Source organism: Pinus tabuliformis, chromosome X (genome assembly GCF_031772625.1).
Source record: "Pinus tabuliformis cultivar Carrire ecotype Pingquan chromosome X, CPIR1, whole genome shotgun sequence".
NCBI classification, from domain to species: domain Eukaryota; kingdom Viridiplantae; phylum Streptophyta; class Pinopsida; order Pinales; family Pinaceae; genus Pinus; species Pinus tabuliformis.
This window is the reverse complement of record NC_142308.1, coordinates 1,175,027,811-1,175,099,899: the sequence shown is the minus strand read 5'-3', so window position 1 is coordinate 1,175,099,899 and position 72,089 is coordinate 1,175,027,811.

The following is a 72,089-nucleotide window of genomic DNA, read 5'->3' as shown; positions in this document are numbered from 1 at the left end:
TCTATTAAAATCTCACACAATTATATTTTTACCTCATCCAATAGTAAGAACACTGCTCATGCAACAAGAGCTGGGTGGGAAGAAGGCTAACTAGATGACCTGTATTCAAGAATATGACCTAGAGTTCAAACCTGTTAATACCATAAAAGGTCATGGCCTATGTAATATATCCACTGAAGCAAGAGAAGCTCCTAAAAAATAACTTCTAGTATGGGAGCAGGAGATTGAAATGTATAACATTGAACATCTTCCTCAGTCCATGTCTACAATGCCATGGTATGCATATCTTTGAAAATATTTGGAGCATGGAACCTTTCCCTCGTACTTATTGAATAAACAGAAGAGGGCCATTCATTTAAAATATCTATCTTACCAATTATTTCATGGAGTGCTTTTACGGAAGCACCATAATGGTGTCTTGTTGAGGTGCCTTGAGCTACAGGATACAAAGAAGATCCTAAAATATTTACACGATGGAACAACAAAGGCCCATTATGTGGGAGATACTAGAACACATAAGGTTATGAGGGATAGATATTATTGGCCCACTCTATTTAAGGATGCTCACGCTTATGTACACAAGTGTCAAGCATGTCAGAGATGTGTCAGCCACAATCAGAGGTTAGTCGCCCCAATACTACTAGTAGAAGTTGAAGAACCATTCCAATAGTGGGGCCTTGATGTTATTGGAGATATTTTTCCTCACTCATCAAAGCAACACTAAAATATCCTAACAACTCTAGATTACTTCGCTTGGTGGCTAGATTCAATTCCTCTCAAACAAGTAAATGATGAGCAAGTCATTCACTTTTTACAACAGAATATTATAACAAGGTTTATCGTTCCCATGTCACTCGTCTTTGATAATGTGACATATTTATCATCATGAAATATTTATGAATTCACATTAGAAAACAAATTTATATTGAAACATGCATCTAATTATTATCCACAGGGAAATGGTTTGGCTGAATCCATGAATAAGAATCTTATTCACATAATAAAGAAAACCATTTTCTCTGAACAAAGGAACTAGCATAAATCTTTGACCAATTCACTCTGGGCTGACCATGTAACTCCAAATCCTTCCCTAAGAACCTCAACATACTTCCTAGTTTATGGTAAATAATATATCTTACCTCTAAACGTATATCTTCCAGCCTTGCAACTCTCTCAAGAGTCACAATGTAAATCTTGCCTTCTGGTTCAAAGCAAGATAGATATGTTACTTAAACTCAAGGAGTAAATATGCAAGGCCAAATATATATTTGGTGTACATCATAACCATGTAAAGCATCAGTTTCATAAAAAGTCTTCATGGGCAAAGAGCTTTGACGTGTGTGGCATAGTCATGAAGTGGGATAAACCCCACAAAGAATAGGGAAAACACACAAAGTTCCAGCCCTTTTGGATTGGACCATTTATTGTTGATGAAAATATATGCTACAACACTTTCAAGATGGATTCATTAGACGGGAGGATTGACCCCCTTCCTGTAAATGACCAAGATCTAAAGCATTACTTGCGATAACAGCTACAAGCTACACTTCCTGTACAATTGTCTTGTTTCTCTTTCCTTTGTTTTTGTCTATTTTTCGTTTGTTATGTAAGACGTGTCTTGTCATGTTTCATTTTTCAAGAAGTGTACATAAATAAGACCCTTGTATAAAGTGCATGGCTCAAAAGGCTTTGTAGTGTAATAAAAGAGAAGTGTGACAACCACAATGCTTGGCTTTCTGTTGTTCTCCTTCTTTGTTTGAGAAAATTCCATGGGTTGATGTAAGTCCAAATGGAAAACACAATTTTTCCAATAGGAGAACCTTGAGGGAACCTATTAGATCCATGCCTATGATTCTATCTAAACTGCTCAACTTGGTGTAAACCTACTTATGCGTTAACACTTTTCCAATCTAGTAGAGAAGGGATAAGGGGAAAATCTAAAGTGAGAAAACCAATATCAAAGGTCTTAGAATAATTCTCTAAAGGGGTAACCTCCTCTACTCTCAATATGTCAGGATCCCTCTTCCACCCATTGAAAATAATAAGTTCCAATGCACAATTCTATTAAAAGAAATAAATAAAGGGTGAAAGAACAAAAAGTATTCTTGTGCAGGGAAGTGAAGCAAGTGACATTATTGAGTTACTATCTAGGCTCACTGGAAGTGAAGCAATGTTTGTGCTCTTGAGGTGACTCCGTCAAGGCACTATCTAGGCCTACTGGTAGCAGAGCAACACAAGATATGAAAAATCATACTCTGAATATCATAAACTTGTCGTGCACATTACCCTTTCCTATATTGAAACAATTATGATATGGAATATCTTCTATGTGTGTTTAGACCAAGTAAAGAAAAGTGAGATGCTAGGTATAAAACCAGGTTGAAAATATGAAATACATCCAATGTGTCGCCTAGTGTTGTTACTACTACAACACCCTCCAAAATTTCGCTACATTTGAATTTTGGATCCTACTATCACTATCGAATCTAGAGTCGCTTTGATCACCTGATGTCACTTCATGTTATTCTATGCGTTTCAAGTGTCTTTGAATGGTCCCAAGTGTCATCACATTGATAAAAAAAAATTGTGATGCATTTCATGGTCATAACATATTTGTTGTCATAAAACGACACTTTTGGGTCGCAATCGCACACACTACACTCGTTGCACTTGGGGAATGTGTATAAAGTGGCATTTTGACATATATTAATTATTTTTTAGCTTTTTCTAAGTTTTCTTGATGGGTTGGTATGTGTCGTGCACTGTTCTATGTCTAAACTCATCCTGTTCACCCCTCGCCTTATATTCCAGACTTAGACAAATATTTGGTTTCAAAGTGGACTCATTAAGGAAAGAGAACATGAGTGCACTCTAAATCCTTTATGTTGAGTATTTCATTGTTCGGAAGTGCATTGTTCACCCTCCAAGGGCTCAAAGTGCACTCCTTAACCCACTTCCCCTTCCTTACTCTGAACCGCACCCTCCTAGAGACTACGTATTCCTTGAGCGTACTCCTTCGATTCAAAGGATTGCACCATCCTTGAGCACATAGGTGCACCCTAAAGGCCTTAAGCTTCACCGTTTAGCCTTCCTAATGCACCATGTACCCTATTGGACCCTTTGAGCACATGATCACACTCTGAAGGCATGAAGAATCAACCTTTAGCCTTCAGGAGTGCATCATGTACCCTCCTGGACCTCATGAGCACATGAGCACACACCGAAGGCTTGAGGCCTTCAACCTTCACCCTTCAGGAGTGCACCTTGCACCCTCCATCTCTCCCTTCAGCACACAACAGACATGAGAAGCCCAAAGCATCCCCCTTCATCCTTCGAACTTGTGTCATCCGCCCTACCTTAACTGTCCTCTTCTTTTGAGCGCATGAAGAAGCCCCAAATCCTTCCCTCTTTATCCCTTCAACCTTTTAAAGTGCGTCCATGCACCCTGAAGCCCCATTTGTACCTGGTAAGCGCATCAAAAAGTCATGAACAGAAAATATGCATGAAACATGGTAGAATAGAATATTTTCATGGTAATGGTTGCTTGTCATGAGTGATTTGAAGATAGAGGTATTCCATAAACATCATTGAAAGCACACATGAAGAAGATCGGGAAAAGAGAATAAACAAAGGAAGCTCAGAAAGAACAAAGAACCCACTTGAATCTTGATGATCAAAGAATCTTGAAGACTCCATTTGATGAGAGACCCTTTGGAGGGTAGAGGACATCAATGATTGAAGCTATATGAATAATAAAGATGCAATTTGCAACCATGCCACCACTAGATAAATTCCATGTCATCAGTCACTATTAGTCTCAGTCATCAAAGATAGTGACATGTCAAGTCTCATCACACGATGATGTGGAAGTCATGGTGTATTGTTGTACTCATTGTAAAAGAAAAATAAGTGGAAGACCAAGAGTCATGTATGAACTAAAGAGTTATGGAAGTCCAAAACACATGTAATACCAAAAGTCATATGTAATTCCAAAAGTCATTCAAAATTCCAAAGATTGTAGAATTCCAAAGGTCACTAGAAGTTAGAAAGTCAAGAGTCACGAGGATGTGAAAAGTCATCCCTCAAGCTATAAATAGATCCTCATTTCTCATGTAAAGGAATTTTAACCTTGACTTCTCTCACAAGGCATTAGAGAGACAAAGTTAGTACTTTTGGGGTGAAAGTAGTGGCTCTAAGACTCCACTATTGGAGCTAGTGGGGTTCATTGTAATTATGTATCTTGGAGATTTTTCTTAATAGTGAAGCCTTCTAGACCAGCACGTTTTCACACATGGATTGTGAATGTTTCTAAGACAATTCTTTGTATGTTTATGATTCATGTTTTCTTTCATTAGTGCTAGAGTAATTGAACTATTCAGTGACTTCGGTGCCTCTTGTTGGAAATGTGTTGTTATGTTTATAATGATTATTGCATCCTTGTGAACTATTTCATTTGATGTTAGAAAAACCTTTCTCTTTTACGTGTGTCTCCATTAGGGTAGTAATATTACTTCTCTCTTATATGTTCACTTCACTTTCCCCTCCATAGTAAGAGAACCTTGATACATATGCAATCAAAAATTCACCAGGCGCACTAGCTTGCTCATTCAAACTTGACATTTGCACTTCTCTCTCATGATAAGAGCTAAAGCAAAGGAATATCTTTAAGTAAATGAGAGTAAGGCCATATTTTAGATGGGACTCCTACACCAAATAGTGTAAGGTCTAATTGGGACCTTATATCAGAGAGATCCCCTATATCTTGGTAGTTTCTAGTGCTGTTAGCAAGTCCCCATTACATTGAGTGTCTCCATGAGATGGGGAAACTTCTGCTGAACTTGGTTCCTAGTGAGCCACTTTCCCTATTTCAAGAGTTGGCCAACTTTGACAACTCGATTAAGTTGGATCCTCTATTTGCGAGTGCTCTTCATCTGTGTCTCCATGATCCAATCAGTTGTGGCCTATTCAATGCAGTCTGAGTTGACCTATGTTGGTGTCAACTGCTCAACAATGTATGATGTGTCCAACAATGGTGAAAGTATGGCTGAAGGTGGTCCACATTGAATACGGGGTGCACACCAAGGAATGGGGGGATACTGAGTGTTATGTCAGTTTAATCACTGTTTAATTTGACTGAACCACAAGCATTTAATTGTCAACCAGGGTAAGTATGTTTATTTCAAAGGTGTTTGCACTATTTGTGTCAATACATAACAACCAAGGAAAGAAATGAAAGAAAATGTCATTGAACACAATTGAAAAACTTAAAGCACTCGTGCAGAAATTAAAAAGACATTCTATAGGAATTAAATTCACTCATCACACTTCATGTTTTTCTCAAAGAATAGGCGCACCACACATCATTAATAAAACTACATCAACTGATTAAATATTATAGTTCTAACCAATCCTGTGTAACAACATATAATGAATCTAAAAATAGAAGTGCATCAGTACTACAATTCATACAACATTAATGAATCCGCACTTAAAGAAAAAAAAAAGACAAACAAAACAACTAATCTACTACTACTGCAATCCTTGCTAAAGAGGAGGGCCCTTCCTCCCTTGCAGGGCACAAGGATGAAATGGAAACTAGTTAAAAACTCAACACGAGATCTGTATGAACATCACCATAAGTGTTTTGTATCCAAAATGACTAGGAATTGCAAGATCAAAATGTTGATGTTCTTCCTGTGTTGTCATTACCTTTTCATGGAACTGAACCTTTTTATAAAGTTTACAAGCCCCAAAAATTAGGGAACATATCGGTCATGAGAATCTCACGATTCTCATGCTGATCAATATTAAGATAAAAATAGAAAGCGTTAAAAATAGTTTCCCAATAAAATACCAATTCAAGTTACACCATCTCCACAAGCATAACCGTTGATATCGATTGACCATCTACAGATAATTCATGATTCTTGACAATTGTCTTTGAAGACAACAACCACGGTATTTGGCAGTTGCAGTGTAACAACAACTCGAGTGTAACATAAAAACTTCAGACTATAATAGAAAATCCTTGAAGTGTAACAACGAGTAACAACAGCAACTGCTCATCCTTAGTCCTTAGTTGTAGGCAACACCTGAAAGAAAAATAACCAAAAAACTTCTTCCACGATTTCCTTGGTTAGCCATCTCAAAAAGACATCACTTCATTCAATATTTAACTAAATATGGAAAAATAATATGTTCAGAAAGGATTGCTATTATAACCAGGGAAAATGGTAATTGGGACATAAATTTCATAGGTTTATAGAGAGAGAATGATCAAAAATGGGGAAACATGTGTCTAAGATATGCTTAAAAATTACACCCAACATCTGCCCCCAACTGAAGCAACTGCATGTCCTAATGCAAAATCTTTAGGTATTGTTGTTGTATCGTTGTTGTAAATCTACTTAAATCGCAAAAATAAATGCATTCATCCCAATGGCGGTTTGGATTGGGCTCCCATCAACCATAATCTATAAAAGTTGTCTGCAACCGAAAATAAGAAGTTGCGTTAAGGAATTAAACTATTCCATGATAACGTACACATAAAACTTCAATAACTAAATACTATGAAGAGAAAAACAAATTTTCCAAAGTATTAAAGAACTTACAATATGAAAAAGCATAGCTTGACATTTTTTGGTTGTCAACTATCTCTCAGAATCATGATTTCTCCAAGAAAATCCTTCACTTTTCTTTAATGAATTCTTTCATCGGAGCGACAATAATGTCTTGTTTAACATGTCCATTGAATATCTCTTCTTCAATTTTTCTAGCTCTTTTTTCTACTTGTAAAGCCAAGGAAGAGTACTCTTCGTTAACACAAACAAAATTAATTAGCCATTTCTAATTTCCTCTATTGTAAAATCAATTATATCATCGAAATTTGTTGCCTATGATTGTTTTAACTTCTCTATTTTAGCCATCAACATATCTTTCTGAATTAATCCAAACTCATATTTATGCATGAACTGTTTAAATTTCGAAAAATCACTACTACCTTCACATACACATCAAACCTTTTATTTTCTCTGCCTCCACATTGAGAAATAATGTCCTCTAATGTTCTAATTTTCTCATACCATGTAGCTTTGATCTTCTTCATCCGATCAACATCTAGGAGCCCTTATTTCATATTTTTTATTTCAAATAATAAATCAAGCTTGCAACTAAAATTTAATAAGTCAATGTCTATGAATTCTTTGTCTCCCTCGAGCTCACTTTTGACCAACTCAATAGATGACTTAGTTCTCTGCTTTAAATGTCGTGGATTGAAAATTGCTTTCCAAGTAGATTCAATAACTCAAATATTTCAAATATATTACTAATAATATACAATGTCACTGAATTAATAATATTCATGGGTTTATCAAATCTATGAGATGCTCCAAGGCTAGAAATTTCTAATGGTAGCCTGCATATTTCCAACGGAGTCTTCAACAGAGGACCCGAGCTTAGAGAATTTTCCAGTTCTTTTATTTTTTCACTCAGCTTCATATTTTCTCCTTCTCATCAGATAACAGACTATAGAAGTGCATCACCACTACCTTGATGAAATTTCATGAGCCATGGAATTGCAACTCTAGACAGATAAACATTTAGTTTTTCTTAAAAAACAACCTTTTTGTTGCAAACTTGTACCCTTTCAATCCTCAATCTTTTACTACCCCTATCATAATTTGCATCTTGCAATGTGACAAGGAAATCATCGAACATAATGACCTCTTTGAAAATTCACTCCATCATTTTTTTATTTTCTTGCAAATAAGTACTAACCTAATCAAGTAATATATAGCACTATGAACTTCCATGTTCATAGCCTATTTAATGCTCTTTATTTTAGGAAGACTCTTGGATCTAGTTGATTCAATCATGTTCACTCTTTTTGGAGTACTCTACAAAGAGGTTATTTTTCATCCTTGTCATCCGATACACCACCACGAATATTTTTTTCACTTACAATAGTTTATTTCCTTTTTTGACTGGTAGATGAAGTCGTGCCAACACTCTGTGTGCAATATTTAGATTTTCCCATATGGTTTGTTCCTCTTTTATTGTATCTTCCTCCCATGTCGATGATCTCTTTTTCAGCGATCTCTTTAGCACCTACTAGAAATTCTTGATTTTTTGTTGGTACACTGTGACTTTCCTCACTTTGCTCTCTAGTTCTTGGAAACAAGTTCCCATACCTAAGAGACTTTAGGTGTTCCATGATTGTTTTTTCATTATAAAAGCCTTGAATAGATTTAGCTTCACCTAAGTTAAAAGGATCTAAAGACTTTGCAAAATCAATAGCATGAGTCATAGTCTTCACAATGACTTTTCTAACAGTAAATAGAAAAGGAATAAATTATCTTTTCTTTTTCTATTCAAATGTAACTAGCCAATGACAATATTTCTTGCAAACTTTGAAAACAAAATACATATCTAGAACAAACTTAAACAACAACAATGGCCTATCTTCATAACCATAAGTTTGAATTACTGTATTGCTTTATTTTTCATCATGCTTCCCTTTTCCAAATAGGAAAACCTAAACCTCTACAGATATTTGAGGAGGCTCTTGTCTAGTTACCATAAAATAGTATTTTCTTACAAACACATCATGAATTAAACAAAAATTTAAAGGATCTCTATGCTTCTAAAATATAGGATACTAGAACTACATTGGTTCCTCACCAAAATTGAATTCATGATTACAAGGTAAATCGTCAAACACATGCCTTGACATGAGGGTTGTTATCATATACACCATAATAAAAAATATATTGGCCTTTCATAATATAACTAACTGAACAACAAATTCATTAAAAATGACATTAACCCAATTGAAAATACAATTATTTTTCTATGTCTGATAAAGAACATAGAAAATGCACCTTGGAAAATTTGTTGTAGTTTCTCTGTTCATCATGCAAGAAAATAGCCAACAGAAATCCCTAAGAGGTTGTCTAAACAAATAAATATCTAGCAAAGAAAGATTGGAAGGAGCCTCAGAAGTTATGGAAATGAATTATTGGATAATGCCAATCTCGCTTGCTTCTAGCTTCAGGAAAATATCCGCATTGGATAATTTTAAAAACATATTCAGTTTTGGTAACTTGAGTAACCATCTGAATGCATTGGGATTCAAAGGAACATTCATTGTTGCTAGCATAATTATTCTAGTTCTTGAATCGAAATTGTTTACACACAGATAAATAAATTCTCTAAAATCAAATTCGTCTAGAACACACCCAACTTTCGCTAATCCGATACTCCAAATATTGTTTCTCTTTTTCTCTTCCATTGGGAGATTCATGTATCGTTCATACATCATCAACTAGTCAAATCTATCATCTATATGAACAAGTGTGTTAACTGTATCGCTGCAAATAACCTCTTTCCTACCTATGCTACCCATTTTTTCTTTGTAGTAAAAAATAATTTGTTAATGAATAATGTTTTCAAATTTCATTTAACATTACAATTCTATGTTATATTCACAATAACTTTCTATTACTATTAGTCATGTGAAAACTATTGCATACAACATTCTGAATAAATAGCAATTAAAGATACTAAAGACAACATTTATGGAAAGTAATGGAAATAAATTATGAAATCTTCTTGTCCATTTACTCCACACTTTTCTCCTGCATGAATATTATTTATATATGTTCCATAAGAATTACAAATTTACGATATAAAATAAAAATGAATGGCATTGTCTACCGAGGTGGAAAAATTGTCCACGACAAAAAATTGTTGAAATACGCTAATTTTTTTTCAAAAAAAATCTAGCAGTAGGAATATTTGAATTGTGTTTTTTATAGAAAAAATGGATTCATCACCATCAAAAACTCCAGTGACACCCAATATCTTAAATCTTGATAGTTGTAACCTATATTTATAAAAATTTCTATCGGATTTTATCAAAAACATGCTAGAATTTCCACGGTTTTGTAGACAAATTTGAAGCCTTGTTAGACTGTGGTTGTGATTATAACAATTAACTTAAATTTTGAAAAGGACATTCATAATTAAATATTATGCAGAGATGTGTTCAACTACCTTCTATGAAGAATTGACTTGACAGTTGGTCCCCACCACTATGTAAAACCAAACCAAATTTGATTTACAAATGACTTGACATGTTCTTTTGAACACTAAAATGCAAAGAATATTATCCATTTAGTCTACACTTTTCTCTTTCCACAAGATCATTGATATATGTGTGATAATAATTACAAATTTACGATATAAAATAAAAATGAATGGTGGTGTCTAGTGATGCAGCAAATTTCCCACACAACAAAAAATCACCAGAATTTGACAAAAAAAATTCAAAAATATGGAAGTAGAATGTTTAAATCATGTTTTTGATAGTGGAAATGTATTCAACACCATCAAAAATCGCAGTGACACCAAAATATTGAATCTTGATAGTTGTAACCTAGATTTATAAAAACAAATACCGGATTTTATAAAAAAACTAGCAGAGATTTCCATGGTTTTCCATAAAAAATTGAAGTCTCGTTAGACTATGTCAGTGATCATGAAAATTAGCATAAAATTTTCAATAATAGTTATAAATAGTAAATTGTTCAAGGATACTCACAAATAAATATTATGTGAAGACATGTTCAACTACCTTCCACAACAAATTGACTTGACAGTTAGCCCCACCACTATGTAAGCCTAAACCAAAGTTGATTTACGAATGAATTGACACATGGTTTTGAACACTATAGTGCAAAGAAAACTGTCAATACATGTTCGATCTAGCTGGTTGAAGTCGCATGTATTCCCCCACACATTTATTTTGCATAACTATCTCCTGCACAATATATAACCCAAATATTTGAACATGGACAAGGACTTTATTTTATAGAGACAAAATTGATTTTACTCTTTTCCATTTAAAATTTCTACATATTTAGTTGTGTGGAAGAGCATGGAATTAATTTTAAACTCTTTTACATTTATAACTTTTCCAGATTTAGTTGTACAAAAGAGCAGTTGCATAGAGATATGAATCAAATACCTAGGTCAAGGTTGTATAAATTATTTGTGTGAAAGAGTAGTTGCATAAAGTTATGAGTCTGTGCAGAATGCAGCATGTGTGGGGGATGGGGTATGTGTGGGAGAACAAAGTGCAGAGGGAACTTCATTCCGTGGATGTGAAATTAATTTCATAGCTAGAAACTAAAACTTTAATTCATGTATTTTTAATTCATGTGAACAAGTAGTGTTGTGCAAGAGAACAGATGTTTGGAACAAGGATGGGAAGTGTTGATACATTCTGTAATTCTCTCATTTTGTCTGCACATTGGTACATTGAATAAAGATGTGCACACGTGAATTCTCGGTGAATTGAATTCTGAAAGGATTGATATTTACCCACAGCTGTGTTCTCTATTAATCAAAGAACAAACATCAAAATGATAAAGAATGTAAATGGAAGGTTAATCTTCTATACAAATATTTCGTTACATGTTTCAGATGAAAAATAGTAGCACGTGATGCGTTTTAAGGAAATGAGTCAGCGAGTACTTGAAATGGCTACTATAGTGAGCAAAAATTCCATTTAACATTAGAATTCATTCGAAAAAAAAAAAAGATGACTTCAAGCAAGCTGAACAAGTCAAGGAATAGAAACTAACACTTTGTTCCTCCGCACACATTATACCAAATAATTAGCCATCACTTACAATGTATCCAAAATCTAGATAAATATTAGTCCTTTCAACATTCAATTCACCTACTATGCATGTGTGGAACTAGCTTCATTCGCACAATAAAAAATTATTCTTCAAACTAAAATGGAGATAAGATTCCTCCGCACAATGAAACCTTTCATTGTAAGCTCTGCACAATGAAAGAACCTCCTACAATTATGATTATACATAATCCAACACGATCTCTTTAAATTACATTTTGCTTCATCTACATAATGGAAGCTTTTATTATTAGCCCTACACAAGAATTTGAAATGGCTACTATAGTGAAGGGAAAATGCCATTTAACATTATAATTCATTCAAAATAATAAAATAAACAATGACTTAAAGCAAGCTGCAGTATTTAAGGAATAGAAACTAACATTGTAATTCTGCACACATTACCCTAATTTATTAGCCATCATTAGGAAAATCTCCTATCAGTATTATGTTTATGGATTTGTTAAAAAACCTAATATTTCAAGACTTCGAATCTTAACTTGTAATAACATCTTGTTGCTATCAAATTCAATATTATTAAATCCATACACACATATGAAGCATTGCACTGAAAAAGTTTATGTTACTTTCTCCGCACACAGGTCCACAGTTGTTACTATTACTCATGTCAAAATTGTTACACATGACACACTTAATAATTAGCAATTGAACATATCAAAGCTAACCACCATCGCATACAATTACTTTTCGTTTTTCTATTGCTTTAATAGCATTGTTATACATCTCATAAGAAACAAAAAAATTACCATATAAAATAAATATGAAGTACCTTTGTTCATGACAATAAGCTAAGAAACTATCAATAATAAATGTAAATATAAAATCGTCCAAAGTGAATCTGTTTAAAAGTTGGGAGTATTGTAGAGCTTTCATATTTCTTCAATACCGCTACCAACCACGAATTAGTAGTTTATGAAATTAGTTTTACGTTCAATGCATATTCATAATTTTATACTTTTTCATATGATATTCAGAGACGCCATTCAAACATTATTGAAGCCAAGAATGTGATTTTATGCAACCTCATCTTCAGAGATAACAGTTTATGTAAGGCAACAAAAGCTTGCACAATACTCCCAACATTTAAACACAATCTACAAAAATAAAACATTACATGCTTCGTTATTTGAAATATGTAATTGATTAGAAAAATATCCAATTGATATGAGAAAATAGCTTATTTCCTTTCTTCTCTAATGATTTCAAATGCTTTCTAACTTGTTTTCCTAGAAATAACCACCTGTTACATTTTTTTGTCTGACACATGTCATGAAATCTTTCTATCAAAGATAAAACTTGCATCCAGATCTTTTTATCATCCTAATGTCTATAATCTGATTAATAGAAAACAATAATACTACTAAATATTGGTCCTCCTCAGTAAATATTATGTTATTGCTCCACCCAGTGATATCAGAACTTACAGAATTTCATTATGCAAGAACACAACATTGCGAATGAAATTCTTTGCTACACTATGAATTAAAGTTTCTATTCTTTGCTCTGCAAACTTGTTCTCCTACACAACACTAACTATTCACATGCATTAATAAAATTCTAATCACAAATGCACATAGTATTCCGAAATATTCTGCAAAGAGAAAACGTAACAGATTTTACTATTCAACAAACATAATTAGGAGAAAATGAGTTGTTTGTATCACTGAAAATAACATTTTTCCCTCACTATACTAGCCACTTCAAATGCTTGTAGAATTGTTTCCTTAGAAATCACTTCCTACTAATATTCTGTGTCTAAAACATGTTATATAGATAAAGATTCCATCCCTGATTTTTATCGTTCTTATATATCTTATGATTAATAGAAAGCAATATTGTTGATAAATAATAGTCCTTTTAATTTTAAATTCACCAACTATGCACGTGTGCACGTCTTCATTCAATGTACCGGAACGTAGAAGAAATCATATTACCACACAATGTATTAATGTTTCATGTCCTTGTTCTGCGCATTTATTCTCCCACACAACACTACTTGTTCACGCGCATTAAAAAGTCACTTAATGTAATATTGCATAATAATAATAAGTATTTAATCGACAAAATATTCGTTATTTCTAGTTTACAAACTGTTCTTTCTAGTTATGCCTATTACATTATGAATTAAAGTTTATGTTCATAGTTACTAAATTAATTTTGCAACTATATAATAAAGTTCTCCCGCACATACCCCATCCTCCACACATCCTTCATTTTGCACATATTCACAGCTCTATGCAATTGTTCTTCTGCATATCTAGATATGTAAAAGTTTTAATTGAAAAAGAGTTTAAAATTAATTCCGTCTATGCGGAATAAATCCAACTTTTCACCCTCGTTCTCCTGCACATACACCATTCTCCACACATCCTTCATTCCACAAAGATTCACAACTTTATGCAACTTCTCTCCCACACAGACAAATAGTAAATGGAAAAGATCTTTAAATTAAATAATGAAAAATAAACACACTAGAAATATGTGTCAAAACCCTAAGAATCCAAAGCATTCTATCAATTTCAATGTTAGAGAACTCCATTATTCCTATTACATTTCAAATAAAGTCCCCTCCTCTACACATACATTTTCCTCTGCACATCCTTCATCCTGCACAGATTCATAGCTCTATGAAACCACTGATATGAATTTAAATAGGAACACAGCAAATTACATATATAACCATAAATATAAAGATGCAGTAGAAATAACACTTCCTTTCATTAATATCAAATCATGAAATATGCTTACAAACAAAATGGAAATGAGACTAGCTCGAGCAATGGTAGCTTATCTCTAAGAAGAGACGTGGCGGATACATGCGTCTAGAATGAGATACAATGAGGCTCAAGGGCCTTTTTATTATTGAACAATAAGAGAAAACCCTAAACAACCAAACCCTAACCCGAGGAGATGTAACACCAAGAGTTTATGGGCCTCGTTGGGGTTAGTTGGGTAGCCAACTTCCCCATGTCGTAACTTGGTCATATTATCTCCATTTGACATGCATGATACCTTGTTTGAAATATATCTCGGAGGACTACAACTGGAAATGAAATTTAAGTGAAATATCCAAGAGGAATATTGCCAAAAAAACATCATTTAGGGCCTCAAAACGGCTCTGGAAGTTTAAGACCCAAAAACTGCCAAAAATAGTAAAGTGTGCTACAATTAAGGAAACTGAAAAACTGAAAGAAACAATGGTGGGTGTCCAAGTGGAATAGGTGGTGGCCACCAATATACACCTGGATCATTCCTCCCCCCTTAGGAAGCAATGGTCTCCATTGCATTGAGTTCCTCCATGAGATGAGGAAACTTCTGCTAAACTTGGTCCCTAGTGAGCCATTCTCCTCGGTGCAGGAGTTGGTCAGCCTTGACACCTCGATACAGTTGGATCTTCTACTGATGATTGTTCTTGATATGTGTATCCATGATTTGATCAGTTGCATCTTTTTCCATGTAATCTGGATTTGACTCTGTTGGTGTGAGTTGTTTTGCAATGTCGAATGTGTCTAGTAATGGTGGAAAGTATGGCCGAAGGCAATACACATTGAACATTAGGTGCAGGCCAAGGAATGGGGGAATGTTGAGCTCAAAAGCATTATCTCCCACAACCTTGGTGATGGTGTATGGACTGTATCAAAGTAGGTGAATCTTGCGGTGGGGCCCATCGACACACTCCTTCTGCAAATGTAGCCAAGATGTGTCATCCACCTGGAACTTGTGTGGCACCCGATGCTAATCATGTTGCTTCTTGTACTTAGCATTGGCTTTGTCCAATATGTCATGGACCTATTGGCAGATGTGTTGAATGTGCTCAATGAAGTTATTTGCCTTGTCAGCTTCAGACTGGACATGAGCTGAATCTACCCGATCATTGCAAATGGTATAACCACATTAATGGGACATAATAGTTGGAATCCCAAGCCCACCTGAAAAGGGTTGTGGCCAGTCGAACTGTTGAGAGCCCGGTTGCAGCTGTGTTGGACATAGGGGAGGCTCTCATCCCATGTGCGTGGATGCTTACTTTTGTCCATGTGCAGAATGTGTATGATCATCTTGTTGACGACCTCTGTCTGGCCATCAGCTTGGGGATGGAAAGTTGTGGACATAGTGAGCTTGGTGTCCTGCATCGACCAGAGACTGGACCAAAATATATTGAGGAACCTGTTGTCTCGATCTAAGATGATAAACTGTGGGATCCCAAAGTGTACCCACACTCATTCAAAGAAGAGTTTAGCAGTGGCTTCTGTTGTGATACTCTTATTGCAGGCCACCATAATGGCCATCTTCAAGAATCTATCGACGACCACAAAAACACAGTCGTTGCCATGCTTAGTAGAAGGAAGGCCTGGCATGTAATCCATGGAGATGGATTCCTAAGGTCAACTAGGGGTAGGCAACAAAGTATAAAGATCTTGTTTCTTGATGGTCAGTTTGGCAATGGCACGGGCAATGCATGATCTGATGTACTTCCTGACATCCTAACAAAGGTTTGGCCAATAGAAATACTTTTGTAGTACTGCCACTATTTTCTCAACCCCAAAAAGCAGCGGCCCGACTGTAGTGCACTTCCCAAATCATCTTCGCACGCTCGCTTGAAGGAACACAAAGGTGTCCCAAGTGGCATAACGGAGCATCTTGGAGGTGAAAATCTAAAACTTGTTGACCCTCCAAGAGCGTATGGTATGTGTGGCCGAATTCTGGGCCGCATTTGTAGAGAAGTGGCCAATCAGAAGTCTCGTGCCCACAAGATTTGAGCACAGTGGTTAATGCCATGATTGGTGGTCGGCTGAGGTAGTCTACAACATTGTTTGTGTTGGCCTTCTTGTACTTGATATTCAAATGGAATTTTTGCAGGTATGTGGACCACTTCTAATGGCGAACATTCTACAACTTCCCTTGCATCTATATGAACTGTAGGGGTCGGTGGTTTGTGTGGATGATCGTTTCCTTCCCCAAAATGTAATGCTTCCATTGTCAGCAAGCATGCACAATGGAATACATCTCTTTATCATAAGTGAGATATTTCCAGACTGTGTCTGAAAGTGTCTCACTATGATATGCCACTGGATGCCCCTGTTGAGTAACGACTACCCCAATAGCTTAGTCAGAGGCATCTATCTCGATCTCAAATGGTTGTTGCAATTCTGGTAATGTGAAAACTGGTTAGAGTAGAGGCAATGTTTCAACTTGGCGAATGCCTTCTATTGAGATTCAGACCAAAAGAATATTTCTTTTGCTCCTCCTTTGGTGAATTGACTCAAGGGCCAAGTGATATGAGAGAACCCCAACACAAACCCGCGATAGAAATTGGCAAGACCCAGAAAGTTACAGAGCTCTGTGAGAACGGTTGGGGCTGGCCAATCCCAAATGACTTGGATCTTGGCTGGATCCACATGGACCCCCTGTTCATCAATAATATATCCCAGATACTAAACCTGGGTCATGCCAAAAGTGCATTTCTCCAAATTGGCACACAGCTTGTGTTGTCGCAGTGTTTGGAGAACTTGTCAGATGTGGTGGAGTTTCTCTTCCCAACTCTGGAGGAAGATCAGGATGTAATCCAAGTATAACACTACAAATGAGTTGGTGAATGGCCGCAAGATGTCATCGATCAGCCTCATAAAGGTTGCAGGAGAATTTTTCAACCCAAAAGTCATAACCAACCATTTGAAGAGGCACTCCTTGGCTTTGAATGTAGTCATCCACACATCGGAGGGTTCGATTGGTACCTGGTGATATCCAGTCTTCAAGTCGCTCTTGCTGAAATATTTCCCCCCTTGAGTTGGTCCATAAGGTAATCAATCTGTGGGATCAGTTATCTATTTCGAAAAATGATATTTTTTAGCGCCTGATAGTCAATACAGAGTCTCCAAGTCCCATCCTTCTTCTGTACCAACATGATCAAGCTCCCACAGGGCGATGAACTCAGCCGAATGTGACCTTTCTACATCAGCTCCTGAATTTTCCTCTTGATTGCATCATTCTCCAGAATGGAGCGTCGATAGATTGGTCCATTGGGTAATGACACGCCTGAGGTCATATCAATGGAGTGCTTGACCTGATAGTGCAGAGGCACCCCTGTGGGGGAGGTGAAGCCTCGTACTCCTCCACGACCTTGTCCATTTGTTGTTGTCATGTGGAGTGGCCCTTTTTGGAGGTCATGGCCACCGTCTTCTTCTTTCCTTGAGGGTGTATCATTAGGAAAACAAATTTCTTGGTTTTTTAAATGAGATTACTGCATTGTTTGCAGTAACCAGAGAGATGGCGGTAGGTGGTGCTACCTCAGGTATCCTGTACAACTTATTTCCCAATGTAACAATAACACCATGAGGCCTTGACTCATACACATCATGTCGCTTACACAAGTATGGTTGGCCTAATAATACATCACAAACATCAAGGGGAGCAACGCCACATATTACCTCATCCATGAAGGGATTGATGCTGTATGGAAGGTGACATTTTTGGCTCACGCGCAAATCTCGTCCTTGTTGAAGCCACTCGATGGTGTATAATTGTGGGTGAGTTGTGGTCGGTAAGCCCAGTCGCTTCATGATCTCTGCTACAGTGAGGTTCTTTTGGCTCTTGCTTTCGATAATGAACTATAGCGGGTAACTCTTTATCCACATCTGGGAGTGGAAGAGACGCTCCTCCTCCTCTGGATCTTCGGGTTGCTCCTTCCAGATCTTTGTGGTGGTGACGATGGCGTTGGGCTCCGCATCAATAATTTTCTTCCCTTTGTCATTCCCCTTGTCGGGTTCTGACTCAGAGTCTGAACATGCATCTGATTTTGAAGCCTTCCTCTTGGCCACCAGTGACTGTTTGGCCCGACACTCACTTGTTTTGTGGGTGGAGCTCTTATGGAACTCACACCACTTCCCCGTGTACTTCGGCTTCGCAGTGTTGTCCTTTTCTTTGGACCTTGTCGGGTTTTCTTGGGTCATCCCACCTTAGCTTTGTCCCTTGTTCTGCGGTTTGGGGGCACCTTTCCCTTGCTTCGGGTTCGTAGATCCAAAGTCTCGCTTCTTCTATATAAACTTATGCTTGATCTTGACAGTGTATCGGTACGTCGTGCCAAGCAAGAAGATGTCCAGGAACTCCATGTCATCCTAGATGTATCTATGTAGGCAACTATGGTACTTAAGTACCAAATGTTTCTCAGAATCCTTGATACCCAACTTCGTGTAAAGAGTATGAAAAACATTGGTAAACTCTGGCACATCTTGGTCCCTTCCTTGCCACAGCATGGTCCACTTTATGTATTTGTCCTCGTAACTCCCGACAGGGTAGTACTTCTCCTTGATGGCATCCTGGAATGAATTCCAAGTGGAAGCAGCTGAAAACAACGAGGTCGTACTTTCATCCTTTTGCTCATAATAGGTTTCCCACCAGTCCTTGATGTGGGGGGCGGCATTGATAAGAGAAAAAATAATATTTTCCTGGCTAGAAAAATCATGAACAGAAAAATATCCTTCTAGCAGATTCAACCATTTATCTACAACGTCTGCATTATTTGGCCCTCAAGTATGGGAATGTCCAAGTTTACTTGTACCTTAAAAAGTGTGGAGCCTCAAGAGTGGCTGTTGGATGTGGATGCGTCGTTGGTGGGAAACCGATGAAGGATCTGGGCAAAGTTATCCATCATCGTGTTCATTTGTTTCTCGAGGGCCTCCTCGAGCAATATTTGATAGGATCTCCTACTCCATCAACTTTCTTTTCTTCCCCCATGGGAGGTCGTTGGGATCTACAAGGTTGGTCTTGCAAAGGTTCGACGAGTTTGAGCCCTAACTCCTTATATCTGACCTTGTTGGGGACATGAAAATAAAAACAGAGAAAGAACAGACCACTATGATACCACTGATCTTAATTTAAACAGGAACGCAACAAATTACAAATATAACCATGAATACAGAGATGCAGTGAAAATAACACTTCCTTTCATTAATATCAAATAATGAAATATGCTTACAAACAGAATGGAAATGAGACTAACTCGGGCGATGGTAACTGATCTCTGAGAAGAGACATGGTGGCTACATCCCTCTGACCTAAGATACAATGAGGCTCAAGGGCCTTTTATTATTGAACAATAAGAGAAAACCCTAAACAACCAAAACCCTAACCGAAGGATATATAACACCAAGAGTGTTGGGTTGTGTTATATTCTTTCCACGACTAGCCCACGTAGTTAATCGGGGGGTTAGAGGAGGGGCAAAGCCCCCCCTTCATTGCACTGATTGCGTAGCAGAGGGGTCACGGGGGCTTTAAGGGGTGCACGTAGCCCCCCTCTATGGGTTCCGGGGCAGCGCCCTGGAAAATTTTGTTTTTGGACCCTATATTAGGTTGGGCAGACCTACCTATGGTTTTGTGCATGATTTTCGCACATGGTTTTGGACGCGATGGTTTTCAATCCATGGTTTTGGATGCAATGGTTTTCGGTCCATGCTATTGAATGTTTTGGCATGTATAAATATGTATTGTAACATTGAAAGGAACATAATGAAAAATCAAGCTGGTAGTCCCGGTTTTGGGATCTAGGGAAAAATCTTTGTGTATATGTGTTTTATGTGTTATGCTCTCGCATTGTTTATTTTCAATTTTAGAATTCGTACGCGGGTAATTTCTGTACAGGGTTAAAACCTACATTTGGAATCAGAGATGTTTTGGCTTCAAGGGGACGTCTTTGTTACTGAGGGGTTTCGCTCGAGCCTATGGTAGACCCTGTTCAGTGGGAGATCTACCGGATCGATTCTGGTGGTGAAAGAAAATGGCGAGCAATGGAAAGATAGAGATCGAGAAATTTAATGGTCAGAGTTTTGAGTTATGGAAACTCAAGATGGAGGATCTATTGGTGGATAAAGATCAGAGGTTCGTGGTAGATCTAGGTACTAAACCAATGGGAGTGTCCGATGAAGAATGGAAGAAGTTGGATTGGAAGGCTAAAAGCATAATACGATTGTGTGTCTCAGATTCAGTATTGTTGAATGTATCAAGGGAAGCTACGGCGAAGGCTTTGTGGGACAAGTTAGGGACTTTGTACGAATCTAAGTCTCTGGTGAATAAACTATTCCTACGGAAAAAGATGTATAACCTAAGGATGAAATATGGAGAATCGGTGATAGAACATCTAAATGCATTTAATATTGTGGTAAGTTAGTTATTATCTGTTGATATTAAAATTTTAGATGAAGATAAGTGCATCAGTTTGTTGTGTTCTCTACCATATTCGTGGGATAGTCTAGTTACTGCAATAGGTAGCAATGTAACTACCTTGTAGTTTGATAAAATAGTCTCATCCTTGTTGATGGAGGAGATGAGATGGAAAAATATGGAGAACCAGAATGGTGATGCCTTGTCTGTACGAGGACGGTCCCAGAACAGAAACAAAAATAAGTCATCAAGTGGGAGATCTAAATATCTAGGAAAACCTGTAAAGGTGGTGTGCTGGAAATGCAGAAAGGAAGGGCACTACAAAAGGGATTGTAAATCTAAAGCTCCTGACAAAGGAAAGGGATCTGATGATGCTCCTTCTGCAGAGACGAAAACCACCTCAGAGGAAGGTGGAGATGTGTACTTGGCTTCTTCAAGTACACATGGAGATCATGAGGCATGGTTGACTGAATCAGGTGCATCATTTCACTTCACTCCCCATAGAGAGTGGTTCTGCGAGTATGAGAAATATGATGGTGGTGATGTCTTCTTGGGGGATGACAGGAAGGCTAGAATCATTGGTCGCGGAAAAGTAAAGTTGAAGTTGCAAGGTGGAAGGGGTAGAACACTTCGAGGTGTTCTGTATATTCCTGCATTGGCCAGAAACTTGATTTCCGTAAGTAAGTTGGATGATCCAGATGTAAAATAGTGTTCGAGAAGGATACATGCAAAATGCTTCAGGGAGCACTGGTATTGATGCGAGGAGTTCATATTGTAACTCTGTACAAGCTACAAGGTAGCACTGTTATTAATGGGTGCAACAGTTCTGTGGTTCCTGAAAGTGGAGCAGAAAATCTAGTGGTCTCAAGAGAGAAGACCATGTTGTGGCATCAAAGGCTTAGACATATTGGAGAGAAGGGCCTTCAAATACTTCATGGTAAAGGTATGGTAGAAGGTATGAGTAATAACTCTCTGGATTTTGATTTCTGTGAAAATTGTGTATATGGGAAGCAGAATCGGGTGAGTTTCCCCTCTGGTGGTAAGAGGCCGAAACATATATTAGAACTTGTGCACAGTGATGTGTTTGGACCTATGAAGGTTCCATCACTGGGTAAGTCTGTGTACCATGTATCATTTATAGATGACTTCTCAAGGAATACATGGATGTATTTCCTTAAGAAGAAATCTGAAGTCTTTGACAGGTTTAAAGAATTTAAGGCTCTAGTGGAAAACCAGATAGAGAAGAAGATAAAGATGTTGAGGACAGATAATGGTGGAGAGTTTTGCAGCAATGAATTTAAGGAATTCTGTAAGAAGTTTGGTATAGCACGGCAGAAGACTACTCCATACACACTTAAGCAAAATGGAGTTGCAGAAAGAATGAAAAAGATGTTGATGGAAAGGGCAAGAAGCATGCTCAGTGGTGTTGAGTTAGGACAGGAATTCTGGGCAGAGGCGGTGGAGATAGCATGTTAAAAAAAATTAAATTATTGAAATTAAATTGAATTAATTAATTTATAAAGGTAAATCTTCCAGCCGACTGTACAAGCTAAGAGATATCTTCGATTCTTCTATTAATAGCTTATTTTCTCGACTCTCTCTTCTCATAATTCAGATCTCATTATCCTGATGATGGACTCACCTAGCTAGTCCGAAATGTCGGTTTCCTAAATTGCTCACAGGTTTTTCCATTAACAAAAAAAAAAATTCTACCAGCCTGTATGGATTCTCTCTTTAACAGCATGTTACCTGGTCAATAAATCACCTTCATCAGCATTGGAAGATAATACTCCACAAGAGGTATGGACTGGTAAGAAACCCTTTCTTTCACATCTAAGGGTATTTGGATGTGATGCATATGTACATGTTCCAAAGGAGAAAAGAACCAAGTTGGATAGTAAATCTAAAAAGTGCATCTTTATTGGGTATAAGGATGGTTTAAAGGGTTATAAGCTTTGGAATCCAGTAACAAGGAAGGTTGTGTACAACGGAGATGTGGTGTTCAGAGAGGTGAAAGATGTTATTAAACATGAATTCCAACCAAAGGAACCTGAGAAGATAGAGTTTGAGCTTAAGGAGGAAGAATCATACTCTACAGTAGAGGAGGAATCAGAAGATGAAGAGCCACAAACTCTGGGTGTCAGAAGATCAGTTTGAGAAAGAAGGCAGTAAGAAAGGTATAGTCCATCTGCTTTCTGTTCAAATTTTGCTTTATCTGTTACTGATGATGATCCCAAAACTGTGAAGGAAGCAGTAGATTTAGAGGATGGAAAACTCTGGAAATAGACCATGGTTGATGAAATGGCATCTTTGCACAAAAATGAGGCTTGGGATCTGGTGGAGTTGTCGGCTGAAAGGAAACCCATTGGCAGCAAATGGATGTTCAAAAAGAAGACAAATGCAGAAGGAAAGTTGGAGATATACAAATCTCGATTGGTAGCAAAAGGTTATTCCCAGGTGCCAGGAATTGATTTTGGTGATATTTTTTCTCCTGTTGCCAAGGTAGCATCTATTAGATTACTTTTATTTGTTCCTGTTGCTTTTGATTTTGAGGTAGAACAGATGGATGTGAAGACAACATTTCTTCACAGGGATCTGGAAAAGGAGATCTACATGAAGCAACCTGAAGGTTTTGCAGTGAAGGGTAAGAAAGAAATGGTATACAAGTTAAAGAATTCTCTCTATGGGTTAAAACAGTCACAAAGGATGTGGCATTAGAAATTTGATACATTTATACAGGGACTTGGCTTCACCAGAAGAAAAGCATATCACTGTGTGTATTTTAAATTAATTGGGGACCGTGTTATTTATCTCGTCTTGTATGTGGATGATATGTTGTTGGTTGGAAATGACAAAGAAATTATCCAGGATTTGAAGACCCAATTATCCTCCAAATTCGACATGAAAGATCTTGATGCTGCAAACTATATTTTGGGCATGGAAATTAAAAGAAACTGGGCAAAGAGGAAGCTATGGTTAAACCAAAGGAAGTATGTTGAGACAATACTACAGAGGTTTAATATTCAGGATAGTAAACCCGTGAAGGTTCCTATTCCTCTAGGTGTGAGGTTATCTGCTGAACCATGTCCCAAGGCACAAGAAGAGGAAGAGGACATGTCCCGTGTTCCATATGCAAGTGCAGTTGGTAGCCTGATGTATGTAATGGTCTGTACTAGACCAGACATTGCACATGCAGTGGGAGTATTGAGCAGGTTTATGTCAAAACTAGGGAAGGAGCACTGGATAGTAGTGAAGCGGGTTTTCAGGTATTTGCATGGCACTAGTGATTATGGTTTGTGCTACCAAGGAAGACCAGGATTGGATAGAGTGTTGGATATTTGTGGCTTTGTTGAAGCAAACTGGACTAGAGATATGGATCAAACAAGATCTACAAGTGGGTATGTGTTTATTCTATTTGGAGGTGCAGTCAGTTGAATGAGTAAGAAACAATCTGTAGTGGCCCTATCAAATATAGAGGCAGAATACATGGCAGCCACTCATGCAAGCAAAGAAGCGGTTTGGTTGCATAGATTGTGTTCAAGTATGGGGTTAGTATAGGGAGCTATAACGATAGACTATGATAGCCAAAGTGCAATTTTCTTGGCAAATAACCCTGCATATCATTCAAAGACAAAGCACATTGATGTTCAGTATCACTTTATGAGGGATATGATAGAAGACATAAAGGTGTTGGTAGTAAAGGTGGACACTTTGAACAATACTACAGATGCATTGACAAAATCTATCAGCTCTGAGAAGTTCCCTTGGTGTAGAGAAACAATGGGCATTATAGGGCTGGATAAATGACTAAGCTCCCTTGTGGCCCCCTGTGGAAAGAAAACAACAAGTGGGAGAATGTTTGGTTGTGTTATATTCTTTCCACGACTAGCCCACATAGTCAACCAGGGGGTTAGAGGGGGGGCGGAGCCCCCCCTTCGTTGCGCTGATTGCGTAGCGGGGGGGTCACAGGGGGTCTGAAAGGTGTAGGTAGCCCCCCTCTATGGGGTCCAGGGCAACGCCCTGGAAAATTTTGTTTTTGGACCCTATATTAGGTTGGGCAAACCTACCTATGGTTTTGTGCATGATTTTTGCACATGGTTTTGGATGCAATGGTTTTCGGTCCACGGTTTTGGACGCAATGGTTTTCGATTCATGGTATTGGATGGTTCGGCATGTATAAAAATGTATTCTAAAATTGAAAGGAACATAATGAAAAATCAAGCTAGTAGTCCCAGTTTTGGGATCTAGGGGAAAATATCTGTGTATATGTGTTTTATGTGTTATTCTCTCGCATTGTTTATTGTCATTGTTTTAGAATTCGTATGCAGGTAATTTTTGTACAGGGTTAAAACCTACATTTGGAATCAGAGTTGTTTTGGCTTCAAGGGAACACCTTTGTTGCTGAGGGGTTTCGCTCAGGCCTGTGGTAGACCCTATTCAGTGGGAGATCTGCAGAATCAATTCTGGTCGTGAAAGAAGATGGCGAGCAGTGGAAAGATAGAGATCGATAAATTTAATGGTCAGAGTTTTGAGTCATGGAAACTCAAGATGGAGGATCTGTTGGTGGATAAAGATCAGTGGGTCGCAATAGATATAGGTACTAAACCAACAGGACAGTTCGATGAAGAATGGAAGAAGTTGGATCGGAAGGCTAAGAGCACAATACAATTGTGTGTCTCAGATTCAGTATTGCTGAATGTATCAGGGGAAGCTACAGCGAAGGCTTTGTGGGACAATTTAGGTACTTTGTACCAATCTAAGTCTCTAGTGAATAAATTGTTCCTACGGAGAAAGATGTATAACCTGAGAATGAAATATAGAGACTCGGTGATAGAACATCTGAAAGCATTTAATAATGTGGTAAGTCAGTTATTATCTGTTGATATTAAAATTTTAGATGAAGATAAGTGCATCATTTTGTTGTGTTCTCTACCAGATTCGTGGGATAATCTAGTTATTGCAATAGGTAGAAATGCAACTGCCTTGCAGTTCGATGAAATAGTCTCATCCTTGCTGACAAAGGAGATGAGACAGAAAAATATGGAGAGCCAGAATGGTGATTCCTTATCTATACGAGGATGGTTCTAGAACAGAAACAAAAATAAGTCATCGAGTGGGAGATCTAAGTCTAGAGGGAGATCTAAATCTCCAAGAAAACCTGTAAAGGTGGTGTGCTGGAAATGCGGAAAGGAAGGGAACTACAAAAGCGATTTTAAATCTAAAGCTCCTGAGACAGGAAAGGGATCTGATGATGCTCCTTCTGCAGAGGAGAAAACCACCTCAGATGAAGGTGGGGATGTGTACTTGGATTCTTCAAGTACACATGTAGATCATGAGGCATGGTTGATTGAATCAGGTGTATCCTTTCACTTCACTCCCCATAGAGAGTGGTTCTACAAGTATGATAAATATGATGGTGGTGATGTCTTCTTGGGGGATGACAGGAAGGCTAGAATCGTTGGTCACGAAAAATTAAAGTTGAAGTTGCAAGGTGGAAGGGGTAGAATACTTCCGGGTGTTCTGCATATTCCTGCAATGGCCAAAAATCTAATTTCCATAAGCAAGCTGGATGATGTAGGTGTAAAAACAGTGTTCGAGAAGGATACATGCAAAATGGTTTGGGGAGCACTGGTATTGATGTGGGGAGTTCGAATTGGAACTCTGTACAAGCTACAAGGTAGCACTGTTATTGATGGGTGCAACAGTTCTGTGGTTCCTGAAAGTGGAGCAGAAAATCTAGTGGTCTCTGGAGAGAGACCATGCTGTGGCATCAAAGGCTTGGACATATTGGAGATAAGGGCCTTCAAATACTTCATGGTAAAGGTATGGTAGAAGCTATGAGTAATAGCTCTCTGGATTTTGATTTCTGTGAAAATTGTGTATATGGGAAGCATAATTGGGTGAGTTTCCCCTCTAGTGGTAAGAGGGTGAAACATATATTAGAACTTGTGCACAGTGATGTGTTTGGACCTGTGAAGGTTCTATCGCTGGGTAACTCTGTGTACTATGTATCATTTATAGATGACTTCTCAAGGAATACATGGATATATTTCCTTAAAAAGAAATTTGAAGTCTTTGACAGGTTTAAATAATTTAAGGCTCTGGTGGAAAACTAGACAGAGAAGAAGATAAAGGTGTTGAGGATAGATAACAATGGAGAGTTTTGTAGCAAGGAATTTGAAGAATTCTGTAAGAAGTGTGGTATAGCACGACAGAAGACTACTCCATACACACATGAGAAAAATGGAGTTGCAGAAAGAATAAACAAGACGTTGACAGAAATGGCAAGAAGCATGCTCAGTGGTGCCGAGTTAGGACAGGAATTATAGGCAAAGGCGGTGGAGACAGCATGTTACCTAGTCAATAGATCACCTTCATCAGTGTTGGAGGATAAGAATCCACAAGAGGTATGGACTCATAAGAAACCCTCTCTTTCACACCTGAGGGTATTTGGATGTGATACATATGTACATGTTCCAAAGGAGAAAAGAACCAAGTTGGATAGTAAATCTGAAAAGTGCATCTTTATTGGGTATAAGGATGGTTTAAAGGGTTATAAGATTTGGAACCCAGTAACAAGGAAGGTTGTGTACAACCGAGATGTGGTGTTCAAAGAGGTGAAAGATTTTATTCAACATGAAGTCCAACCAAAGGAACTTGAGAAGATAGAGTTTGAGCTTAAGGAGAAAGAATCAGACTCTACAGCAGAGGAGGAATCAGAAGATGAAGAGCCACAAACTCCGGGTGTGAGAAGATAAATTCGAGAAAGAAGGCAACCGGAAAGGTATAATCCATCTGTTTTCTATTCAAATTTTGCTTTATCTGTTACTGATGATGATCCCAGAACTGTGAAGGAAGCAGTAGATTCAGAGGATGGAAAACTCTGGAAAGAGACCATGGTTGATGAAATTGAATCTTAGCACAAAAATAGGCTTAGGATCTGGTGGAGTTGTCGACTGGAAGGAATGACAGCAAATGGGTGTTCAAAAAGAAGACAAATGCAGAAGGAAAGGTGGAGAAATACAAATCTTGGTTGGTATCAAAAGGTTATTACCAAGTGCCAAGAATTTATTTTGGTGATATTTTTTCTCCTGTTGCCAAGGTAGCTTCTATTAGATTACTTTTACCTATTGCTGCTGCTTTTGATTTTGAGGTAGAACAGATGGATGTGAAGACAACATTTCTTCACGGGGATTTGGAAGAGGAGATCAACATGAAGGTTTTGCAATGAAGGGTAAGAAAGAAATGGTATACAAGTTAAAGAAGTCTTTGTATGGGTTAAAACAGTCACCAAGGATGTGGTATCAGAAATTTGATACATTTATACAGGGACTGGGCTTCACCAGAAGCAAAGCAGATCACTGTGTGTATTTTAAATTAATTGGTGAACGTGTTATTTATCTCGTCTTGTATGTGGATGATATGTTGTTGGTCGGAAATGGCAAAGAAATTATCTAGGATTTGAAAACCCAATTGTCCTCCAAATTTGACATGAAAGATCTTGGTGCTGCTAACTATATTTTGGGCATGGAAATTAAAAAAGACTGGCAAAGAGGAAGCTCTGGTTAAACCAGAGGAAGTATGTTGAGACAATACTATAGAGGTTTAATATGTAGGATAGTAAACCGGTGAAGGTTCCTATTCTTGTAAGTGTGAGATTATCTGTTGAACAGTGTCCCAAGACACAAGAAGAGGAAGAGGACATGTCTCGTGTTACATATGAAAGTGCAGTTGGTAGCCTAATGTATGCATTGGTCTGTACTAGACCAAACATTGCACATGCAGTGGGAGTATTGAGCAGATTTATGTCAAAACCAGGGGAAGAGCACTGGACAGCAGTGAAGCGGGTTTTCAGGTATTTGCGTGGCACTAGTGATTATGGTTTGTGCTACCAAGAAAGACCGGGATTGAAAAAAGTGTTGGATATTTGTGGCTTTGTTGATGCAGAATGGGCTAGAGATCTGGATCAAAGAAGATCTACAAGTGGGTATGTATTTAACCTATTTGGAGGTGCAGTCAGTTGGATGAGTAAGAAACAATCTGTAGTGGCACTATCAACTATAGAGGCAAAATACATGGCAGCTACTCATGCAAGCAAGGAAGCAGTTTGGTTGCAAAGATTGTGTTCAAGTATGGAGTTAATACAGGGAGCTATAAGGATAGACTATGACAACCAAAGTGCAATTTTCTTGGCAAAGAACCCTGCATATCATTCAAAGACAAAGCATATTGATGTTCAGTATCACTTTGTGAGGGATATGATAGAAGACAAAAAGGTGTTGCTGGTAAAGGTGGACACTTTGAAGAATACTGCAGATGCATTAACAAAATCTGTGAGCTTTGATAAGTTCTCTTGGTGTAGATAAACAATGGGTGTTGCAGGGTTGGATAAATGATTAAGCTCTCTTATGGCCCCCTATGGAAAGAAAATTACAAGTGGGAGAATGTTTGGTTGTGTTATATTCTTTCCACGACTAGCCCACGTAGTTAACCGAGGGCTTGGAGGGGGGGCGAAGCCCCCCCCTTCGTTGTATCAATTGTGTAGCGGGGGGGTCACAGGGGTTTGAAGGGTGCGGGTAGGCCCCCTCTATGGGGTCCGGGGCAGCACCCTGGAAAATTTTGTTTTTGGACCCTATATTAGGTAGGGCGGACCTACCTATGGTTTTGTGCATGATTTTCACACATGATTTTGGACGCGATGGTTTTCGGTCCATGATTTTGGACGCGATAGTTTTCAGTCCATGGTATTGGATGCTTCGGCATGTATAAATATGTATTGTAACATTGAAAGGAACATAATGAAAAATCAAGCTAGTAGTCCCAGTTTTGGGATCCAGGGGAAAATCTCTGAGTATATGTGTTTTATGTGTTATGCTCTCGCATTGTTTATTTTCTGTGTTTTAGAATTTGTATGCAGGTAATTTATGTATGGGGTTAAAACCTATAAAGAGTTTACGGACCCCATTGGGATTAGTTGGGCAGCGAACTTCTCGGGGTTGTAGCTTGGGCATATTATCTCTGTTTGACACACATGATACCTCGTTGGAAAGATCTCTCCGAGGACTACAAATGAAAACACAATTTCAATGAAAATGCCCAAAGGAATATTTCCAAAAAAAGGCGTCGTTTAGGGCCTCAAAATGGATCCGAAAGTTTAGGACCCGAAAAACTACCAAAACTAATAAATTGTGCTACAATTAAGGATACTGAAAATCTGAAATAAACAATGGTGGGGGTCCAGGTGGAATAGGCAATAGACACCAATATCCATTTGCATCAACTACTCTCCCATGCAAACAAATCTATAAAAGTTTTAAATGGAAAAGAATAAATTTATCTCTTCACCCATGTTCTCTTGCACATACCATGTCTTCCGCACATCTTTCATTCCACATAGATTCACATCTTTATGCAACCCTTGTTGTCATTGTCAAAGCAGTATTTGAAGAAACACCCCCTAGTCATGTAAAGGACCTTCTCAGAGCATTCTGTCAATGTTAGTGTCAGAGCACTCACCAACGGAATGGTCACTCACAAAATTAGCCCTTTTTGGATTTTAAAATGATTTGTCATGCAGTAACAAATACCAAAAATAAATCTCCCTCCACAAAGGGAATTATTTCGTATCAAGACTCACTCAGCCGAAAAAAAAATTAGAAATAATATTTTCAGAAATTAGAAAATTCTTTTTGAATTTACAACAAAATAGAAATATTCAGCATTTTCCAAAAACTATGGTTAAAATTGCAAAACTTAATAAAATAATATAGATTCAATACACTTCTACCGCAAGACAAATGCCATACTCCCTAACGAGACATGGAATAATAAAAAAAATATAAATCATTATTACTATAAAAATTATAGCTACTAAAAAATTTTAAATAAAACAAAATATTTTTACCTTTAATTTTAATATTTATATTATTAAACTCTTACCTTTACCATGTTGAAGGAGTTTAAATCTCTTTACCGAATCATTATTAAATATATTCTAGTGCATCTCACAAATATGCATGAAAGATTATTAACGAACATGAAGATGAAGAGTTAGTCTCACTATTGGTTGATTAAACTGAATGCAACGTTGTTACGTGGTTATTGAACTATGGACTTTTTATTACTATATCCGGGTTAAATTTTCGTTAAGAAATATGGAAAATGGAACATAAGAATTTCTACCTTTAACAATGACAAAAAATTTCAAAGGAATAAAATGAATGATTCCAAAAACGTATTTGATAATATGTTTGTCATTTAAATCGGATGTATATACACCGAGATTGGAAACATTTTTTATATTTATGTATCAAAATTATTTCTTATATCAATGATGATATTTCAAAAAGAAAAAATATAAATTAAATAATTCAAGATGATCTTTTTAATCTAAAATTTATTATATATTTATAAATTAAAATAAATGCAATACTTTCATTCCATGAATAGACTTAAATTAACATTGAACGAGACCATAAATTATCTAATTTAAATGAATGAATAGAGGATAACAACAACGCATAGAAGTTGAGAAAGTATAGTAAACTATGTTTTCGGGATATAATATCTTCTTTACATCGAGGGTTCGAGCTTCAAAACAGACTTATGTTAAATTCGACAATTTTCACACTTTTTACCCATTTTCCCAGTTTAATCGAAGGATTGTTACAATTTCTCAATTTTCCCATCAAATGTCATCCTTGTTCTCATTTGATTCTAAAGGATTGTGATGGTTTCACAATTTTCCCATCAAATTCCATCCCTGTTTTGGACAGTTGGCATTGTCTGGATAGCCAATGGCTACAAGTGTGTTGGCATCGATGTCCACAATCATGCTAGGGGATATGTTGGGCAGTTGGCATTGTTTGGTAGTCAGCAAACCAACATGGATGTTTATGGTCACAGATGTTGGCTTTGATGTCCCCTAGCCTAGTTGTTATGGTAATTGGGCTAGTTTGATGTGCTTGATCTATCAAGCTCAGTGGGAGTCTTATGGTTGCTACAGTCCCCAGTAGAGAATCACCATAGTAGTAGGATTATTGGAGAAGCCATAAAAATAAGACTATGGTGGTTGGGAGTCCAAGATTCTAGGCACAAGAAGAAGGGTCAAGGAGCAAAGAATGGCAGGGAGTTTGTATCCATTTTTTAAGTAGGAAATAAGATCAAAGACTACATCAGACCTTCTCCACTGGAAAGTGCTCTGAAATAGATTTCTAATGGTATGTGGAAGTCTGCAAATCGCCTCCTAGATCAAGAGTTATTCCCAGTGAAAGTCTAGTGACATAAGTCCATGAAAGCAGAGCTAAAAGGTGATTGGAGGAACCTTGGCGTATAGCCAAAGTTGGAAGCAATGCCAAACTCAATAGAGATGGTGGAGGAACCTTGAAACTTTGGATGGATCAGAAACTTGGGACCTTGAAACTATTTAACCTCAATGTAATTCCTGTTTAAGAAAGTTCTGCTCCAATCCTAGGGCAGCGGGGCTGAATTTCGGACCCCGAATTTTGGGACCTTAGAATTTTGGAGGTTGGGATCTCGTAACGTCAATAAAAGTCCTTTTGAGAAAAGTTCTTATTTGAGAACAAGGAAGTAATAGTTGAGGACCTCTACGATTTATTTCCTCAACAGTTTATTTAAAAGAGACATGAAAGGATCAGGATGACCATTGGGAGTAGATTCTCGAAACATTAGATATCGGAGATAGCTCAAAGCATCGAGACCTGATATCGGAAGGACTGGCAGAAAACATATTGGAATATCAGATCAAGTTGGAATCTCAGAAGGTCGAGACCATCAGAACCTCAGAGTTTTGTAAGTCCTTATGAATGAGTTCTTTTAAAAATCACCAAAGTTGTGAGGAGAAGGATTTACAAAGAAATTCGTTGAAAAACCAAAGGACCGAGGGACCCTTTCTCTCTCCTCCAATAGGACACATGGCTGCAGGTAATTGGCACTAAGAAGCTGACAAGGTAGATGACATCAACATGATGTGGCCACACGAAGGACACGTGGTAGTCATATTCAGCATTTTGGGTGGCATAATAAGGAAAATCTAGGTGACATGTTACTACTAAGGAGATGCCACGTGGAGATGATGACATTAGCATGACGTCATATCAGAGGTCGGAATTTCGAAGGTTGGAGTTTTCATATCTCTTGTCTAATTGTTTTATAGGAAATTTATGATCTGATTTGTAGAGCTCTGATGTTGATTGGCACATGGTCGTGGGGACCCAAAAGATCCAAGGGCGCAGAAAAGGCTTAGCACCTAAGTTCTATGAATAATTTTGGGGGTTGGAGTTTTTGTAACTCCTTTGTAATTACTTTTTGTGAAAGACCCGATGCCTGGGAGCTCTAACATTGAGTGGAACTCGCTAGGGACCCAAAAGAAACACGGGCGTAGAGCAAGCTTAACGCCTAAGTGCTATAAAGAATTTTGGGGGTTGGCATTTTCGTAACTCATTTGTAATTACTTTTTGTGAAAACCCGATTCTTGAAAGCTCCACTATTATTTGGAAATTGGTCATGGAAACCCAAGGAACCAAGGACATAGAGCAATATTAACACCTAAGTGCTATGGAGCATATCGGAGCTCGTAGTTCCGTAATTCCTGTGTAAATTAATATTTGAAAATTTTATGATGTCTAGGAGCTTCTAACGTTGTTGGTGTTTGTACGAGAAGCTAAAGGAACCAAGTGAACAAAGCAATAGCATGAAGATAGCCCCCTGGTAGGACTCTAAAAGGCTTAGCACTGAAGTGTTACACTGGATCTCATAAACAACGGCCCTATGGTGTGAAAAGAGATAAGGGCTAAGCATAAGAGGGGTAAAGGCACTTTGGAATATTGTGATTTTGTAACATCTCTTTAATAAAAGTTATGATAGGAAAGGCTCTGATACTGCAACATAGAGGTAATAAAGGATGAATGGGTCGGCACCTCAAGAGTAATTGTGTGTAGGAGACTTGGTCGCAGGAGTAATGCTGATTGTAGAGATTGCTTGGTCAAGGAAGAAAGGACCACGATTTTTAGGAAGAGAGTGCTAAGGCCTATCTCGAAGATTGAAAGAAAACTACCTTTGATCTTCCTATGCACACTTCATTGAATTAAATGAAGTGTAGAGAAGTCATTCTGAAGTACCATTCAAGCTCTATGAAGCCATGAATAAGCATGGAGAGCCTTGGGCACAAGATACTTGTTCACATAGTGGACAATGCCTAGTTGAAGTGTTCAGGTGGGTTGAGAATTAATTCTCACTATGGAGATCACTTAGGTTCCCATCCTCATGCTTAATGCAACAACAAAATCCAAGTCAAACGAAACAGCAGGATGGAGAACCATGTCAGGACTACACTCGGGCAGTGTGGATGATAGAGATAACATCGACCAGTGTGTAGTATAGGAAAAAAACAGAGGAGAACGTTTGAGCTAAGGGGGGGAAACAACGTTGTTTCCAGTGAGATGTGTGGAGAGATCTAAGAGAGAGTATGCGTTGTTGTGTGAGGTTGAGTGAGCCAGTTCTATAGAGAAGAGGATGAGAATGCATAAGTAGAAGAAAGAGACCCCGAAAGAGAGAGTCAGTGCTGTTGTGCGAAAGGTCGAAGGTGCATGTGCAGAGGGAGAAGTTTTAGTGAGCCTGTGTTGCGGTGAGAGGAGGCCGAGAGTGCCTATAACTATGTAAACTTTGAAACGGGAACTATAAACTCAAAACGGGAACTCTGGCCAAAAAACCCCGAAAAAACATCAAAAACAGTGCTAAAAATGAAAAGTGTGTATACTAGAACGATGATTTTATTTTTTAGGGGTCAATTTTGAACATGTTTTAAAAATGGCAGTGACTACGAAATTTACTACGAAATTTTCATGCAAAATATAGCTTCAAAACGAAAGTGATGATACTAGAACAATGATTTTTTTTTTAGGGTCAATTTTCAAACTTTTTAAAAAATGTTAGTAAAACCAAATTTTTATGTGCCAAACAAAGTTGTATATGAGGGAAAAACACATTAATGTTTCTGGTAGAATATCATTTTTCTTTTTTAAGTATAAATTCAACATGTTTTCAACCATAACATGTTAGATACAAAAGAAATTGAATTTTTTTCAACTATAAAATTAAAAAACCATGACATTATGAACGAATTACATCACTAAATGAATTCAAAAGTCATTATTTGTATATTGAATAAAACATACATTATATCTCTAATTTAATATTGCGTTGTAGATATTTTAAACAATAAAAATTACCATAATTAAGACATATAATCCAACAACATAAAAATGCCTCGCAACTTCTCATTTAACACCATATGGAAATCATCAATTTTATTTCAAGATACGATGCATACATCAGTTATATAAACTGTCTTAAACAATTATTCAAAATCACTCATATTTTCTTGCACACCATCAAAATTCACATCTTCAGATGAGTGACTGGATGCTGACGAAGATGTTCCATATTCTTCTTTTTCATCAACTAGTGCCCCATCTGAGTCCACATGCATGCCCAACATTTCAGGTTTCAAAATTCTTCTAGATCTACGACTGGTTTCAGCAGACTCCCATCTCAACATTGTTCCTTCTGGTAACAACCTTTTCAGAATCTCTATCGTCTTGAAGCGAAGAGTTCCTCTCTTTGTTAAATTGAAGTCATAAACAAGTATGTCAACATCCTCCAATTTTAATATGTCTGTGCGGCGGCGATTTATATTTGTACCCTTTCTTTTTCTCTTTCTGCCATTTTTTTTGTCAACTACCATCTCTGGCTTATACACACCATTGAATGGGTGTGTATTTGTGGCATACCAATGTACTTCAACACTTGTAACATCCTCATTTTCTGTAAATACCTTTATAACTTTAGCAACCCAGAATGGATAGCCATTGAGATCTCCATCTGCTAGCACTGCAATCATGCAACCCTCCTTAATATCATGTACTGAACCCCTGTAAAGGTCTTCCATGGCTTCACGTTGTGCACGAGATCTTCTGGAACCAATATACATCTCTCTTTCCTCTGCCTGTGAATAATTAATAATACCTTGAGATTGTTGTTGTTCAACAATGTTTCTTTCCTCATGTTCATTTGACACATTTTGTGGCCAAATAAATGGATTTTTCAAAGGTATATCTTCATTTGTTGTTGTTGAAATGATATCACTTTGATTATTGAAAAATGACTCCCACCAAACTGAATCAGCAATGTCAAAGTACTCATATGTATATCTAATACATTTTTTAATTTCTTCCAGGAAATCAGAATAATTTATATCTCTATTTTGTCTGCGTGCATTTTGAACTTCACCAACTGATTGTAATAACAATACTTTTGATGCAAATATTGGATGATCTGGAATGAACTTTAAAAATTGCAAACTTGATGATGGTGCCCATTCTGCAGTAGTTGAATACTTCTTGCCCCATATTAGTGTTTTCCCATCAATTTTTTTGATACGAAATTGATGTTGGAAGCTAATGTCATTAAGTTGTTCAATGCATTTCCCCCACCATATGATCCCAGAATAAACCTTCGCTTGTCAACAGTTTCTTCCAACACATCAAATGTAGGCTCTGGCATGTATGATTTCTTAAGACATTCAATTAGTGATGGCAAGCTCCCAACTTGCTTCCTCCTCAATATGATTGAAAAACGACTGAAAATCTGATCAATATGGTCATGAGTGTGCCCAACAAGAAGGAAACCAACCTTTACCTCTTGAAAAATTCTCAATTCAACAAGCATGTTTAGATATCCAAAAAAAACTTGATTTTTGTTTTCACGGCAAGTGTTGTCCAATTGTAGATACAAAACTTCAGGAAGAGTACCAGACCAATGAGAAATCACATCATGAATTATGGTTATGGTAATATTTGCATCATTATGAATATTTGGAGCTGTGAAGTACACCCTTGGCAACATTTTCCCATTGAAGACCATACAACCGACCAAGTGAAACTGAATAAAATTTTCCTCCTGTAAATTTTTGGGTGTGCGAACAAAATGTGGTAAAAGTGTTTTCTTCTGGTCCATACCATCAATTATCAAACCCAAATATTTATTTGGATTATCATAACACTTATTTCGATGCTTGTACAACTTCTTCCTTTCATTTGTTTGTTGTTCACGATGATCCTGAAGTTCTTTGACAATTAAATCTACACAACATAAAAGAAATTCATTAAGAAATATGTTTTCATAGTTGATGACTATACAATTTTAAAAGTTAAAGTTATGAATGCTTACCTCTTTCTGACCCTTCACATTTGTCCCTTTTTTATTTTAGAGAAGCACATGTACTGCAAATCCCCATCCTTGTCTTCTTAGGAATATGGACATTGTTGAATTCTTTCTTCCATACTTTCACAAAATATTGATATGTAATAAACTAGCCATGTCCCTCAGCACCTTCTCTGTATTCTTTGTATAAGTTGCAGATTTCTCGTCTTGAAAAATTATCTGGAATATGTATTGTTTCTCTATTTGGCATACACTCTCCATGCTTTGAAAAGAAATCTTTCATCCATGACATTGCAGTATTTGATAATGGCCCAAACTGTCTTTTATGACGTACTTCTGAATAAAATGTGGGATCCTTTTCCAAATTTTCTTGAATTCTCGAGAGACGAAAATTCCCAATCGAATGAAACATTTTGAAAGCTTTTCTATAGATAAATAAAGTCCCAATATGATAATCATAACCTGACAATGTAGATTGCATGCACCCAACTAAATATGAATTCTGCATGCTTTTATTCATTAACAAATATCTCTTCCTGCTTTCTAATGCAAATTTGAAATCCATATGTTTCAAGCAATCTTTTTGGCAACATTCACTTGAAATGAGAGCACTGATAGAACTTCTTCTCATCAGATATTCTGATCTACCCCTTGTATAACTAGAACAACTTGCATTGATACGAAAAGGTCTGCTCCTACTCCTCGATACAATATTTCTTGGCAACATCTCCATCATTGGATCATCATTTGTATAAGGCTTTTCATCATCATTAAGAGGAATGTTATCCACACTATGATCAGCTCTGCTTTTCAAATATTGACTTGGAAGATATTCTTCTTTTACTTCTTCAGTGCTACTATCGTAGTCCTTAGAATTCGGACTGAATGGAAAATCTGACTCGATGTTTAATGGATATTATTCCTCATGTGCATTGTCAGTGCTACTCTCATAGTCCATAGAATTAGGACTACGTCGAAAATGTGACTGTTTACTTATTGAAGATGCTACATCCTGTCCTTTGTCACTACTACATTTATACTCATTAGAATTAGGACTAAGTGCATCATCCTGTCCTTCATCACTGCTGCTCTCATAGTCCTTAGAATTAGGACTAAGAGGACACGGTGACACTCCATTCTTTTGAAATTCATCATCACGCTCTTCATAACTATTGCTCTCATAGTCCACAGAATTAGGACTAAGTGGACACCGTGACACTCCAATCTTTTGAAATTCATCATCGCACTCTTCATCACTGCTGCTCTCATAGTCCTTAGAATTAGGACTAACTGGACACCATGACACTCCATACTTTTGAAATTCAACATCATGCTTTTCATCACTACTGCTCTCATAGTCCTTAGAATTAGGACTAAGTGGACACTTTGACACTCCATTCTTTTGAAAATTGTTATCACGCTCTTCATCACTACTACTCTCATAGTCCTTAGAATTAGGACTAAGTGGACACTTTGACACTCCATTCTTTTGAAAATCGTTATCACGCTCTTCATCACTACTGCTCTCATAGTCCTTAGAATTAGGACTAAGTGGACACTGTGCCACTCCATTCTTTTGAAATTTGCCATCATGCTCTTCAAAACTACTGCTCTCATAGTCCTCAGAATTAGGACTAAGTGGACACCGTGACACTCCATTCTTTTGAACTTCACCATCAGGCTCTTAAAAACTGCTGCTCTCATAGTCCTCAGAATTAGGACTAAGTGGACATCGTGACACTCCGTTCTTTTGAACTTCACCATCATGCTCTTCATCACTGCAGCTTTCATAGTCCTTAGAAGTAGGACTAAGTCGAATCTGTGACTCTTTATTTATTTGAAATTCTTCATCCCCTCTTTCATCAGTGTTGCTCTCATAGTCCTTAGAATCAAGACTAAGTGGAAGAATTGACTTTCTATTCATAGTGGAAGAATTCCGCTATATCCATCAATATGAATAGAGTTGTTACGCGATGAAGATGTTGATGGTGTATAAATCGAAACTTCACTATCAGAGCAATCCATCCCTTTCAAATAGAAGATGTTGAATGATACAAATGGAGAGTCTCCTAAAGATATTATATAGCTTAAATAATGAAATTTTCCCTCCAAAAAGTTTTGCGAAAATATTTCCCTTTAAAAATTTTCGCAAAAATATTTCCCTACAAAAAGTCTGTTAGATTTATTTACCTTCATTATTTTGTTCTACAATTTATTGAAAAATGTAAACTAAATTTTTTTATGAAATAAATCATTAAAATTAAAATTGTAAACTACAACTTCTACATTAATTATTTTAATAGTTAAAGTATATAATATTTACCAAACAATTGAATTTTTATCTTTTAGATTTTTTATAATATATTCTAAAGCAAATTATCCCACATTCAACCCGTTGTAAAACAATTCTACAATATTCGCTTTGTAATATTTTAAAACAAATCATCCCACATTAACCATACGGTAAAACATCTCTGTAATTTCACTTATATATTAAAATTTCATTATCACTATTACTCACATCACATCCAAGCTTTCTGAAAAACGTTGAAAGACTCGTGAATTTGTGGAGTAGCTACATCTCTATCAACAACATATTCAATGAAGAATTCTCGCAATTGAAAGGTAAGTTAAATTTTTTTCCTCAAAGAATCTTTTTTTTTAAATTAATAATTTTTCTGAGCCAAAATAACAATTACATCTATCGTAAGCATGGTGGGCCCGATCAAACTCAATCGCCCAATACCCGTGGGTGGACCGCAGTGGTGTCACAGGGTGGGCAGGGAGGTCAGGCGAGCGGGCGGGGTGTGAGGGCGTGGGGGGCGATAGGGGGTGTGGGGGTGGCCCAGCGGCTCGCCCGCCTGTCGTGGGGTTGGGCGATTCTCAGAATTGCCCAATCCCCACGGTGGGCGGGTGAGCTGCTAGGGTGGGCGCCACAACCTGACTCGTCCCCTACCTCCAACCCCCCTCTCGACACCCTCACTACCTTCACCCACACCCCGCGCCCCTGCCCCCTTAATCCCTACCAACCCAACCCACCGCCCGCCCGAGCGCCCTCACCCTTCCCCCTGCTCGGCCCAGGCGCCCTCACAACCCCCCACGCCCCAACCCTCCCAACCCCCCCGCCGGTCTGGGCGCCCTGCCAACTCCCCCCACCCACACAAACCCCAACGCCCCAACCCTCTCAAACCCCCCGCCCGGCCCCGGGCGCCCTCACCCGCCCGCCCCCCCACCCGGCGCCCGCCCCTCCACCTGGCCCGAGCGCCCTCACCCGTCCCCCCACCCGGGCGCCCTCACCCACCCCCCACCTGGGTTGCCTCACCCGCCCACCTGCTTAGGCGACCTCACCCGCCTCGCCCGCCCAGCACCCTCAACTGCCCCCACCCGGCCCGGACGCCCTCACCCACCCGCCCCCCCCCCCGGCACCCTCACCCGCCCACCCTCGGCCCCGCCCGCCCATCCCGAGTGCCCTCACCCACCCCCGCCCGCCCGACGCCCTCACCCGCCCGCTCCCCCGCCTGGGCGCCCTCACCCGCCTGGGCGCCCTCACCCGCCTGCCCCCCCCCCCCCCCCGGCGCCCTCACCCGCCCGACGCCCTCACACGCCCCCGCTCGCCGGCGCCCTCACCCGCCCGCTCCCCCTCCCAAGCGCCCTCACCCACCCACACCCCCCCGGGCACCCTCACCCACCCTCCCTCGGCCCCGCCCACCCGGCGTGCACTCCCGCCCGCCCGGCGCCCGCTCCCGCCCGCCTGGAAAGGGCGCCCTCACCCACCCCCACCCGCCCGGCGCCCTCACCCGCCCGCTCCCCTGCCAGGCGCCCTCACCCACCCGCCCGCCCGGGCACCCTCACCCACCCTGCCTCGGCTCCGCCACCTGGGCGGCCCGCGCCCCCGCCATGCCGCCTGCCGGGCGGGGGCATGGGCCGCCCGAGTGGCGCTGGCCGCCATGCTGCCTGCCAGGCAGGGGCATGGGCCGCCCGGGTGGCGCTGGCCGCCATGCTGCCTGCCGGGCGGGGGCATGGGCCGCCCGGGTGGCGCTGGCCAAGCAGGGGCGCGGGCCGCCCGGGTGGCGCCTGCCTCGGCCGCGCCACCCTGGCGGCCGGTGCCCCTGCCTGGCAAGCAGCAGGGCGATTCCAGGAATCGCCCTGCCGTCTGTCGGGCGGGGGCGCAGGCCGCCCGGGTGGTGCGGCCTCGGAATCGCCCTACCGCCTGCCGGGCGGGGGTGCGGGCCGCCCTGGTGGCAGGGCTAAGGGAGGGTGAGTGAGGGCGCCCGGGCGGGGGGGCGGGTGAGGGTGCAGGGCGGGCGAGGGTGCCAGGCGGGTGGGCGGGTGAGGGCGTCGGGGCCTGGCGGGCGGGCAGGTGAAGGCGTCGGGCGGGCGGGCGAGTGAGGGCGCTGGGCGGGCGAGGGCACCGGGCAGGCGGGTGGTCAAGGGCGCCGGGCGAGTGGGCAGGCGAGGGCGCCCGAGCGGGGGAGGGCGCTGGGTGGGCATGGGAGGGCACCGGGCGGGGGGGCGGGTGAGGGCGCCTGGGCCAGGCGGGCGGGCGGGTGAGGGTGCCAGGCGGGGGTGCGGGTGAGGGCGCCCGGGCCTGTTGGCCTAGCAGGTGAGGGCGCCGGGCGGGGGCGCGGGTGAGGGCGCCCGGGCCTGCCGAGCGGATGGGTGAGGGCGTCAGGCGAGGGGGCGGGTGAGGGCGTCGAGCGGGCGTGTGGGCAGCAGGTGAGGGTGCCCGGGCCTGGCGGGCAAGCGGGAGGGTGAGGGCGCCCGGGCCTAGCGGGCGGGCGGGCGGTTGAGGGCGCCGAGCGAGGGGGCGGGTGAGGATGCCCGGGCCGGGCGGGCGAGCGGGTGAGGTCGCCCGGGCGAGCGGGGTGGGTTGGGAGGGTTGAGGCGGGCAGGTGAGGGCACCCGGGTGGGGGGGTGGGGGTTGGGAGTATTGGGGGAGGGTTGGATGGGGGTGCCTGGGCGGGTGAGGGGAGTTGGGAGGGTTGGGGGGGCGAGGGTGGGTTGGGGGGGGCGGGCTAGTGGGTGAGGGCACCCGGGCCGAGGGAGGGGGTGGTTGGGAGGGTTGGGGCAAGGGTGGGGCGGGGGGGGTTGGGAGGGTTGGGGATGGGGGACCGGGCGGTGCGGTGGGTGAGGGCGCCCGCGTCAGCCCGAGGGGGGTTGGGACGGGCGGGGGGGTTGGGTGGGCGCTCGGGCCGGGCGGGTGGGGGGGGGGTTGGGGCGCGTGGGGTTGTGAGGGTGCCCAGGCGGGGTGGTGGGTGAGGGCACCCGAGGGTGTGGTGTGACGGTTGGGGCGCAGGCTCGCTGGGGGGGGGCAGGCTGCGTGGGTGCCCGGGGAGGCTGGATGGGCACGCCTGAGGCGGTGAGGGGTTGGGGTGAGGCGCCATTACATATTTTTTTTGTACTTATTAAAAAAATAGACATTTCATATAATATATATATATATATATATATATATATATATATATATATATATATATATATATATAGTTAATTTTGGAATGTTTTATTCGTGATTTACTTTTTTTATACTAGAATATTAATGCATGCCCTTTTGGAATGTGAGGGGCGGTGGGTGGGGCGATTGTTGATCATACAAATAAAAAATTTATGATATATTTTCGTTGTTAATTTAAGTTAATATGTTTTTATTATTTACTGATTTATGTGTTTCTATTTTTCAGGAAAATGGCATCAAAGAGAATTTCAGTGAATCTTTCTGGACCAAAGACTCTTAAAGGTGCATCTTCAAGAAACATTGGTGAACGAACTCCACCTGAGCTCATGACTACAAATCTTTCAAGTGATAAGAAGATGATTTTAGACTGGAAGAATTTGAAAGAGCTGAAATTTCCATCGAGAATCTGGTATGTGAAAGAAAAAGAAAGCACAAATGTGAATATATATCTATATATTGATATACCGAATGATAATGGAATTTTTGAGGTGATGGGAAGAGTCGTAGATATGTGTTCGGTACCAGACACTGAAGTTGTTTACATACTTACAAAAGCTCCCAAGTCACATGAAAGGATTAAATACTGACTATCATATTCATTGTATGACACGAGAGAGGTATCTACAAAGTTGTGTAAAAAAATCGTAAATGAGATGACACAAAACATCGTAAGTATTGTTATTTATATTTGTATTTTACGTTCTTGAAAGTGTCTCGCTATATTTTTTAACTTTGTTTTTTATTGACATATGATGTTTTGTTTGGCAGAATTTTGTTGAAAGGTTGGGAGGCATTCATTTCATATAGTATGATATCATGAAAGTTGTCAGCAGTTTTTACTCAGTTTCAGAAGAAGATATGGAAAATAAGCAAAATGTAGTAATTGATGATGCTACAAAACTACATCCAAAGAATCAGAAAAAAAGGCCTCTGGTGGATAAATCTAGTAAGGGTAAACAAGTTACTTTTGAGAACAATGAAATTGAAATTGACAGTGAAGCATATGTTGCCATTACTGAAGATGACATTGGAACTGAGAAGAGCCATAAAAAACCAAAAGTAACAATGCCCAAGAATAAATCTATTGGGAATGTTATGACCAAGAAAAGTAAAGTTGAAAATTTTGAAGCTGTCAATACCAGCAGTCACGAACCTAGTGAAACTTCAAAAGAAAGCAAAGAAATCATTACACCAGGAGCTGATTTAGAGGATGGCATTATCAAAACAAAACAAAATGCCATTCGAGAGATTTTGATAAAGAGAAATTTAATTGATGGTGGTCGCACATTTCAGCTTAATGTCAAACAAACCTATAAAGCAAGTGAAGGACAATGTCAATATCAAGTTAGAAAGCCACATCATCTGCATGTTCACAACTTGAAGACATTGATGAGGTACAATCCATATGCTCATGTGGTTAGTTATGTGCTTCTTGTTGATCCACTTCAAGTTCCCAACAAAGAAGCATTTGATAAGTCAAAATGTTTTGAATACAATTATTATGTGCTTGGGGGGGAACATTTTGTAGAAGCTCAAAGACAATTGATGGATGAATATCCTAATAACCCACGTTTTGAAACAATGAAATGTATCATTTACGCTGGTTTATTAAATACAAAAGCAAAGTTAGTGGCATGGGATCATAATTCAGATAATGAATATAGGATGTCTATGAATTTCATCCAAAGGGTTAGATTTATTCATAGTGAATTTGAAGAAAAATGTGGTGGGGATAGGATAAATGTTACTGCAAATTTCCGAAAGAAATGTTGTATGGAAATAGGATATCAAATTGAAGAGAAAACCAATTCAAAAGGTGGAAAAGGCAACAAACATAGTGATTTATTCAGAGGTATTGATAACATTTTCCAATTGGCATTTAGAACTGGAGATGTTTGGAAGTTGACTGATGAGATTTTTAGCATGTGGGAAGACATTGCCATTAAAAACCAGAAGGTCAAAAAGTCTAAGCCATTGATATGTGGCAACAGTAAATTAACTCCTGAAATGAAGCAGCTTCCAGACGATATGACTATCACACCTTGGAGGGCGATGCAAGGAGTGAAAGATGATAAAATTGTCAAAACAATATTATCTCGTGTGAGGTTAGGGGAATTATCATTGGAGGAAATGTCTGAAGAATTTCAAAAGTAAGTTTGTTGAATTATTTTTATTTATTTCTAGATTATAATTATATTTTAAATAAAGCATGTTGTTCTTGGTAGTATTTGTTATAGATATCATTATATTAACTTTTTGTTACTTTATCTATGCAGTCACAAAGTTTACATGAAAATTCAAGAACAAATGGTTAGATTGTTGAATGAAGATAGTTGGGATGATGTTGTACGCAACTATCCAAATTCAAGTTCTACATAAACATTAAAAGCTTTTTATCTTGCATTTAGAAAGGTATCTTGGTTTATACATTCATTTTTATTCACCTGTGTACTATTTTTAATTTATAACTTACACATATATTTGTTTATTTTATAAAAGATGAGGAAGGATGATAATGGAGCGCGAGATAGTTTCAAAACCTTTATTGAAAAAATAAAGATCGAAAGACTGAGGAAGCAATGTATTAAGAATGTTCAACTTGATCCAAATCTTAATCATTTCATTTGGAATGGGCTAGACACTATTCAATATCAAGTAATACAAGGCGACTGTGAAGACATTGCTAAACTCATACCTAAAAGGGATTATGCCCTAGTCATTGCAGATATTCCCCATGGTTTCAATATTCCAAACATTGACTATGATAGTGACCCTTATACTTATCAAGCTCTTAGTAAAGTGGTTGCGGGATTTGTAGAAGTCATGTCATCACCATTATGGAGATTTGTGACATTTCATTCAGACACACAATTGGAAATGATATTGTCAAGCTTCAAGGGGAAAACAAATTCAAGGATGCAGCTTACATGGTAAGATGTTTAAAATGTATATTTGATTAATGTTGAAAAATTTATTTATGTACAAGTTAATTGAACTTTTACTATTTCATGTTACAGGAAAAAGTCAAATCTTTTTAACAATGAAGATCAACAATTTATAAATGATTGTGAGTTCATTCATATTGATAGTTGGGCAAAAGATGATAGCCATATGTCTATGATTTTTAATCGGGTAGACGGAAAGAGTCATAGCCAAATACTGACTTATGATGTTGTTGTGAGAAAACTAACGTATGAAGACAAAGAAGCAAAAGGAGAGATGGTTAACATTTATCAAAAACCACAATTATTGATTAACTATATTATAGACATTTGTTCAGATGAAGGAGATTGGGTTCTGGATTTATTTTCTGGCTCAGGTAAGTTTTATTATATGGAATTGAATTTCAATATGTTATTTTTTAATTAATATGTCATTGTACTAATTTAGTTCATTATTTCTTTTGTGCTTGATAATTAGGTACAACACTAGTATGTTGCTTTCAAAAAGGAAGAAATTGCATTGCAATTGAAAAAGATCCAGTACAGTGCAATTTCATTCAGCAAAGAATTAATGCTCTTCAGTTTCTTCCAGATGCAATGCAAGAAATTGGGTTGAAGAAAGGGGACTTTAGTGAATCACGTGTGGCAAAAAAGGCAAAGGAACCCCAACCACCATTACATGGAATGTTTGGAAAGACATACATTGAGAGATTCGCAGACATCAAAGACCCATTAGAAGAGGAAAATGAGCAAAAGGAAACAGAAAATATTGTGGAAGAAGACAATGATGAAACTCTAGAGAACGAAGAGTTTGGATTACGTGACATTGTTGATTAAATTTAAGTTATGCTTGTAAATCAAGCTTTGCAATGTTTTGACTTTGACATTTTATGAGAAGAATAAACACTCAATTAGGGTTGTTATACGTTCAATATTTGTAATATGTGATTTTTGCATTGATTTTTAAGTTAATCATTATTTTTTGAAAAAAAAAGTGATTATTATTATTTTTTTGACATGAAATTCATAAAAAAGCTATTATTTAACCATTTTTAGTTAAAATTATTGTATAAAAATTGTGATTTTGACATGTCAATTCTAGCAAAAAATTATCAAAATGTGTAGTTTTTTAATTATATTTATGTTAAAAATGGTTATTTTTATGTCCATTGTTAAAAAATATTGTTTTTTAGAAACAATTATTTCATGTAGATTGAAAAATTAATTAAGGATGTATAAATATGTAGAATATCGAAAATTCTAAATATCGACCTCCTAATTTAAAAATGCAAAACAATAAAAACCTCACTAAAAAAAGGTTAAAATTAAAATAAAAAACAAAAAAATGTGAAGAAAACGACCACTTCAAAAATGATCAAATTTACAAAATAATTATTTACATTTTATACATTAGAAAATTTAAAGCTAAAAAACAGGTCTTTTAAAAAAAGGGGGTGATGCAGAATACTCACTTTTTAAAATCAGCATGAAAATCACTACCATTCTAAAACGATTCTAAAACATAGTGTACATAAAAAAAATTAAAGTGCCAAAAACTATGCTCTAAAAAAAACATGTTCGTTTTGCATCGCCCCCTTTTCAAAATCAAGTCACTTTTTTGCTATCTCTACAAAACGGGTAACAGTATCAGTTCCCATTTCAAAGTTTACATTGATCTATGATATACCTTGGGCCGAGAGCTAAATTGTATGCTATTGAGAGCAGAGGGTTGAGATCAACATGATGTTGTATTATGGATAGAAGGTTGAGAGAGAAGTGTGTTAGTAAAGTTGTTGGTAAGAACAGTCAGCTGCAACAGAGAGTGCAGAGAACAAAGTGTTGCGTGGGCCAGAAGGTTGGTGAAGAGAACAGAGTTGATATTAGGTTGAGTGGCTTCCAAATACAATGAACATTAGTTCTTATTTGAGTGTGGTTTGGAGCCTGCATACAATAATTTGGTGCTTCCATCTCTAGTGGGTGCTTGAGAAGGCTTGGGAGTTGGTGCCCCATGGAAGTTGTTGTTTGCATAAATTCAAGACGTTGTCATTTGGTGCTTGTAACAAATCTGTGAAGTTGGTGCTTCTAGTAATTTGGACAAGTGTCTACAAAAGGAGAGAGTTGGTGCTAGCAAACAATAAAAGGGCATTGGTGCTTCTTATGAGTGGTGGCTCACAAACATATTGATGTAATAGGGTACGTGCTCTTATTTTACATCAATAACAACAACAATCTTTGGTGGTTTTTTTCTCGAAAGGGTTTACACATAAAACCTCCTTGTCTCATGTGTTTGATGCTCATGATGTGTATGCTTATGTTGGTTTATATGATTATTGATGGTTGTTATTAGTTTCTCTCATATAATGATTGTAAAGTTTGAATGAAGAAAAATAAATTGGCATACAAGTTAGCCTTAATATTGATTCACTCCCTCCCCCCCCCTCTCAGTGTTAACATTGTTTTCAACACTCTTGTAATAACTCTGGTTAAAAATCCATGTAAAAAATTATAAGACCAAGGTCATGGAACACGTATTCCAAGATGAATGGTGGGGAAAACATCCTATTAGGTGCTCATTTTGGTTTATTATGGCTAAGGAAATGGAAAAGGATTTGGAAAGGAAAAGAGGCATTATGTGGCATTTTATTTATGAAAATAATGGAAAATAGGAGAAAAGGAAGTTGAAAGGTCACAAGTTTCATGTGAGAAGGAAAATAATGGAAATTGAAGAAAATAGAGGCCTCATTGATAAAAAGGCTTCTAAGGATTAGTGGGAAGGTTTGGTCAGTTCAGTTTTGGATCTCTCTCATCTCACTCTACGACACTAAGTTTTCTTGGAGCACTTTGGCATTGGACCAATAAAGAAAAAGAAGGAAAGAGGAAGGAAGGAGCAAGCAAGGAAGAGCGGGATCAAGCAGCTACAGTAGGATTATTTGCAGGTATCGATTTGCATGTGTGATTCCATTGCTAGATTTGACATGCATGGTATTGTGTGTGGTTCTTTGTTGTCATGGCATGGTTTTTTCCAGGTGTGGCAGTGTTTTCAGCCTAGCCTTACCATTTTTGGATATCCATGGTGTGATGGGGTTCTCATGTTTTGGTTGAGAAGGATTGTTGGATGGATTTGAAGTTGAATGATGTGGATCTTCAAATGAAAGAACACATGGCCTAGTTATTTGGGATGGATTGTGGTAAAGCCACTAGCCTAGTGACTCTTGAACCAGATTGTGGGTTGCAGTAAAGCCAAGTATTGTGTGCCTTGGTAGGCCTAGGAATCCTTAACCGGTGAATGGCAAGATATATGGTAAAGCCTAGAGGTGGGTGTTCTCCATGAGGCCTAGTAATCCCAGGATGTGATGTACGGTAAATATTGGAGAGTGGAGTCTCGATTAAGGCTTAGTGATCTGGTGTGGATTGCAGTAAAGCCTAGAGACTGGTGTCTCCGTTATGGCTTAGTGATCCTATGTGGATTGCGGTAAAGCCTAAAGACTAGGAGATGGGAAATTTCCTCACGGTGTAGGTGGAGAAATCCGATGACATCCATGCATGTTTTTTCCTAGTGAATTAGTGGGCATCATGGTAAAGCCTACGATTACATGTTTCTTTTTTTGGCCTTGTGATCCAGTGTGGATTGCGGTAAAACCTGGTTTCTATTGATGAGGGTGAGGTGGTTTAGCTTCGGGATTCCCTAGTTGGTTATTTTGGTTTGAGTCCCATATTTATGCTTTGAACATCGCACGAAGATGATTGGTTGAAGAGAGATTTGGCTCAACCAATCTATGGTCGGGTGGAATGTGGTAGTCCCATACCGAGTTGACTTTTGCATTCATTAGTAAGAGGTTCTTTCCTTGGTATCTTATGTGTAAATGTACTAGTTTATATGTAGATTGTATGGTTGATGTATCCTTGATATTTCTGTTGTTATTATGTTGGTTATATGCATGTATTATAACAGTGATGATGTATGGCTCTCCTCATGTTTTGATTTGCAAACGAATGAATAATGTATCTATGACCTAATAGATGATAATGCAATTAATGATATAAGGGAAAAATTCTTCATATTGATTCTCAGATAAGTATGAGATGTAGAAATTCTCACTATAGATCACCTGATAATGCAATTTACTAAAGCAAAATACTTGATCTACTTCTACAAACAAACTTGCGAAATCTTAATCGATTTTGAGCAAGATCAAATAAAACACATATAACAAAGAATGAGAAATCAATCACACATGAACACAGAAGAATACTCTAGGGAAAGCCTCAGCTGAAAACCCCGCTATCTGTATTATCATACAAGTGGAAATATCTTTGGATTACGCAAAGATTTAGCTCACAAGCTATCCAGCTCTCATTACAATCCCTCAATGTTGCTCATAGACTAAATAGACACAACATATGTCTTCCTTCAGTCCTCCAAGCCTCCTATTTCCTTGTGCAGTTTCTCCTGGGTCCTCTGGCTGCCACCTGTGTGAATTCACCTCTCACACAACTCACTAAACTCAGAAATAACTGCGCAATCCTGAAGGAGATAATTCCTTCTGCATGGATGAGTTTCCTATATAGGAAAATTCCCCCAACTGATAGTACACTGCCCCATCGTCTAATCTCAACTGGGCCTCTGATTGAACTGACATGCATGAGTTATTCATGAGAAAATATTCAGTTATCTGGAGAACACTAGTTACATGCATGCAAGCATTAACTAACTAAACTCACAATTCAGTTCCACAAACTATTGGAACCGATCTAACTGGACTTAACTCAGTTAACTGAGCTAACTAATTACAATTCAAAGTACAACTCATCCTGACCTCCTTAATCAAGGGATAACTTCCTCAATCAAAGGAATAATTGTTGCATGTATTCACATAGACTTCATGTTTGAATTTCTCCAACTAATTAACTCAAGATGAATTAATTAATTATTTTTCAAACAGCTACTAAGATCAAATTCGAATTTTAATTCTCAATTTTAGTTCAGGGACTAACTAAAATTGGAATCTATCCCGAAATGTTATTTATAGCAATGTTATTTTTAGCATTTCCATTTTACCATTCCTTGTTTCTATGTCCAACACTGGTACCTAAAATGCTATTTATAGCATTTCTTATTGCTATTTTCAACATGAGACCCCTATGCTCATATTTTTTTTAAACCTGTAGATTACGTATTTGTGACATGTTTGACGAAATGCATGTCATGGCTAGCAGGGGTCCAATCTGGTCTTTTGTTGATGTTTTTGAAAATCTATCTTTGTTCCACTGTGAAATTTTATTTCTAAAGGTGTCATTGAGTTTTGGGCAGTCACATGGAATTTGGGCCTGAAAAAGTGGCACAAATCCTAGAGTTGCAGGCACAAAACTGGGGAAAAAGTCCCTGGATGCTCGCTTTCCCTTTGTTGTGGGAGCGTCTGGAGTCTCCTAGACGCACCCTAGTCCATATCAAAGGAAGTGTCTTTGGGTTTGATGCATTAAAACTTCAGTTGATCTCAGGGTGTGGTTACCTGAGTGGTTGGGATGGATCCTAAGAATTCTATTGCTGATGTGGAAGGTATGTGTAATGTGTTCTATTGGTTCCACTTCCTTAATTGATAAATAGGAAGTCGAATCATATCATAATAACTTCTCGTCACATGTTTACCCAATTGGCCGGTTACTTGGGTAGATGTGGGAGGAGGGTGTTACAGAGTAGTATAAGAGTAGGTTGCGCACTTTTTGGGTCATATCTAATACCATATAGTGGTATCAGAGCGTGGTTTCATTCTCTTTGGGTGGTGTCTAGTTTTTGTTCTTTTTGGGTGATATATGATACCACAGAGTGGTACTAGAGCATGGTTCAACCCTTGGAATGTATGGGCATAATGTTTTTTTCATTTATGCATGTCAGTTGCATATGTGTTCTTTATGTTTGTGGACTATGTGCTTGTTGTGTACGTAGGGTGGTGGTCATTATTGTTGTTGTGTCGGCATGTGGAAGTTGATGATGTTGTTGTTGGGATGCATGAGTCATGAATGCATGTCGATTGTATATACATTTTTTATGCATGTCAGTGTTTACATGTTGTTATGCATGCATTATTATGGGCATGGTTGTTGTGCATGAGGTCGTTGTAGGCATTTTAGGTCGTCATGGTGTTGTTGGTATGTTATGATGCTGATTTGTTGACTGAGGTGAAGCAAGAGATGAAAATCATTAGAGTGAGGTTGTAACACTAGAATTTTGGGTAAGAGAAGATGGTCATATAGGTATTGTATGTTTGGCATGCAGGTATGTTAGTTAATAGATTGTTATATGCATTAGAGATATATGCATGTTTGTCATTCTATTATTATTATGGTTACATATATGATAAATGCTAGTTGATCAGTGTAGTCATATGCACATGTGTCAAATAGTCATGAATGATAGTAACATGCGGTTGTATGCATTGCTATTGTTGTTTTATGTTAGATAGCTTGATGACTATGTTATATTTTGTTGATGAGCATGTTATATGTTAACTTATTGTTGTTATATGCTAGTAACTTGATGATTGGGGCTATAGAATTAATATCTTGATTTTATATGTATCATGCTAAATTGGATTGGCATATGCAAATGGTTAGGGTTATGACATTCAGGTATGAGTCGACTTATTTATGACATTGTGTTGTACTAATCTAGATTGATCGTACATATGTGATTGTTATGCATGAACGACAAATGTTTATGAGCTTATGATGTGAACATGTTAGTTAGTTATTGTTATGGATATCATGATCTTATTTGTGTTTGAGATGATGTGTTGTGAAGTTATATCATGCTAACTAGATTGATTGTGTAGACAAGATAGCCTCCCCAAGATACATTAAGGTATGAGCTTGCTTATGTCATTTACTTTGTGCTTGAATGTTTGATTATGTCATCTATTTGGTGTTTGAGTGTTGGTGTCTATTATATCATCTATCTATTGTTGAATGTTTGATTAATCGCATGATATGAGTATGTGTCTATAAGATTGCATCAAGAAATGATCTTGTTTTAAGATGGTTTTACTCACACATATGTGTTGAGATAACTAACATGTACTTAAGTGTAATAGGTGACAGTTGTAGAATTATGTCTAATGACTATGAGTTGACTATGGATTATGACATGATTGTTAGTCTTAGTAAAGGTTGATTCCAAATTAATAGATATTTTCTCTTGATCTTTGGAACATGTGGTTGACATGTATGAGCAGTTTCAAGGAAACATGCTTGGCATTAGTGTGACAAGGTAAGATAACTGGTATATTAGGTTTTATTAATACACTGAAATTTATGTGGTTATGGAAATATGATGTAAGGGATTACTTGGAAATGAAACTTCCATGGGATTCTAAAGAAAGATTAGGTTGAGATTTTCCTTGGAAGCATAGGGAACCATGGGGATTGAGTCATGGTGTTTATTGTTAGTCTTGTGCTTTTGGTATTTTGTGATTTGTTCAGCTTGATTTTCAGTTTTGTTTATGTCTGGTGCAAGACCTTTCCACCTTGTTGTGGTTTCATGTTGTTATTGGTTTTCATGGTCTTCTTCTTGTTTGTTTCTTGTTCTCACCTTTTAAGTTTTGAGTCTTGGGAATTGTTTAGGAAAGAAGAAAGTTGATGGAACTCTGGGAGAGTTTTGTGGAACCCAATAGGTAATGAAGGACTTAGATGAAGTTGGTGCATGTGTAAGGGCAGCTAAAGGTAAGAGTATGACAATAGGCTAAGTTGGTTGGGTCCATTAGTGTAAATGGATGGTGGCGGGAAAATCATGAGAAAGCTAACAAGAAAGATAAAGTGATTGGACATGAGGAATCTGATTCCTTGGCTACATTTGGAACGATTTTTCTCAATGTTGTGCATGTTGTTCATGAATAAAGAAAGTTCTCTTAACCTTCACCTTGAGATCTAGTAATTATGTTGTGATCATGATTTTTTTATGTTAATGTTTATATACATATATGTACATATGTACGTTCTTATCTGACAGTGCCATCAGGGATCATGATTGTTTTATGTTGATGTTTATATGTATACATATATGTATGTATTTTGTTGTCTGACAAAGTCCCCAGGGATCATTCTTGTGGAGAAATGATTGTTTATGCACGTGAATGGCATGAAGAGGTTCATGGTTTATGAGGAATCAAATGGGAGAGTAGTCCTGACAGATCTACGAGGTCAGTATCATGTGGATATGAATTGATATTGTATGCTTGTATTATGCTTATGTTTATGTTATGGACAGGCTAATTCTGAGAGATACATCAACGGAATGAAAACAACGTGATCCAAGGCATGCTAGGATAAGCATGAATTACGGAGAGACACTAGAAGCAAGGTTGCTTGGTAGAGACTTTGTGGTTTTGGATGTGTGGTACTATTGTTGTGCATAAGTTGTATATGTTTCATCTGTGATGTGTGCATACGGTGTGTGTATATATAGTGTGTGTACATGTTGTTTATGAAATGTTATGTATAGGGTGGTACAGATAGTGTTGTGTGAATATTGCATATGAAGTATTGGGTATAGATGGTGTTATGTATCTATTGGATATGAAGTATTGTGTACATATTGTACTATGTGCATGATGGATATGCGATGTTATGTGCACATGTTGGATATGTGGTGTTGTGTACATATGGTGCTATGCACATGTTGTATATGCAGTGCTATGTACATATGGTGTTGTGTTGATGTTGTGCATGTGGTGCCATGTACATATTGTGCTGTGTGCGAGATTGTACATCTGGTGTTGTATGCATGTGCTGTTGTCTACACATTATACATGTGGTGTTGTGTGCTAGTGGTGTTGTGTGCTTGTCGAGCATGTGATGATGTGTACATGTGGTTTCGTGCACATGTCGTGCATGTGGTACTGTGTACATGTGGTATTGTGTACATTGTGTACAGTTGGTGCAGTGTGCATGTGGCATTGTGTGCGCATTTTGCAGGTGGTCTCATGTACATAAGATGTTCTACACTTGTTGTGCAGATGTTTTTGTATACAGGTGGTACTGTGTACATGTTGTACATATGTTACTAGTGTACATGTGGTATTGTGTGCATGTCGTACATGTTGTGTTGTGGGCATGTGGTAGGTGGTACTGTGTACATGTTGTACATACGTTACTAATGTACATGTGGTATTGTGCGCATGTCGTACATGTTGTGTTGCGGGCATGTGGTACTATGTATGTGCATTGTGTAGTCATGGTATCATGACATATGTATTCATTGTGTTGTACTTTGTGTATGTATTTGTGTTGTGTTGTACACCGGGTGTAGGTGTATGTATTATGTTGTGGTGTACACCGGATGTAGGAGTATGTATTGTGTTGTCTTGTACACTAGGTGTAGGTGTATGTGTGGTATGTCAGGTGTAGGTCCATGTATTGCATAATGTTGTATGTCGTGTGTGGTTGTTTGTGTGGGATGTACACTATGTGTATGTGTGCATGGTTGAAGAGAAAGAACTGAGTGTTTTTCGGGTGTGGCAATTAATCTGGTGTGTGAATAGAATAAGGAAAAAGGTAGAAGCTAAGGATTGAGTAAAGGATAAGTATGAGTATTTTATTTTAATTTTATTATGCATGTGATTTATGATTCTAGTCTATGATGATTACATGTGATCTATTATTCTGGTTATGATGGTTACATGTGATTTATAACTTTGATCTATGATGGTTGTGTTTTGAGTTAATCTGATGTGACATGTTTATACATGATGATTTGGTCAAAGATGCTAGTTTGGCTTCTTGTGATTTGGTCATCTCTATTTTAATTCTTACATAAATGAGAAGTATGTATAAGAAGTATTTATTTTTCTTTTTATATGAGGAAAACGTAATGTAAAATAAATGTAAAATCAAATATATTTATTTTGCATTTAATTGATTCTAATAATAGTACGAGGGAATTCACCTCTATTTAAATATAAAAAACACCATATATTTTTAATTATTATTTTAATTATTTTATTATTATTATTATAGATCATAAAGTAGTAGTAATATTACTTTATGTTTGATATCCTTAAATCCTATGAATTTTAAAAAAATTGGTCACAATTTTTTTTTTAAATGACCTTTTGATTATAAGAGTTGTTTTTTTAACCACCTTTTGTTTATAAGAGTTGAAAACTCGTATTTTAATTTTTTTGGGCTTTTAAAGAGGCTAATTAATGTTTTTATACCTATTGAAGGGAGTATACTATAATAAGTTTGGGTCAAAAAATTTTGGCTCTTAATTGATTTGCAATTTTCTAGAAATTATTTCCAAAGTTATTAAAGTTTTTGTAAAATTAAATTATTTTTTGAACTTTTAAAATTTGAATTTCTAATTTTATATTGGTGGATGATTAATTTATGTGGTTTAAATTCAAATTTTCATAATTAAAAATTGTTTAAAAATAAGAAATACCCTCTAATCACCAAGTGTCCTTACAAATTAATTTATTTTTTTAAATCCAAATTTATGGATTTTTCCATAATTAATATTTTCTTTTCAAAAAAAAATAGTTGCCATTATGTTTCAAGCTTTTACTAACCATGGAAACTCTCTGATTTAAAAAACAAAAGTAGCAACATTGCATATTACACTGATTTTTCCCTTGCTAATTTTCTTCATTTTTCTCCCTTATTTATTTTTATTATTGAATGGACTTGGTTCAATCATTTTCCTCATTAAATCTTATTTATATTATATATTTTTACAATTTAATTTTAAATCATGATGCAATATAAAAAAATAAAATCTAATTCAACACTACAATAAATAAGATTTTCTCTTGTCTTCACAATTTTGATCATTATTTAAAAAAAAAAAAATACGAATCTTTGTGTGATTAAATTTAATTTTGATCATTATTAAAAAAAAAAAAAAGAATCTTTGTGTAACTAATTTTTTTTATTTTAATATACTAGACATTGTAACTTTTTATATTAGATATTTTATTATATATGAATTCTTTTCCACTTGATTAAGACGACATGGGATACTTCATATCAATTTGATTTTTTCGACATAGAAATTCTACCATAGATTATTTATTTAATGTTGAATTAAGATGAGTATAAATTTAAGGCTAGATAAATAGTTTGTTACAATAATTAGCTTTGTAACAAATTATTTATTTTATTTATGTTATATATATATACATTATTTAATATAAATATACTAGACATTGTATTTTATCCTCTTTATTTGGTATGAGTATAAATTTAAAGTTAAATAAATAGTTTGTTACAATAATTAGCTTTGTAACAAATTATTTATTTTATTTATGTCATATATATACATTAATTAATATAAATATATTAGACATTGTATTTTATCCTCTTTATTTGGTCTCATAAGATAAAGATAAAATAAAATGTGCTCAAGCACTTTTCAATAAATGCTTAACTTTTGTAACAAATGGTAGTGTTGGGGCTAATGTTTCATCCAAAATTATCTATCCGCTTATCTCTATATTGCTCCAAGGTTATTTATTCCATTATTTACTTTCATTACTTCCCTCCATCGTATTCAAATATGTTTCATTATTAGATTCATGAATTTGTCCATGCATTAAATAATTGATATCAATTACTTCTTGCATAAGATGAAGGTACTAAGTAGCAACGCTGCATATTACACTTGTTTAATTTTTAGTTTGCATGAATTTTGAAAAAATCAATTTTATTTTTTCTTTATTTATATGTCTTTCTAATAAAATTAAAGCATTTTTCCTTATTTAAAGTGAACCTAAGGTTTTTTTTTTTTTTTTTTTTTTTGGTATTAACAACTTTACTCAATAAAGGTTAATTTATTTTGATGAATGATGATGATGATGATTAACGTCCACAAAGACCAATGTGGTCTATCGGACCTTAAGAAGAAGAAGAATCTAATTGTAATTCTTTAGAATCTTGTTTCTATGCTCGAAAAAAATAGAAAGAAGCACCAAGATCACTATAGTTGGGTTGACTTAAAAATTCAAGAAGATTGGAAGTGTGACAGATGTTAGGGAAATGAAAGCGGATGTGAGCAAGGGTCGGAAAATATAAAAGAAAGTGATTTTCATCCTCCACCCTTTTAACATTGTAAAGCTGACAAATTCTATCATCCCAGGGATTATTAAGAGTAGGCCATCACCTGATTTCACTTCAAAGCTCATGAGAATTAGCTCTAATCTTAGCGATGTTCATCTTTTTCTTCGAGTTGGTCAAAGAAGAAAGGTAATTATGGTTCTCAAGGGTGGGGTTGATCACCTCCTTATAATATCTTAGCTTCTTTTTACCCTCCATCTTCTTATCATCCCATATATTATCATTAAATTTGGAAGTGATAGTCTCTTTGACACTATCATTGCTTCCCAGAATGATCTCCTCATTTATCCCCAAGTGGTTGAGCTAACACTGGGCATCCTTATGCCACCCACGCTTAGGGTTTTGACTAAAGTTAGAAGCAATTTTAGGAAGCCTCTTGGATTACATATTGTAAAGCTTCTTCTTATACATTATATACTTAAACATAATCATGCTTTCAATAGGGGAGAGGCCAACTTCGATAGGAGGATATGATAGGGGGTATTTCCCTTGATCTTGAGATTGTAGGTTATGAATTGATTTTGAATCATCTCAATCTTTCTCCATGACTCTTTGGATATATTGCAACCCCAGACATCACAACCATATAGGACAACAAGGGTGACAAGGCTCTAAAAAAGGAACCATTTTTCTACTCCAAATACAAATAATCAACCTTACAATTACTTTCAAGCTCATAGTAAGTTTTCCAACCTCTAATAATCCTTTTCTCAATGTTGTAATTCCAGTTGAGCTGATAAGGAATGTTAATACCTAAATATTTATAAGATGACACATGTTCCAAGAAATTATGACATGAGTAATTAGGACTAACATGTTTGTATCCTAGTAACAAATCTTGCAAGGCAGGTTAGTCCCATTGAAAAAGATGGAAAACTTTTTAAACAAATTAAAAATAATAATGTGAAGAACAAATTTATTACTCTAGCTCTACTTTTTATAATTACTAATAATGATACAAAATTAATATTTTCCAATGGATAACTTACTCAATAGTTTCTTGATGCTTTTGTTGAGCGTAAGCTGCCCATGAACAACGTCTATTGGGGACATTTCAGGTTAAGTCCTTTTTATTAAGTTCTCTATATTTTATTGACTTTAACTTAAAATTCAGCATATTACATTTTCTTAAATATGATAACTTTAACTTTAGAGATAACATGATTTGCATACATTGTCTTTGGTGCGTTGATATATAGATCAACTCTTGTTTCGTCTATCTCTCACTAAGTTTTTCTAAACTAAAATCTTCCTTACACCACCTACCATAATCAAAGTTTGTAGTAAAACAAAAAGAACAATGAAATGTAATTTTTTATTTAATTGAACAAATTTAGTTTAGCTTAGCTCTTCAGTAATACAATGAAATTACTCAGATTCACTTACATTATTTTTACGGTCTCGGTGATGACCAAAGGGACAAAAGTTTCCACTTCTTCCATTGGTCGTCCCTGCATGAATGGATCATTGTAGTCGTTTCGGTTGATTTCTCCCACCATAAACAATGCATTTGCAAAATGCTTCTCATAGTCTACATATTTTGACAAAATTAGTCACAAGTTCGAATTCCTTACAACTAGAGGTTAATAAATTCACAGAATGAGTAAAATTGAACTAGATCATCTTATAAAGATCAAGATAAAGAACCTGGCCGACATTTGGAACATTGTTTTTCTTGTATTCCAAATGGATCTCTGTGTCCAGCAAAAATGAAGTCATAGGCAGCAAGATTGAATTTGCTACCGAGAAGTCAATATCATGGCTTATCAATACTACATGCCCAAAAACAATAACTTATTTCAAAATAAAAATATTTTACAAATATTTTAATTTAATTTAAGCTTATGACGTTTTTTAATTAAATCTTAGGGGAAAAGGTTATAATTACTTCTGAGGCATATCTAAACCCTCCATCCTCATGACTACTAACAATATTTTCATAGAGATTAAATGGAGGTTTTAATAAATTAAAATATGAGAATACTTTTATATATACATATGTGAAATTTATATAATATAAATAATATTATAAAGAACTAGGATAGATGCATCTTAACCAAGGATCCAAACGAAGTGATTAACAATGATAGAGGAAAGATAGTGGGTGACAGGGAAAATTTTAAGAAGCCCCCTAAATTTACATGTATAATAAATGGGCGAATCTCCATGGTATATAGGAAAAATGGAAGGCGATTTTATCAATAATATGATATGCATATATAATTTTTTGGCGAATCTCTCACCAGGCATGGCAAATATTTTACTCAATTATAAAATCTTGTGTTTATTGAATACACAAATGAAGTCATTGAATTTCTTTAAAATATCTTTTGAAATCAAAATTACCAAAATTACATATCGATAACCTAGTGGGTGTAGGAAAAAATTCACCCGTTCCATTCACAGAAAACATGAGAAAAAACCTAATACTATATATAAAACCAAGAAAAAATAAAATTCATCACTTCTAGGGACCTTGTAACCACCCTGCCAATACACAAGTATGTTCCTGTTTACAATTAGAAAAATTACCCAAATTACAATCTGTTTACTCCAGCATATGTTGGAAAGTTATAGAAGGATGACTAGTGCAATCAATCCATTCCTTTTAGCCCTGGATTTGTTTCAATTTAAAATAGAAGTATACAAATATACTTGTCCAATGTCTATGCTTTAACCATTCACCTTAAGATGTTTTTACAATATAATCTCCTAAGTCTATTTAATATCTTCATTATCATAAAAACCAACCTATATCCATCTTAACTCCACATCTACCACTCTTAGGGGGATGAGATCTATTTATCCCTCTAAGCACTTGGTAGACCAAGAATTAAGATGGATCTAAGATGATAGAATTTCCCCTTTAAATAGTCTATGCTCACATGAATACCATGGTATTACCATGGGTCAATACCATGGGTTATCATAAACCTGCAGCTTAAAAATTACTATTAGTAATTTATAAAAATTAATAAAATTAATAGTTAATTTTTATTTTATTTTTTATTTTAACCAAGCTAAAATGTTTAACATACATTAAATTACAACATCCATTTTTACTCTTGATCAGATCAAATAATTTTTCACTCAATGCTAGTTTGCATATCATGATATTTGATACCTCTCGGGGGTTAGTAGATCCAGAGTAAGGATGGATCTATGCTGGTTTAATTCCCCCATTTAAATATGCTACATTCCAGGTGAATACCATGGGTCAATACCATGTGCCATTTTCCCCGGATGCGGGTGTTAGAGCGGTCATAAATGGCTCTGATGGCAAATGTAATTACCACGTACTGCATGTAGCAGAGCGGCGGGGCTCCCCAGATCTTCACCTCAGGTAATATGAATGTTCAGCGTTATGACGACAACGGTGGTGTGTGCGCATTTATGGTTTACATGGTTCAAGGCATGGCGAGGATGGTTATATTCCTCACCACCCAGCTCTTCCTTTTCACGATGTGTTCCAATTACTCTGGTTCTGAATTCTGGTTTGTGAACTCTCCTGGAAGCAAGAGAGTTCTCCTCCTCAGAGGCACGGCTTGCATGTTTCAAGCATGACTCAGGGGTAAGCAGAACACTTATCCTTCTCCGGTTCACGCATTTCGCTTGTTTATTACGCTCTTTGCTGGTTCTGTGGTTTCTGTTGCCCTTTTCCTGCAATTCATCATGGGTCGACGAGGGGGCAGGAAGAGACCCAGAGGTAATCTTGGTGAAGGCTCTCGGCTCTCTCCCAGTAGCTCCGATAACCCTGATCACTCCCCTGCTAATCCCCCTCCACCTCAGGCTAATGTACAGCCCACTAGCTCTGTCCGTCGGCCTCTCCCTAACAATGCCTTTCAGACCACCCATTTTAAATTCCAAAGTAACCTCAACTGACCTCTGGTCTCTGCCCACATCACCTTAATTATCTCTGAGGAAGAAAATCACATCCATCCTTTGGCTTGCATCGTGCCGGAACCCTCTCAGAGCAGTGAGCAGCCTCTGACCTTGGACAATCAGGAGAAAGCATTGGTGGATCAAACAGGCAACATTGAGAGCCCAAGAATCACTCTACCCCTTGTCGATACTCTCCCTGCTGAAGGGGTTGAAGCTATGAATGATTCCAACCGCCCAATTTTAATCCTTGAGGTTGATAAGGCCGGCGATGAAGTTCTGGGGGTGTCTTGTGACCGTCCAGCAGATGAGAAGACCTCTGGCGGGAGCAAGGAAGATTAAGAACACGTGGCACTGTTCGGTATCTTTTTGCTTTTTGTCTGTCAAGCAGACGACTGTTTTCAGGTTTCTTTGATAAAACGCATGGCTTATCTCCATCAGCTTGAAGTTTTTGATCAGTTTCAGGGCAGAAGCAATGCTTTACAGGCAGACTTGCAATGGCTTCTCGCTTCTATGCTCTCGTGCACAACCTCTCTCATCTTCTGGTCTTTATCTGAAATGTTTTTCTGTAATGAAGTCTTTTGTAGCACCTATGCTCAGAATCCTTACATTCTGAGGCGAACTTGATGTGTACAGAGGCCTCATGACTCTTCTGAGGTCTCGCTTATATGTAAAAATATTTTTATTTTCAGTTAATAGATAATAGTCTTTGCCGAGAAAAAAAAAATACCATGTGCCATTTTTATTTTTATCAATACTAATATTATGGTTAATAATGTTTTTTTTTCGCATGGTATTAATAACAATCTAGTCCATGGTATTTGTCCCATAGTATTTTGCCCATAGGTTTCACCTAAATATAACGCATTTTTTGATTTTTCGTAAATATAAGGTGACTTATGGAGTAAATATAAAAAAATGTTTTATTTGTTTACCATACCTCTCGTTTATTTATATTTTTATTAATTTACCATACCTCTTTTACAAATATGGTATTTGGCCCATAGGATTCACTTAAATAAAACCTCTTTCTTGAGCCTTCATAAATAGAACGAGGGTTATGGACTAAATATAAAAAGAGGTTTTATTTATTTACCATGCGTCTAGTTTATTTATATTTTTATTTATTTACCATACTTTTTGAGTAAGTATAAAAAGACGTTTTATTTATTTACCATACCTCCACTTAACTTATATTTTATTTGTTTACGCCCTTGCATGTATATAAGCTGACTTATGGAGTAAATATAAAAAATGTTTTATTTATTTACCATACCTCTCATTTATTTATATTTTTATTAATTTACCATATCTATTTTATAAATATGGTATTTGGGCCTTTGACCCATAGGATTCACTTAAATAATACCTATTCTTGAAAATGGGCGAATGGATTCACTTAAATAAAACCTATTCTTGAAAATGGGCGAATGGAAGGTTGTAACTCCTAATTTCAAGGGCTAAATTTACCTTTTTTACCCTCTCCCTTAAAATAAGGTGGGCTATTTGAGGTGATTTGTAAAAATGTACTATGATACAAAATATTTGCCCACTAAAAATTTAAAACCCCTTAATTTCGCCAAAGGGCCAACGTTCGCCCCTAAAATTTTCTATGGTCGGTGATTATTTTAATCTTTTTATTATTGTATTTTCTTTAACATGATTGATCCAAAACATAGGTTTAATATTTTACAACCAATTATGTTTTTTTTTATTAATTTAAATATTTTCTTAAATACAATACAATGGGATCATATTTAAGAAAGAGAGTGAGATGGAAGGGGGAATAGAGTGTGGTAGAGAGACATAGAGGTGAGAGACACAGTGAGAGAGAGAAAGGAAGAGAGAGAGGAGGGGGAGAGAGGGAGGGAGAGAGATGGATTTGGAGGGGGAAAGAGAGGGAGTGACAAGGGAGAGATGAAGATGGAGAGAGGAGACGAGGGAAGAGAGAGAAATGAGAGGATAAAGATAGGGAAATAAGGGGAAGAGAGAGACAAGGAGGCCCTGGGGATTAATGTTATAAATCCATGGGATTAATAAACGGAGGGAACCATTAATATTATAAACTCGAGGATTAATAAATCTAATAGATTAATATAATAAACCCATGGGATTATAAACCCAAGGGATTACTATTAAACTCAACGATTAATATTATAAAACCTAGGAATAATATTCAACCCTAGGAATATAAACATTAAGATTAATAAACATAAGGGATTAATATTAATCCCTAAGATTAATATTATAAATCCTAATATTAATGTTAAACCCAAGGGCTTATAAACCTGAGCGAATAATATTAAACCCAAGGGATTAATATTATAAATCCAATCGATTAATAAACCCAAAGGATTAAAATTTTAAACCAAAGAGAATGGCCTTAAACCCCAAGGATTGACATTATAAGCTCACGAGATTGGTAAACCCAAAGGATTAATATTAAACCTTAAAATTAATATTATAAACCCTAATATTAATGTTATAAGCCCTAATATTATAAATTATAAGTCCAATATTAAACCTTAATATTATAAAACCAATATTAAAAAGACCTAATATTATAAACATAGTATTAAAGCCAAGTTTTATATGTAACAATGCGACTTGAATAAATTGCAATGTGATGTAACATTACGACAATGATTGTCAGATTAATTATTGTAATGAAACAATGTTTGTCACAATGCGACGTTGGAGATATTTTTGTACCATTCCAATGTCAAAATATTAAACCATAATATAAAACCCTAACATTATAAAACCCAATATAAAAAACAATAATATTAATATTATAAACCCTAATATTAAACCCCACTATTATAAATTATAACCCTAATATTAACCCTCATATTATAAACCCAATATTAAAACCATAATGTTATAAACCCTAATATTAAACCCCAATTTTGAAAAGTCACAATCTGACATTAAATAAATTGCAATGTAATGTAATATTGCGACAATGATTGATTGTTGCATTGAGACAATATTTGTCACAATGCGACATTGGATAGATTTTTGTACCATTCCAATGTCACAACATTAAACACTAATAAAACACAATAACATTATAAAAGACAACATAATAAACCCTAATATTGTTATTATAAATCTTCATATTATAAACCCTAAGTTTCATATATTAAACCCCAAGATTATAAACCTAAGAATTGATAAACCCTAGAATTACCTTTATTGACTAGGGTTGACCATGGTTTACCATGGTTGCTCATGGTTTCTCATAGGTGCCCATGGTTCATCATGATTTACTAGGGTTGACCATGATTGACCATGTTATAAACCCCAATTTTGTAATGTCATGATGCAATGTTCCATAAATTACAATGTAATGTAACTTGTGATAATGAGTGAATGTTGCACTGAGACAATGTTTTTCGAAATGAGATGTTGTATATATTTTTTTCATTCCAATGTCACAACATTAAACCTTAATACAAAACCCTAAAATTATAAAAAACAACATAATAAACCTTAAAATTATTACTATAAATCCTAAGATTATAAACCCTAAGTTTAATATATTAAACCCTAGGATTATAAACCCTAGGATTAATAAACATTAGGATTATAAACCCAAAGATTGAAAACCCTAGGGTTACATTTATTGACCATAGTTGATGATGTTTGACCACAGTTGGTCATGGTTTCTTATGGGTGACCATGGTTGAGCATAGTTGGTCATGATTGACCATGGTTGACCATTATAGTTTACCATGGTTGAACATGGTCGACCATGATTAACCATGGATGGTTTACCACGATTAACCATGGTAAACCATTCTAAACACGTTCAACCATTCAACCTTGATACTCATGGTTGAGCATGCTTGATCATAGTTGAGAATGGTTATTATGGGTGACTTTGGTTGACCATTATAACGTAACAGATTAATAAGTCCAAGAAATTATAAACCAAAGGGTGTAATATTAAAAACCCAAGGTATTAATTTTATAAACCTAATGTAATATTAATATTATAAGCCCAAGGGATTAATATTAAAATCCCAAGGGATCAATAAACCTAAGGGATTAATATTATAAACCCAAGAGATGAATAAACCCAAGATACTAATATAATAAAACCAAGTGATAATAAACCCAAGGGATTAATATCAAACCAAAGATTATGATTATAAATCATAATATTATAAAATATAAGTTTAATATATTAAACCCTAGCATTACCTTGGTTAATCATGGTTGACCTTAGTTGACCATGGTTGACCACGGTTCCTCATGGGAGACCATGATTGACCATGGTTTACCATTATGGTTCAACATGGTTGACCATAATTGAACATGGTAAACCATTCTAACCATGCTTGACCATTCAACATTGTTAATCATGATTGATCATGGTTAATCATGATTAAGCATGGTCGACCATGGGTGACCTTGGTTAACCATTCTAACCCAAGGGACTAATATTAAAAGCCCAAGGAATTAATATTATAAACCCAAGGAAATATTAATATTATAAACCCAAGGGATTAATATTAAATCCAATGGATTAATAAAACCAATGCATTAATATTATAAACCCAAGAGAATAATATTAAAACCTATGGGTTAACATTATAAATCCATGGGATCAATAAACCCAAGAGGTCAATTTTAAAACTTAATATTAATATTATAAACCCTATATTAAAAATCCCTAAGATTATAAACATAGTATTAAACCCAAGTTTTCTAGTGTAACAATGCAACATTGAATAATTTGCAATGTAATGTAACATTACAACAATGATTGTTAGATTTATTGTCGTATTCAGACAATGTTTGTCACAATGCGATGTTGGAGATATATTTGTATCATTCCAACTTCACTGTATTAAATCATAATATAAAACCCTAACATGAGTGACCTTGGTTGACCATGGGTGAGCATGGATGACCATGGTTGAGCATGGACGACCATGGGTGACTTTGGTTGACCATTCTAACCATGTTGATATTTAATGAGCTATAAGTTTAATATATTAAACTCTAGGAGTACCTTGGTTAACCATGGTTGACCACGGTTGCTCATGGGTGACCATGGTTGACCATGATTGAACATGGTAAACCATTCTAACCATGCTCGACCATTCAACATTATTGATCATGGTTGACCTTGGTTGATCAAGGTTGAGCATGGTTGATCATGGTGGAGTATGGTCGACAATGGATGACCATGGTTGACCATTCTAGCTCAAGGGATTAACAAACCTAAGGGATTAATATTAAAAACCCAAGGGATTAATATTAAAGGTGGGGATTAATATTATAAAACCTAGGAATATAAACTTTAAGATTAATAAACCTAAGGGATTAATATTAAACCCTATGATTGATATTATAAATCCTAGGATTAATATTAAACCCTAGGAATATAAACCTTAAGATTAAGATTATAAATCTAAGAATTAAAATTATAAACCAAAGGGATTATAAACCCAAGGGAATAATATTAAACCCAAGCAATTAGTATTATAAATCCAAGGGATTAATATTATAAACCGAGGAGAATAATATTAAACCACATGGATTAACATTATAAACCACAGGATTTATAAACTGAAGGGATTAATATTAAACCCTAAGATTAATATTATAAACCCTAGGATCAATATTATAAACCCTAATATTATAAATTATAAACCCAATATTAAACCTTAATATTATAAACTCAATATTAAAAATCCCTAATATTATAAACATAGTATTAAACCCAACTTTTGTAATGTAACAATGTGACATTGAATAAATTGCAATATGATGTAACATTATGACAATGATTGTTAGATTGATTATCATCTTGAGACAATGTTTATCACAATGTGATGTTGGAGATATTTTTGTATCATTCCAATGTCACAATGTTAAACAATAATATAAAACCCTAACATTATAAAACTCAATATAAAAAACTCTAAGATTAATATTATAAACCCTAATATTAAACCCCACTATTATTAATTATAAACTCAATATTAAACCCTAATATTATAAACCCAATATTAAAAATAATAATGCTATAAACCCAAATATTAAACCCCAATTTTTAAATGCCACAATGTGACATTGAATAAATTAAAATGGAATGTAATATTACGACAATGGTTGATTGTTGCATTGAGACAATGTTTGTCACAATGCGACGTTGGATAGATTTTGTATCATTCCAAATTCACAGCATTAACCCCCAATAAAAAACATTAACATTATAAAACAAAACATAATAAACCCTAAGAATGCTATTATAAATCCTAAGATTATAAACCCTAAGTTTTATATATTAAACCCTATGATTAATAAACTCTATGATTATAAATCTTAGGATTAATCCACCCTAGGATTATGTTGGTTGACCATGGTTCACCTTTGTTGATGATGGTTGATCATGGTTTCAAACAGTTGCTCATGGGTGACCATGGTTGACCATGGTTAACCACGGTAAACCATTCTAACCATGTTCGACCATTCAACCTTATTCATATTGGTCGACCTTGGTTGATCATGGTTGAGCACGGTTGATCATAATTGAGCATGGTCGATCGTGGGTGACGATTCTAATCATGTCGGTCTTTGATTTCCTTGGTTAACCATGGTCTTAGTTGACCATTATGATTGTTTATGGTTGATCATGGTTAACCATGATTGATTATGGTTGATGGTGCTTGACCATTATGGTCGATCGTGATTAACATGGTTGAATAGGTTTGACCATGTTCGACCATCTTAACCATGTTGATCTTGGTTGACTATGGTTCACCATAGCTGATCCTGTTCAACCATGGATAGCCTTAGATAAGCTCGGTTGACCATTTTAACCATGTTGAGCTTAGACTACCTTGGTTGACCCTGATCGATCATGATTGACCACAGTTGGTCATGGTTGCTCATGGTTGACTATGACTGACCTTAGTTGACCATTATGCTTCACCATGGTTGTCCACGCATGATTGACCATTTTTAACCACAATAAACCATTCTAACCATGTTCGACCATTCAACCTTGATGATCATGGTTGACCATATTATGTTTTAAATAATGTTAATACTAATGTTAATACTAATGTTAATACTAATGTTAATAATAACATTATATTACACATTATGCTATGTTTTTAATAGCACAACATAGTAAATGTTACTAATAATGTTATTAATAGCATCAATATTAATATAAAGTATGTAATGCAATATTGCAACAACATTTGTCACATTGCAAGATTGTTAAGAGTTTTATACCATTGTGAGATCACAATATTAAGAGTAAGCTTGACCATTATTGACCAAATTGACCATAATTGTAATACTCACAATGTTAACGATATGGTTGACCATTATTTTGGTTGGCTGTAGTTGACCTTTGCTTTTATATATATATATATATATATATATATATATATATATATATATATATATATATATATATATATATCATAGCTTCACATTTAAATTTAATTAATAAGCATATAAAAAAAATTATTTAGAATAAACTCTTTTTCTATATTATATATATATAATAAAGTTATACATATATTATTTCAAAACTATAAAATCTGTGAATGAAAAATGCGATGGTAAAATATTTCTCAATATAAATATGTGAAATTTATATAATTACAAATAATATTATTAAGTACTAGCATAAATCTATCTTAACTCTAAATTTAGTAAACATTAATAAGATTTAAATATCTCAAAGTGCAAAATTTTATCGTAGAAAAAAATTTGCATTTTCAAAAATTTAATCCTTTAAACACTTAATAAATAAAGTTAAATTAAAACTCTACTAATAATAATTACAATAAACCATAATAGCTTCTATATCACAAAATTCTAAAGTCATTCTTTAGATTCACACAAAATCTATTATCCTTCACCAACTAAAACATCCATGAAAACGACACCTTAATAAAACCATATCTTAGAAATCAAGAATGTAAATCTTCAAACTCCTAAAATCAAAGAAATCAAAAATAAAATAGTGAAATAAACCCTTAAGTATAAAAACCAAAAATATTGTAATAAAATTGCATGCAACAAACTACCAAATTACCACGATATGATAGTGACAATAAGCCTCAACACCAACTAAATGATTATTCTATATTAGCTTTTACTTAAATATTTAATATATATTAAATATGGAAGGGGAAAAATAATTTTAGAAGGTCTTAAATGATGGCAAAGCAGAAAATAAATAATTCATATTTTTTTTAAATATAAACATTATGATAAATATAATCAAAATTCTAATTTAAAACCTAAACATAATCAAATTTCTATTTTGCTACATTAAATCAATTTTATTTATTAAAATACCAAAATAATAAATTATAAAAATCCAATTCCTTTTATGATAAAATAAAATAAATTAACATTATTAAAACCATTTATTTTATTTTATCAATGGAATTAGATAAAACCTTGAACAAGGTTATCAATCCTAATCCTGTTGCTTTGTTGGTGTTATCGAATGTTGCATCAAAGCTGTTCTATAGCTTCCATCAAACCACATCGTGATTATTAGCGCTCGGAAACAGTAATAAGCTCGTCTCTTACCTCGAGTACTTTAATCGTTTGAAATGGAACTGTTTTTTTTTCAGTAAAGTAGAAAACAGTGATGCCTCCTTGGTAATTGGCACCATATACAAAGGATCTCATACAGCTATATGTAGTTACCCTGAATTCATGAATCTAAATTATATTATCATAATTAGTTAATTTTTATTGTATGTTCGGAGACCATGGAAGAACTGAATCGGCTCTTATCATGGTCATTTACAGAGTTGGAACGAGCTGAAGCCAAGCTGCGACACCTCGAATAGATGTTGATAGCCACTCGCACAGAACGAAACAAAGGCCGAAAGTAGCTGTTGAAACTCGGAATAGATTACTGCAATAAGTTAACTAGTACGCAGCAAAACGTCATCACCTCTATGGATCTATCGGAGTGGCCTCACACCAACCTGATCATGGCCGGCATGGACATTAATGTGATACATAGTCTGATAAGGCTAGAGAAGCACAGCAGAAATAAAAAACATTACAGACAATGGAGAAAGAAATCACACTTAGTATTACACAACATGTCTAGGTCTTGGCTTGCTATCCTTGGGCAGAAAAATACAAATTTATATAACAAGAAGAAGCATCTAGAATTAATGGCAAGTTGGTAGGTTCAGCGTGGGTGTGGTGGTGACGGCGGATTGTTGGGGAGTGGTTGTCGATGGCGGATTGTTGGAGAGTGGTTGTCAACGGTGAATTACGGATTCACACTTAACATTCTCCCACTTGAAACTGAATGAAGAATCTTGAATCAAGTCACATCGATTCCTACCATGCCTCTATATAACTCATGTTCATTTCTTGGTATCATTTTAGTGAGCATATCAGTAGGGTTCCTATCTGTATGGATCTTTTTCAAGGATTATTGTGCTTCCTCCAACACATGCCGGATCCAATGGTACTTTAAGTCAATGTGCTTGGTTTTTTAGTAAAATGTTAGGTTTTTCGCCAAGTGAATGGCACTCTGACTATCACAATATAGCATTTACTTGTCCTGTTTTATTCGTATCTCTCCTAGGAATCGTTGCATCCACAACATCTCTTTACAAGATTTTGTTGCAACTATGTGCTTCTATTGTAGAGAGAGCTACTATTCTTTGTAGCATTAACACCCAAGATACTGTTGCACTTGCAAATGTATACAAATAACCTGTAGTGGACTTTCTGGTGTCTATATCTCCAGCCATATTTGCATCTGTAAATCCTTCAAGCACAGTCTCATTATAACCAAAACATAAACAATAATGACTAGTACCCTTGAGATATCTCATAATCCATTTTACTGCTTGCCAATGTTGTTTGTCTGGATTGGCAAGGAACGTGCTCACTACTCACACTCAATATGCAATGTTTGGTCGTGTGCATACCATGGCATACATCAAGCTACCAACTACTGAAGCATAAGGAATCTTGCTCATCTCTTGCTTCTCCTTGTCATCACTGGGACATAATTCAATACTCAGCTTGAAGTGGGCAGCAAGGGGTGCACCAACTGGCTTTGCATCCTTCATATTAACCCTCACAAGCACCTTCTTGATATATTTTTCTTGTGACAACCACTACCTTTTGTTTTTCTTATCACGCATAAACCTCTTGCCCAATATCTATTGTTATGGTCCTAAATCCTTCATTTAAATTTGTTGCCCAAATATTTCTTCAACCTATTGATCTTATTCTTATCATGCCCAACAATCAACATGTCATCCACATATAACAATAATATGATATGCTTTCCTTGATCATACATCTTGATATAAACACAATGGTTAGCTTCCAACCTGTGAAAACCACGTTCCAAGATGAATGAATCAAATTTCTTGTACCATTGTCGAGGTGCCTGTTTCAACCCATAGAGACTCTTCTTCAACCTGCAAACAAGGTCTTCTTTTCCTTTTTCTATGAAGCCTTTTGGTTGCTCCATATAAATTTCTTCCTCCAATTCACCATGAAGGAAAGCAGTTTTTACATCTAACTATTCACATTCTAAGTCTAAAGCAGCAATAAG